This window comes from Nannobrachium achirus (genome assembly GCF_963921795.1).
Source record: "Nannobrachium achirus genome assembly, chromosome: 16".
In the NCBI taxonomy this organism is placed as follows: domain Eukaryota; kingdom Metazoa; phylum Chordata; class Actinopteri; order Myctophiformes; family Myctophidae; genus Nannobrachium; species Nannobrachium achirus.
Genome location: NC_137823.1, coordinates 34201374 through 34273462, shown reverse-complemented (window position 1 = coordinate 34273462; position 72089 = coordinate 34201374). Strand labels below are relative to the sequence as shown.

Below are 72089 nucleotides of genomic sequence, written 5' to 3'. Positions count from 1 at the left end.
TTGGGGGTCACAGTCTGAAAAGGTTAAAGGGGAAGACCACCCATTTTCAATATTGAACTATGTCATTAATATACCTTAGAGGAGTTGTGTGGAAATAGAAAAAAAGTTCTCCCTCTTCTGTGTTGCCTAGAACTGGAGGATTGATTTTGGGGTTTGTATTGTAAAGTACAACATGATGACATCACACATTGTACTTTACAATACAAACCCCAAAAGCAATCCTCCAGTTCTAGGCAACACAGAAGAGGGGGAACTTTTTTTCTATTTCCACACAACTCCTCTAAGGTATATTAATGACATAGTTCAATATTGAAAATGGGTGGTCTTCCCCTTAAAGAACCACTGATCTAAGGCAACGACGCACTTACCCCTTGGTATAGCATCTGAAACAGTCAGTGGCCTGGGCCTGCAAGCTTTGCTTCCGTCATATACAGTATGCCCTAGATGGAGAGGGAAGCTCCACCCAGCGCAAGCTGCGTGCGAATGATGCGCGGATAGCGGTTTTAGCCGCGGTGGACCGCGGTGATCCGCGGTGCAGTCGGATTTGGATCAATCAAATATAATTATTAATTAATTTCGGATATCCGCGGATGAAATAATGCAGGAAATAAATTATGGCCTAATATATCTATCAATAAAAAGCGAATTCTAGGTATGCTTGTGTCTGTGTTAGTGTGTGTTATTTTGTATAATTTGTAAAGTAACCATCATTTTTCATGAGGCAATGTGCAGTCCACGATAAAACTAAACAGCTGTGTCCACTTAAACGGCATCACGGCATGCATCGTCGTCGCACTCATTACCTCTGGTCGCTGCGCTAAAAAGTTAATCTCTCTCAGCTCCATAGTCCATATTGTAAAGAAGTACTGTACAGTAGGTAAGTTAAACTTCCCACTAAGTTGTGTTTGTTCCTCTCTTTCGCTCTCTCCCTCGCTCTCTCTTTCTCTCGTGTGTCTGTCTGTCTGTCTGTCTGCCTGCATGTCTGTCTGCATCGACGCGCAGCACTGACTCAAAAAAAAAAAAAAAACAAGAAAGAAAAAAAGACGAACGGAGACATTCCGTAGGCTAGATCAATGCATTTCTGTGATCGCACAACTAAACTAACAGGGAATAGCCTACCAGAAAATAATATTAGCCTAATAATAAGGGTAATAATAATAATAATACTTTTGAAGTTGCGGATGAGGATGGTGCGGATTTATAAATTGGATGATATAATTAATGCGGTTGGATAATGGGCGGATAATGAATTTGCGCGGATGGATTCGGATGACTTCAGAAGCCTATCCGCGCATCACTAGGCTGTGCGTGCTTGTGTGTGTGTGTGCATGTGTGCATGTGTGTGCGTACATCACTGGCATTAGCAGGTTTGAACCAAGGCCTCGCATGTGGAAATCCAACCATCTATCAGTGAGCAAGAGGGGAATCCCCCACAGGCTTGTCAGAGATATATTTATGCATGTAGATCATCATAGATGTCTCTGTTGTTGTTGGTGTAAATTGCATGCAGCAGTGAATGCGGTCTGGGTGTCTGCGCTCGTAGACGGCAACATAAGGGACCCATAAGCTTTGAGAATGCCTACATGTCTGTAATGAGTGTATAATGTAATGCTGTACATGCAGTAGGTCAGGGGTCTTCACATTTTCAGGACAAGGACCACAGGCCCTTAGTTGAGAGAGAGATATGTAGCAGGGACCCCCTTAACCTTTTCATAGTTTCATCGTTTGACAGCACAATCATCAGTGTATTTTGGATTCATGTCAATTTGTTTCCAGATATTTACCGGTAACCACTTGAACCGCCAATACTTAATAAACTTGACGTTTCACTCTGTACTTTTTAACATAACTGTTTTATTTATTTGTGCTAGTTTTGAACACAGACCACATTTAATTATGTGTTTTAATGTCGTAACTCTTAAGACGGTAGCTGCTGTGTTGGATTTTTAGCGCACTTTGAATTTAACCTTTTACTTTGTAATTGTAATCGCTCTGACATTATGCTCTGACTTCGCTGTGATGTCACACTAACAGAATCCCTTGTATGCCCATATGGAGTTCCCTGGTGTCATCAATATTAAGCCCATATCTAACAGGACTTCAAATGGGAATGCCCATATATGGAGGCCACATCGGCCACATACCACTCTAACGGAATCAATATATGGCCAAGACAGCCCATAACTGTGTGGCTGGTTCTACAGGGATCTCCATGTATGGTCATAAAAGGGTATGATTTCACATAACGAATAACTGAGTAAGCATGTTTGGGCAGCATATCTCCATATGAACATGGATCTCCATATATGGGTACCAGGGGTCTCCATATATGGGTAACTAACTGTTCCGATATACATCACTGGCCAGATGGCGAAGACATGGCGCGACCTTGCCCTTTAGGGCGAGGTCGCTTGTCGCCCAGAGGCGTCTTACTAGTTGCGACCGTAGGTCGCATTTACTACCAAAACCTCCACGGGCTGTCTGTGAGTCAGTCAGTGAGTCAGTGAGTCCGTCACACTTTTGCCCTGCTCATATCTCCACAACCGTTGCCCCCATCCATGCCAGATTTTGCACACACACTCCTTGCCTGCCAAACTACAACCTCCAAGGACCCCCGGAGCCCCAGGGACCCCCAGGTCCCTGGGGGACCCCCAGATGTAAAAAATGACCAAATGTGCAAAAATGACCAAATGACCACCCCAACGGGGCTGCTCACGGGGAATTCCCGGGGACCACCGACTCCTGCTGCTCCAGAACGGATGCAAAAGTGGTGGCGCCCCCAGTGGAGGACCCCCTGCTACTGCAGCGCACATAAAATGCCGTAACTCGGGCTAGGAGCGTCCGGGAGAGCCGGGGCCGGTACCTATTCGTCCGCCAAGGCAACGCGGAGACCCCACCCCTCATTTCTCACATGGCCCTATTCTAGCGCCACCTTCAGGCCGATTTTTAAAACACATTTTTGGACACTGCTCCTACAGTTTTTGCCCTAAAATCACGAATATCACTACACAGCATGTCTACACTCATGTCATCTACATGGATCAGGAAGATTTGGGGAAAACACATTTTTGCCCTATTTGTGGAGAAAAGCCACCTACGGTCGCTTATCTCCCGATTAGGGAGTCTTACTGGTAATAGTTATTCTTACAGTATGTACTAGTTTGTAGTTTATTCTTATGTACTGTACTTGGCTTGAACATTGAAATATGTCTGCTCCCTAACTTGTTTTAGACATCAAGTATTTCAGTTCCATTCTGTAATGTGCTTGAACTACATTTTGAAGTTATTTGTGTAACAAACATTTCTTTAATATGGTCTTGGTCAAAAATATAGGCTAAGGAAAATTGGCTAGCTTGTTAGTGTGCACTTGGCGGTTCGTTGGTTTTAATGGGGGACATGCAAAGCAAACTGGCCATTTTTAGGATAGCTGACTGGCAAACGCACACTCGCCATTTGGCAAGTGCTTGGTCCAAAAATGCATGAAAATCCAGCATGCCAGTATCTCTTTACCATAGGCCCCTTACTTCTGAGTGCCTTCTGAGATGGAATGTTTGTCGGCAGCACTTAAGTTACTGCAGTGTGGACACGCTGAGTGTCGGGAGAATTTGCCGTGTTAGATCCACAAACTTCCCCCAAGGCTGTCAGCGAGTCACTTGAGATTCTGTACCAGCTGACTTTAATGTCACACGATGTAATGGAAGAACGGGAATCCAAGATGGCGTCCATACTTTAGCCCTGGAGAGACGAAAACTCTCATCTGCAGGGTCTGCGACGTTCTTTGCCCCCAAATCGTCAATTCCTTTATCATAACGTCTTTCCTTTGTAATTAACGTGTGCATATGTGTGCCGTGTATCACCTTGTGGTTTTGTGTTTCGACATGAGTACGTGTATGTCGGCTCACATATGTCTACGTGTGTGTCTACACACGCACGCACACGCGCACACACACACACACACACACACACACACACACACACACACACACACACACACACACACACACACACACACACACACACACACACATGGTTTTCCTATAGTTCTTTTACGGCCTTTTGCTGTGTAACTCTGACCCATGTCTAACCATCTGTCCTGCTCTCTGGGTGCCTGTAACAACCAGTCACCTTCTCTTCTCTTCTCTTCTCTTCTCTTCTCTTCTCTTCTCTTCTCTTCTCTTCTCTTCTCTTCTCTTCTCTTGCCTCCTTTCTGCCCCTCCCCACAATAGTCCTGGGCCCCCCTCTCTCCAGTCCTCCCACATGCACCAGTAAACCATTCCCAGTTAGATGTACTCTTCCCCCGACGACGTTGAGCGACACAGCCTCATAATTGATGTTAGCCCTGTTAGTAGGGCTGTCACGATTATGACATTTTACATGACGATTAATTGTCACTCAAATAATTGCGATTAACGATTTAATTGTGTATTTGTCGTTGATAATTACATTTCTGTTTGGCCTTTAGGCTTTGAAGTTGCACATGGTAGATATGAGACATAACCTAAATATACAAAGAAATTACTGACATATTTGACAACTTTCTACTTAAAAAATAACATTGATAGTGGAAATAGCCGATCTACAAGCTCAGCTTGTAGATCTGCTATTTCCACTATAACTGAAAATGTTTGTAAATGTATGAACATTTTTCAACATTCACGATTATGACGATTATGACAAAATATTTGCGATTATGTCAAATAATTGCGATTAGACGATTATGTAATAATTGTGACAGCCCTACCTGTTAGCTACAGTGTTAGTTAGTTACACACAGTAGTTCGTTTTGGCGAGTCTCATTTTGTTATTTTGCTCAGTATGTCTACAGTATGTGGAACATACCTGTAGGATTACTTTAATTCAATATGACGAATACAAGTACAGTTTTATGCCCCCTTTATTTTTCTTAATTGTCTCCATTTTATTTTCTTCTATCCTGTTTCCTGCTTCTATATTTTCTCTCATTTCAACACGTGTGTGTGTTTAGAAACTTGATTGATAAGAACACAAGAACACAACCATGCGAAGCACGCGAGCACGCGCACACACACACACACACACACACACACACACACACACACACACACACACACACACACACACACACACACACACACACACACACACACACACACACACAATTTCACGGAGTATGGAGCCTGTTTATCTAATTTCCTTCACACCTTCGCATGTGTGTTTCACACTGGGGTACTGGCCTTGACATGGGTAGATGGATTACACACATGCACACACGCATGTGTGTGTGCGCGCACAACACTCACACACACACACACACACACACACACACACACACACACACACACACACACACACACACACACATGGCATGGCTTGGCACAAGCGCCAATTAGAGCGCACATGTACACTAGCTAGACGGAAATGGAGACAAAGGCGTGTTCATGTACACTCAGTTATCAGAATGATAGGAACGGCCAGGAAGACTTGCAGCTGTGGCGAGAAGGAGGAACCCATAAGTCTGCTAGCTAGGAGACTGGAGATAAAGCACACACACACACACACACGCACGCACGCACGCACGCACGCACGCACGCACGCACGCACGCACGCACACACACACACACACACACACACACACATACACAGGTTTGTATTACCAGACTTGTAAGGACATCAAAATGTTGGGATGGCAATTTTTGGCTATTTTAAAAACCTGAGTTATACTTACAGCGCAAGGTGTCAAAGGTGTCATCGGCGCCTCCCAGCATGACACGTTGTGAGCTTGTAGATAAATCAGGCATAACTCCAACCCTAACCACTGCCTGATCCTAACTTGAATCATTTCAAAATAACTCTAAATAAGTTAAAGTGATAGTTCGCCTATTTTATAAACGCAGCTGTGTGGAGTACTCACCAGTAATGGACTTGTTCTAAGGGCATGAATTGGTTAGCTGAATACCCTGGACAGAACTGTGGTCATTTTTGTGCTGAATTAAAAGTAGTTCCATTGAGTTGCTAGAACCTATTTTTTGTAATAAACTAATCCACAAAACCGCCGTCATTATTATTGTTGACCTATTTCTACTTCTACGAGTAATGCTCGTTCAACTTTGACCCCTCTGTAACATGGTACTATTTCTTCTCTGAGTAGATCACTGCGCCACACTATAACTCTATGGCGCCGCATCACTCACGGCGTAGGCTCTGTGCTTCTGTGAGCTGCTGCAGCACACGCTGTTTATTTGTTGTGTGGTCGCTGCTGATCGCTCCTACTAGCTAGCCTTGAATAGCAACTTAGCTAACCTTTATCTGCCATTGCTAACACAAGGGAGATATATCCACGCATTTCTGGGTAACAGAAAAAAACTTCTTCACCGTTTCCCCAAGGATAAAGACAGCCAGCGAGTTTTCCCCTCTGGTCCCGTATCTAACACTACGCTATGTCACTGGTGAGCACTTGCGCTCTGAGCCGCGGCAGCACAGGCTGCTCAGCCTCTTATCTGTAGTAAAAATAAAATATACACTTTCACTACTCACCCAAAAAAAGGCGGTTCTAAGATGTCGAAAGCCTACTGTCCTTAGTGGCAACACTCGTAGCCCCCCATCTCACGTCTAAAATACACATTTGGTCCAGAAAAGAAAATATTTCACTGGAAGTTTTAGCTACTCCACACCGCCCTCTACAGATCTTGTCAATAGAAAAGTCCATTGACCAGATTTTGCTTTCGGGTGAAATATCTTTTCTTTTATGGCAAAAAGTGCATTTTATACGTGACATTTAGACAGATTGCCCCCACTTCTGAAAGTAGGCTTTTTACTCTATGGAGATGTCTTTGTTTTGGTGAGAAGCGAAACTGTACTTTGTATTTTTACTACAGAGGAGAGTGTGCGCAGGCTTTCCTACAGCGCAAGGGCTCATCGGTGACATAGCGCTACGCTATGGACCAGAGCTACCGATTTCCGAGGGTAAAACAACACTGGACTAATAAAATATATCGTCTGTACCATTGGTTCTCAAAGTGGGATCCGGGGACCCCCAGGGCAGGGTCTTTGAGGGAATATAAGGGGGTCCCCAGCTAATAGTTAGGACCGAAGTCGAGATTTCAGCTTTCAGGAGCGACCAGGCAGCTATCAGTTCAGACTGTTTTGGGGGCGTGTGCTGCGGCTGCCGCGGGATGCGCCCGTTGAGTTGAATGCGGCGCAGTGATCTACTCAGAGAAGAAATAGTACCATGTTACAGAGGGGTCAAAGTTGAACGAGCATTACTCGTAGAAGTAGAAATAAGTCAACAATAATAATGACGGCGGTTTTGTGGATTAGTTTATTACAAAAATTGGGTTCTAGCAACTCAATGGAACTACTTTTAATTCAGCACAAAATGACCACAGTTCTGTCCAGGGGATTCAGCTAACCAATTCATGCCCTTGGAACAAGTCCATTACTGGTGAGTACTCCACACAGCTGCGTTTATAAAATAGGCGAACTATCACTTTAAGCCAACCTATTGTGACGAGTTTGACGAGCTGCTTATTTTTTTACTCTGGGTGGCGCTGTTTGCTGGCTTATGGGTCACCAATTACTTCCGGGGTAACCGGATGGTCACCTATCGTGCATGTTGATGACGTCACTCGACCAAAAATCATTGTTTCAGTTTTTTAGGATAAAAAATCGCCTTATAATAGGGCGAGTGGTGAAAAGTGACACTGGATGATGCTGGTCGCTAGCTTATGGATCACCAATCTTTTTCTGTACACATGTGACGTCACCGGAACAAAACCTTCACTTGTGTTGGGTGGTTTTGAACAGGGACGTGCAGAGAATGTTAGAGAGGCAGGGGCTGAAATTTCCAAAGGGGCCATTTTGGTGAAAATATTGACAATAGCAGAGCTCAAAGCTCACAACGCGCCGCAGCGCGACGCGTTGTGAGCTTGGAGGTTGTCTATTTTCAGTACTTGATACAACACTAAACTAAGTATAAAAAACTAAGTATAAAAAAAATACTGGAGATGTGGTGTACAGCACGGATTTCTACACAGTGAGGGCAATTCATTCAACATAATTATGCTACGTTCAAGTTCAGGAGAGTTTGGACAAGGCAATTCTCTTGAATGCTGTCTTCAGGTATGGCGTGGAAAGAGAGCATTTGCATTTCTTTCGCCACAGTAAAAAACTGCATTCATTGTCTGGAGAGGGCACTCATTACAGACAGGTAAAAGGGCAGGGGCTCAAGCCCCCTTTGATGTCTATGTTTGCACGTGCCTGGTTTTGAAGGCTTTATTCTTATAATGGGGGCTCTTTCCTGTGTGTTCCTGTGGAGACATGCTGGTAAATTTGCCTTTGAAATGTGTAAAATGTTTATGTGTGTGTGTGTGTGTGTGTGTGTGTGTGTGTGTGTGTGTGTGTGTGTGTGTGTGTGTGTGTGTGTGTGTGTGTGTGTGTGTGTGTGTGTGTGTGTGTGTGTGTGTACACAGTATTATGTTGATCCTGAATGAAGGAGGCGATACGCTCCATTCCAAAATGTTATGTAGTGTAACGGGTGCAAGCTTGAAATCGTGTTAATACAAACAACAGCCCCTTCTCACAAACGTAACCTTTTTGATCTGAAAATAGCAGATCTGCAAGCTCCCAATACTTTGCGATGTGACTCATTGTGAGCTTATTAGCCTACTAATGTGTGGATCTTTTAGTGACGCGGTATGGTAAAAGCGATCATTTTCCAGCCAGTTGAAAATTGTCTGTGTAGAAAGGTAATGGAGTAGCTCTGTAATTAACACGTCGACTGCCAGGTATGTATACCAGTAAGACTCCCTAATCGGGAGATAAGCGACCGTTGGTCGCTTATCTCCACAAATAGGCCAAAAAATTTGTTTTACCAATTATCAAGACATACGGGCAGTTGACAGTTTGCCATGGTTACTCATTGAAGTTGAATCTCCATATATGGAGATAACCTACGCATCACACTAAGTCTGACCTCACCAGCCCATATTTGGGCATGAGCAACTTATGTCTCCATATATGGAGATATGATGACATCACACAGTCCTCAGCCGATGATGTGGCGTGATGTCATACAATACACAAACGAGCCCTACAGTATAAAGGGGCAATTCTTGCCAGGAAAGAAGCATTTCTTCGACTCAGACCTTATCGCCAGGGTTGGCTTATAGCAGCTGTCGGTAGGACCATATATGGATTCTGTTAGTGTGGATCTCCTAACAGGGCATCATCTGGGATACAATCCCTTTTATGCCCATATATGGAGATCCCTAACAGAATCCCTTTCATGCCCATATATGGAGATCCCTAACAGAATCCCTTTTATGCCCATATATGGAGATCCCTAACAGCATCCCTTTTATGCCCATATATGGAGATCACTAACAGCTAACAGAATCCCTTTTATGCCCATATATGGAGATCCCTAACAGAATCCCTTTTATGCCCATATATGGAGATCCCTAACAGAATCCCTTTTATGCCCATATATGGAGATCCCTAACAGAATCCCTTTTATGCCCATATATGGAGATCCCTAACAGAATCCCTTTTATGCCCATATATTATGGAGAAATCCCTGCTCTGAGTATCTGACATCAGTGTGATGTCACCTGTTTATGCCCATATATGGAGATCCCTGCTCTGCGTATCTGGTTGCTATGGTAAACAGTTGGTTGCTAGGGTAAAAAAACATGGTTGCTATGGTAAACAGACAGGTACACAGTCCTCAGCCGATGATGTGGCGTGATGTCATACAATACACAAACGAGCCCTACAGTATAAAGGGGCAATTCTTGCCAGGAAAGAAGCATTTCTTCGACTCAGACCTTATCGCCAGGGTTGGCTTATAGCAGCTGTCGGTAGGACCATATATGGATTCTGTTAGTGTGGATCTCCTAACAGGGCATCATCTGGGATACAATCCCTTTTATGCCCATATATGGAGATCCCTAACAGAATCCCTTTCATGCCCATATATGGAGATCCCTAACAGAATCCCTTTTATGCCCATATATGGAGATCCCTAACAGCATCCCTTTTATGCCCATATATGGAGATCACTAACAGCTAACAGAATCCCTTTTATGCCCATATATGGAGATCCCTAACAGAATCCCTTTTATGCCCATATATGGAGATCCCTAACAGAATCCCTTTTATGCCCATATATGGAGATCCCTAACAGAATCCCTTTTATGCCCATATATGGAGATCCCTAACAGAATCCCTTTTATGCCCATATGGAGATCCCTAACAGAATCCCTTTTATGCCCATATATGGAGATCCCTAACAGAATCCCTTTTATGCCCATATATGGAGATCCCTAACAGAATCCTTTTTATGCCCATATATGGAGATCCCTAACAGAATCCCTTTTATGCCCATATATTATGGAGAAATCCCTGCTCTGAGTATCTGACATCAGTGTGATGTCACCTGTTTATGCCCATATATGGAGATCCCTGCTCTGCGTATCTGGTTGCTATGGTAAACAGTTGGTTGCTAGGGTAAAAAAACATGGTTGCTATGGTAAACAGTTGGTTGCTAGGGTAAACAGTTGGTTGCTAGGGTAAAACCATGGTTGCTAAGGTGGTTGCTAACGTACACTAACAAACCAGCAACAACAGACTGTTGCCACAGCAACGTACACAAAGGTTTGTGTACACATGTGGTGTGATGTCATACTGATGCGGAGATATGAGCAGGGCAAAGGTGTGACGTGTGACCGACCGACCGACCGACCGACCGACCGACGGACGGACGGCCGGTGGAGGTTTTCATAGTAAACTGCTCCCTGACGGTCGCAATAAGCGACCGTTGGTCGCTTATCTCCACAAATATCACAACCTCCACCTCTCACGTCATACGGGTAGCCATAGTTACACCTGGAATGTTGAATCTCCATATATGGAGATAACCTACGCATCACACAAAGTCTGACCTCACCAGCCCATACTTGGGCATGGACGACTTATATCTCCATATACGGAGATGGCCATATATGGAGATACGATGACATCACAGAGTCCACAGCTGATGATGTGGCGTGATGTCATACAATACACATGCCAAACTTTGCACACACACTCCTTGCCTGCCAATCCACAACCTCCACCTCTCACGTCATACGGGCAGCCATATTTACACCTGGAATGTTGAATCTCCATATATGGAGATAACCTACGCATCACACAAAGTCTGACCTCACCAGCCCATACTTGGGCATGGACGACTTATATCTCCATATACGGAGATGGCCATATATGGAGATACGATGACATCACAGAGTCCACAGCTGATGATGTGGCGTGATGTCATACAATACACAAACAAGCCCTATATAAAGGGGCAATTCTCACCAGGGAAGAGAGCATTCCCCACTAGCTGAGTATCTTAAGATGGTTGGATGTGATGATAAGCTATAAGCTTAGTTGATCCTGGCGATAAGGTCTGAGTCGAGGAATGCTCTCTTCCCTGGTGAGAATTGTCCCTTTATATAGGGCTTGTTTGTGTATTGTATGACATCACGCCACATCATCAGCTGTGGACTCTGTGATGTCGCCACATCATCAGCTGTGGACTCTGTGATGTCATCATATGTGACGTGTGACCGACCGACCGACCGACCGACCGACCGACCGACGGACGGCCGGTGGAGGTTTTGATACCAGTAAGACTCCCTAATCGGGAGATCCACAAATAGGCCAAAAGTTTGTTTTACCAATTATTACACTCTATGTGAACATTTACATCAACAAATCCCAAGTACTATGCAGAACGACCCATTTCAAGTTTTTAATGTACAACAATATTTAGAAAATAGGTCTACAAGCTGACAGTCCTCGTCCCTTATATTCCCATAGGTTATATGGAGATCTCAGTGTTTGTCAGTCCTTGTTCATTTATGCCCATATATGGACATCTCTATATCTACTGTAACAGTCCTTGTCCCTTTATGCCCATATATGGAGATCTCTTAACTGTAAGTCCTTGTCCCTTTTATGCCCATATATGGATATTCCTGATGTCATCAGTATATGAACATATATGGGCTTTCTGATATGCCCATATATGGAGATCTCTTAACTGTAAGCCCTTGTCCCTTTTATGCCCATATATGGATATCCCTGATGTCATCCGTATATGCCCATATATGGGCTTTCTAATATGCCCATATATGGAGATCTCTGTATCTCCATATATGGGTATAAAAGGATACTTCAGGTCTGACATCAGGTTTGTTTATATTGGGTTGCTAGGTTTGACATCACAAACTCTATGGGCCATCTGACCTAGAAATCTATATTTGGGCATAGATGACTCATCGTGACCTCATCACACGTCGACCGCACGTGTGACGTGCGGTCGACCGCACGTGTGACCGACGGACGGCCGGTGGAGGTTTTCATACTAAACTGCGACCTTACGGTCGCAACTAAACTGCGACCTTACGGTCGCAACTAAACTGCGACCTGACGGTCGCAATAATGTCAATGTGGGGTAATGCTTTAAGTTGTAAAACCAGTAAGACTCCCTAATCGGGAGATAAGCGACCGTTGGTCGCTTATCTCCACAAATATCACAACCTCCACCTCTCACGTCATACGGGTAGCCATAGTTACACCTGGAATGTTGAATCTCCATATATGGAGATAACCTACGCATCACACAAAGTCTGACCTCACCAGCCCATACTTGGGCATGGACGACTTATATCTCCATATACGGAGATGGCCATATATGGAGATACGATGACATCACAGAGTCCACAGCTGATGATGTGGCGTGATGTCATACAATACACAAACAAGCCCTATATAAAGGGGCAATTCTCACCAGGGAAGAGAGCATTGCCTGGAATGTTGAATCTCCATATATGGAGATAACCTACGCATCACACAAAGTCTGACCTCACCAGCCCATACTTGGGCATGGACGACTTATATCTCCATATACGGAGATGGCCATATATGGAGATACGATGACATCACAGAGTCCACAGCTGATGATGTGGCGTGATGTCATACAATAAACAAACAAGCCCTATATACTGATGCGATACGATGACATCACAGAGTCCACAGCTGATGATGTGGCGTGATGTCATACAATAAACAAACAAGCCCTATATACTGATGCGGAGATATGAGCAGGGCAAAGGTGTGACGTGTGACGTGTGACCGACCGACCGACCGACCGACCGACCGACCGACGGCCGGTGGAGGTTTTCATAGTAAACTGCTCCCTGACGGTCGCAATTAATTCAGTAGCCTCTGACACAGTTTTTTTCCTGCGGCATAAGGAACGCACCATGTGACCAGATGTAAACACGAGTTGTCGAGTTTCCAGAGTTTTTCCCGATGTCTCTGAATCGGGCCAGGCCAGAGTTTCGCCGAGTATAGATTAATTAGATTTGATTAAAAACAATTCAAAATCATATCGCCGATCTGCGGAGCCTAAGTGCCCCAAAGATGGTGCTTCCGGTTTGGGACCGGAAACGAAACCGAATCTGCATTTTTCGGCCGGAACAACCCAATTCTCTGTGACCACTTCACGCCTTGTTTACTTCCTATGTAAACAACACTGCTCCTAGCTCCCTAGCTCAGCAACGGTAGCATGGATTAAAATGGGGTCTTTTGTAATTGCGAACGGACCATGGCGTGCACCATCGTGCACGATGGACACGCACGCGCCAACGTTTAAAAGGTAAGAAAATCACAAAGTAGCTGTTTTTGCTTGGCAATCAATCTCTTTTGTTAGTTCATTTGATGTGCTAGGTGACATGTCACAAATGTCTTTAGGCTGTCAGGCTCATACACCAGTAAGACTCCCTAATCGGGAGATAAGCGACCGTTGGTCGCTTATCTCCACAAATATCACAACCTCCACCTCTCACGTCATACGGGTAGCCATAGTTACACCTGGAATGTTGAATCTCCATATATGGAGATAACCTACGCATCACACAAAGTCTGACCTCACCAGCCCATACTTGGGCATGGACGACTTATATCTCCATATACGGAGATGGCCATATATGGAGATACGATGACATCACAGAGTCCACAGCTGATGATGTGGCGTGATGTCATACAATAAACAAACAAGCCCTATATACTGATGCGATACGATGACATCACAGAGTCCACAGCTGATGATGTGGCGTGATGTCATACAATAAACAAACAAGCCCTATATACTGATGCGGAGATATGAGCAGGGCAAAGGTGTGACGTGTGACGTGTGACCGACCGACCGACCGACCGACCGACCGACCGACGGACGGCCGGTGGAGGTTTTCATAGTAAACTGCTCCCTGACGGTCGCAACTACTTCATTAATCCATGTGTGGTTGTCAGCTTTTATTAAAAACATTTTTTCATTTATATACTGTATGTATATCATTTATTGGATGGAAAAATCATGTTTTTTCTTATTTTTGTCATTGCGACTGTAGGTCCCTGGGATGCCAGGGGAAACAAATCCCTTTTATGCCCATATATGGAGATCCCTGATGTCAGTGATTTGACAAATCACTTTTATATATACATCACTGGCCAGATGGCCATGACATGGCGTGACCTCGCCCTTAGGCGTCTTACTGGTCATAGTATTGGGGCGTTGTGTTCCATTTATGCCCATATATGGATGTATCTATATCTGTCAGTCCTTATCCCTTTAATGCCAATATATAGAGATCCCTGATGTCCTGATATTGGAATGACTGTATGGGCATATTGGTTGGATCGGAGGTTTTGGAAAACCTGATATCCAAACTCCCTCGACTCCTTCACACCAAGTTTGACGTTGGTCGCTCAGTCCAATATATACACATGACCCTATATGGGCATAACTAGATCTCTGTATTTGTCAGTCCTTGTCCCTTCAACATGAATATATCGAGATTGCTGACGTCTTCAGTATATGCCCATATATGGGCGTTTCCCCTTTTTTTGCCCATGGAGCTGACTGATTTGTTTTTGGCTGATGCCATGACGGCCCACCATCCCATTAGACAATTTTAATATCTGGGGGTCCCCTCCATTTAATAGGATGGAGGGGACCTTTTCCCGTCTTCTCCACAGAGATCAGAGCCCCATATTGACACGAGAGATGATCAGAACTTCTACCACTAGCATTAGGCTCAAGACAGAAGAAGGGAAAGAGTTTCTCAGTGAAGGTGCAGCCAGTGAAAGCGTAGAGATGATCTCTGGCCTCCACATCATAAAAGGAGACCAGACCCTCCTCATAAGCCACAAACACTCCCACTTTCTGGAGCTCCTTTCTTACAGGGAGGAGGACATCAGGGGAAATCTCCCTTTTTTCTTTTTATGACTCAGTGTTTATTTTGTTCGAACGCACATAATTTCGACAACGGAGCGTCGGCAGATATCGCTACTCACCCCACGGAGGTTAGGGTTAGGTTTGGTTGTCGAAGATGACTTGTAGAAATAGCGACACGCTCCCGGACATCAGGGCCAGCAGCAGAAAAGTACTAATTTCCATTCTCCATCCCTATGTACTGTATCAGAGTCACATCCACCTTATATTGCTGGGCCCACTTCTGCTCAGCATCACGCAGATCCTTCATCTATCTTGACAGAGTGTCTTCTCTAGCTGAGACACAGCTGTCCTCACTGTCCCACAAGTGAAGTCTGAAGGGCATTCAATAATGCCCATCAGAATCTCCAAAAGAAATTCCCTCTCAGTGACCACTGAGGTGAGGATGGGACGTTCTGCACAGGTTTGTCTTCAGTGTGTGAGAGCTGCAGTGACCACTGAGGTGCGGATGGGACGTTCTGCTCAGGTTGGTCTTCAGCGTGTGAGGGCTGTTTCAGCTCAGCGCTTCTCTTCTCCAATATAGTGACTTGCTGTTGCAGCTGTTTAATGAGGCCTTCAGCCTGTTTCTCTTTTGTTTTCTGCTTCTCTTCCATCACACCAATGAACTCAGCCTGGCTTTGAGCAGTGAAGACCTGCATGACGGCATCTAAATGTTTCCTTCTGAGCTCTACTGAGTGTTTGACTTCCTGAATTTTCAGTCGTCTCTCCTGGATCATCTGCTGAACTTCAGCCTCTGTCTTTGTTTCATATTCTTTCAACTTGTGACTCCTGAACTGATCGACCATCTCAGAAATAAAAGTATTGACGGATACCTTTGGTCTGTTGTAGAAGGTTTCTTGACATAATGGACACTTATAACCGGCAACATAACTAGCTTTCCAGTATTGTGTGATACAGGCTTTGCAGTAGTTGTGTCCGCATGGAATGGCGACTGGATCAGTGAACACCTCCACACAGATAGAACACAGGAAGTGATCTTCAGTGACGGGAATGCTGACAGAGGCCATTTCGAATCAATTTCTGAATCAAAGTAGGTTGGAGTTCATTAGTTGAATGCATGCTACTAGGAGAGTGTGGTCTCTTTATACCCTTCCACTGAGCTGGTCGAGTCATCCTGGTGATGTCAGAATGAGTCAGTTATAACCGTTTATGGAGTACCAATATGTGATGTCAGACGTAGATGTATCGCTCAGCTACATATATGGAGATCTGGGTGATATAGAGTGGATGATGTCATTGTTGGTCAGCTCCATATATGGAGATCCAGGTGATAATCCAGTTATCTCCATACAGTATATGGAGATTCAGGTTTAATTTCTTAATGAGTTCTGGTGTTCTGTCACCTGCCTTTTAAAGAATCAACAAAAACAAGTGGAAACTAGAAAGATGCAATTCTGTCTTACCATTTGTCCCTTTCATGCCCATATATGGATATCTCTATATCTGTCCTTGTCCCTATTTGAGCGGTGCTAACCATTCGGTCCCGATGTCTTCAATATTAAGCCCATAACTTTTAATGCCCATATATGGACATACTGGGCTATATTTTGATTGTCTTAAGTACCAGCTCTTATGCCTTAACTTTAAGGCCTGTCCATACTGTCTCCGACCACCGAACTTTTCGTCGTAGAGTTCAGACTTTCTGACGTGCAGCTTTCCGAACTCTAATTCAGGGTAATGCTTTTCAGAAGATGCGAGTGATGACATTTTGTAGTTAAACCGGACCTTTCAGACGAAAAGTTTGGTGGTCGGAGACAGTATGGACAGGCCTTAAAGTTAAGGCATAAGAGCTGGTACTTAAGACAATCTAAATAGAGCCCACTGTGTCAATGGGAGCATGTCGACATTGTGATATAGCATCTGTTCGACGGTTCATCCTTTCGACACAGGTGAATTTTAACCTGGTGAGTAGCTAACCTGCCGACGTGGGTGAATGTTAACCTCTATGCCAGGGGTCTTCAACGTTTTCAGGCCAAGGACCCCTTAGTTGAGAGAGAGATGAAGCAGGGACCCCAACAACCTGCACAACGCCTCGCAGTGTGAGGCGTTGTGAGCTTGTCGATCTGGTATTTTTGGCTAAAGTTCTCCGAATATGGACGCTAGGGTTCAGGTGGTTAATATAAAAAAAGAGAAAAAACGTTTCTATCACACAAAGATTTGGAGGACCCCCTGTAGTAACTCTGAGGACCCCCTAGGGGTCCCGAACCCCCTGTTGAAGACCCCTGCTCTATGCCTAAACCTAACCCAAACCCTAACCTGCAGCCGAATCCCTTAGTTGAAATGATGGGATGAAGGAATAGCGAGATTTCCCCGTGTCAATCTCATGTGGTCTATGACGTCAGATATCTATGATGTCAGTCATCTCCATATCTCCAACGTATCTCTTAGCAAAATGCAAGCAGACGAGTCCTGATGAAGCCAGTCAATTTGACTGTGGGAGGAGTTGTGCGGCAAAATATAGTTTATCCGGAAAGAAAGAAAGTCGGACAAAAATATTCATGGTAACAGCGAGGTCTATCAACAAAATACGTCACGTTATGCATGGTGTGATGTCAACATTTCAATGTCATGCCACTTCACCAATGGCGCAACAGTGTTTTCCTCTAACCTTTCTTTCATTTCTTCTTGGAAATAACCATTACTGTTTACATTGTCAATCCCTGGTTGTAACATATACTGTGAGCCTTACGTGATTCAATGAATTAATTTGCCAATAAATGAAAATAAGAGTTTAGGGCAGCGTTGTTGCAACGTGCTGACCTATGCTTTTATGTCCGCTCCTCATTCTTTTTGGACTGTTCACAAGGACAGTGGGTGAAGTTTCCTGGCTGATAGGCTGTTTTGCTCTATCTGGGTACGTGTGTGCCAAAGTGTCCGGGTGCAAATGCAGACAATAATATTCACACATGCACACACGCGGCAGACTATCACACAAAATTATTAATGTAGGAACACTTGCTGAAGGTGTGAACAGGACAGGAGTTAGCATATGTCCCATAAATCTATACATACTACTGCGAGAGGTCATCAAATCAAACGCCGGGCATCGGCGCTATTTCCCAGTGGCTATTAAAAATCCAAACGTGGAGGGGAGTTGCCGGGTAACCTCCTAAATAGAGGGTCTTGTTCCGTGCAACTGTCGGGTCGCTGGGTGTCAGGTTGTGTCATCCCTGCCCAACCCTCAGATACTTTACATAGCGTCTCTGTCCGCCAGGGAAACCTTGTATGTCCAAAGCTGTTACTTTTCAGAAAACCTTTAAAGAAAGTTGTGTTCCAAATGGATCCAATGTAGATGTTATTAATAGCCACAACAAGCTCTTGTTAATACTTTTCATTGGTTCAATATTTGGACCACAGACAGACTTGACCACTTTCACCTTTCACTTAAAAGAAATTGCCTATTAAAAAAGGCCTACAAGCTCACAATAATGTCACGATACGCCTCGTTTTGAGCTTGTAGATTGGCTATTGTTATTGCTATTTTGTGTTTTGTATGACAAATTGGGGCATTCATTCACAAAAAAAAAGTTAAAATATTGGGGTACGAGGTTTGTGCCTGACAACAATGTGTGAGAGAGTGTGTATGTGTTTGTATACTATATACAGTATGTAAGTTTACATGTTTGTGTACAAGTAAGATTCAATGCTACGTACGTGTGTGTGTGTGTGTGTGTGTGTGTGTGTGTGTGTGTGTGTGTGTGTGTGTGTGTGTGTGTGTGTGTGTGTGTGTGTGTGTGTGTGTGTGTGTGTGTAGTTGAGAATGCTAGTACATGACAGCTGTGGACCTTTGGAGGGAAACGCACCATATTACCGTCCATCATCACTGTTATTATTATGACCCCTGCTCTTAAGTATTACTTTACGTGTCATGACAGGAGATTCTCATTGTAGGTGTTTCTGCTACAGTATAGAACCCATTTTTGGGTCACGGATCCATTTATTATAGGTAAATCATTTGAAAAGATTTTCAAAAAGAAAATCTGTATTTTTCTGACACACACACACACACACACACACACACACACACACACACACACACACACACACGTGTCCGTCTGCGCCATACCAACCGATCTCATTTCCGTTGGCTCCGTTGTGGATATTTTAACTCTTGTTTTTTCTAACTCTTGTGGAAATTTAACCTCCGTTTCCTCTCTGCAAACCCCTCAGTCATAATACACTTGTTTAGGCTTGGCAGGGATTATATGGGGGTTAGCGCGGGCCAGGCGGCGCTGAGGGGTGTTGGTGGACGGGTCAAGGTGTAGAGCTCTCTGCAAGGCAGCTTTTTGGACTGAGGAAGAGGACTTTAACCACTTAAGCCCTATATACTCCGATGTTACAACGATTGGCGAGAATAGACGATTTATAAGCACTCAACGCTTCAAAACGTGACTTGTTTTGAGCTTGTAGACCTGCTATGTTTGCTTTTTTTAATCAATGAAACATATTTACATTTTTTTTACGTTTTTTATATTTTTGTACAATTCTCACAATTTTCAACAATTTTCTAGTGTTTTCATATAAGGGATAATGTTATTCTCCCAGTACAGTAGACAGATACGTATATGTCAGGGTAGGATGCAATGTCTTTCTTCAAAAAGAAAAAAGGCAATCATGTCAATCAAATCAGTCGGATTTAGCTGAGAACGGAAAATAAAAGGTTTTGCATAAATTGATCTGATGTAAAGCGTAGGCTTTTTAAATATATCAGATGAAAAGACACGGATGAAAAAATGTGCTGTATATTTAAATATGACATGATTATAAACATTATAAACAATCAAAGATGGAAGAGAAAATATCAAAGAAAAATAAGTCAACAAAAGGAACAGAGTTATCAAAATAACAAGGGAGAGTTGTCAGTGCTGCAGGGTGTAATGCTGTGTTAACACAGTGTGCTGGGTGGTAATTAGCCGTAGCAGCCACTAATCCCTCTGTGGGGTCATCAGCTGGGGTCCAGCCTAAACCAGACAGAGGTCACAACAACATCCGGCTCAGTGCATTAATGACGGCTTCATACTGTAGTAGAGGGGTGCGTGCGTGGGTGCCTGCCTGCCTGTGTGCGTGCGTGTTTGGATGCGTGCCTGTTGGAGCATGCAGCTCTGTGATTTTGTGTGATTGTATTTCTGTGTATTTACTTTTTTTCTGTTTGATGTATGTTGGTCCCGTCACCGTGCACACACGTCTTCAGAAGGGCCTGTGTGTGTGTTTGTTCAGATCAGCTGGCAGCAGATGGAACAGTATTGATCTGTATTAATGATTGGTGTTTACAGGGAGAATTTCTTTACTGTATGCAACACACACACACACACACACACACACACACACACACACACACACACACACACACACACACACACACACACACACACACACACACACACGGAAGGGGCTATACTGTAGCCCGCATGGGACACACTGCACCATCTGCATGTATGTGTGACTGTTCAGCAAGGAAGGGGATTAAAAACACACACACGCGCGTGCGCGCTTGTCAATACACACGGGTATGTCGTAGAATGATTGACATGGACAGAGTTTGTCAGACTGAGAACCCTGTATCACACACACACTAAGGCTGGACAATATTTCAAAAATATATAGATATCGAGGTATCAACATGCAAGGTATACTGTACATATCGACGAAGATGGCTTGAAATGAGGTATTGGTGTATGTGTCAAAGTAATTAATAGACACAATATGCATGCACGTATTAGATGCAAAAAAGCAGTCCATTTCTAATCAGGTGTGGTTATTTCAAGAAAACCATTGTTGGAAAATGGAAATAAGGCATTTAATTTCTTTATTCTATGTACTGTGCAGTGTGCATGCATGGACATGCTATTCATTATCTGGGTTAGACAGGCAGTAGACCTAAAGCAGAAAAACATTAAAAACTATATATTGCAATTGTTTTTACTAACATCGTGAGACGTGAGTAATATCGATATCTAGGTATTCAACGTTATCCATTATCGAAGGTTTTCCCAATATCTCCCAGCCTTAACACACAAACACACACCACCTCATAGTCCCTGCAATCAATCTGTACCTGGACCGATGTTGTACTACGTATATTGGATTTGTTCAGTTTTATATCAACAACCCTTTGGATTATTTCTAGATTAGATGTGGCAGGAGAGGACTGATAGATGATGACGATGATGGATTCACGAGGAGTATTTTTAACTTCCAGACCTCTCCCTCACTTCTCCACAGATTATTTTCCCGTATCCAGGCCTGCCGACCGAGAGCCCTGCAATAATAAACAGGACCCGCGAGAGGTACAGCCACACCGCTCACACATACAGGGGTGTCGCACCAAATTCTGGGCCCTGGGTACAAGGATTCACTCACATGTTGTGCTTCAACTATTGAAAAATAGCAGATATTCAAGCTCACAGCGCAACACTCGAGCTTGTAGATCTGCTATTTTTGAAGTTTAAAAAAAAAAAAAAACCTATGTTTCTATTCAGTGGTGCTCACACTTTTTCATGTGAAGGACCCCCAAAATGATATGTATTTGGCCACGGACCCCCATCTCAAATTATTTAGTTTCAGGAACCCCCCCAAAATCTAAATTTGAGTTACAAATGGTCGCTTAAAAAAATACATATATTCAAAGATTTGCACACATTTTCACAACTTTTCAAGTGCCGCGCTGTGAGCTTGTATATCTGCTATTTTTCAATAGCTAAAGTGTAAAATAATTAAGGCCCATTCCTCTACCTTGGGCCCTAGCAACTCAGTCCCACACCCCCCACCCCTCCCTTGTGACGCCCCTGCTCACACACACACATGGGCTCGCAGCGCACGCACGCACACATGCGTGCACGTATACACACACACACACACACACACACACACACACACACACACACACACACACACACACGCACAATATGCACCAATAATTCTCAGGCATAAAGCATAAATTCAAAAAGTCCCCTTGAGGGCCGGGAAAAAACGTTAATGTTTGTCAGACTGTTTTCATTTCTATGATAAAAAATCCACTGCAAATTTAAAGGACAACTTTGTTTTTTTACAACAAGGGTTCATATTTTAGATTGTAATCAGAGAAAATAAAAGATGAGGGTTAAAATGTTTTAATTTACTGCTTTCTATTGTTTTAGCCATTTTAGCAATTTTGATTTCAGTGGGTGGGGGCAAGCGTACAAGTGGTTTAGTATGTCCTTTTAGACACAATAAGCCCATTCCCAAGATGCGCTGCAATCTTTCATGGGCAGATGTAACTTATGGGGGCTAGTAGTGTTACTGTCAATAGTAATAAAGAAATTGCCGGCGTATTGTGTCTAAAAAGACATATGTAGCCACTTGCCCCCAACCACTGAAATCTAAATCATTAAAATGGCTAAAACGATAGTAAGCAGTAAATGAAAACATTTGAACACTCATCTTTTCTTTTCTCTAATTACAATCTAAAATATGAACCCTTATTGTAAAAAAACAAAGTCGTCCTTTAAGATGCTATTGAGATTCTGTATGGGAGCTGTAGTCTCTTCCCTGCACAACGTGCACGTGGTCATGCACAACCCAACATCATGGTGTTAGGCAGTGGTGGAAAGTAACTAAGTACATTTACTTAAGTACTTTACTTTGGGATGTTCCTTTTTGGGCAAGGATGTTTAACCGGCCTGTTCTGCACTGCATATATTTGTGTTGTCTGTACTTGTCATCTTACTCATGATTATCTAAATAAATGATTAAAAAAAACTTGAGTATTTAAAATTTCCAATACTTTACAATAGTTACTTTTTAGATTAGGATTATTGTTACAAAACATACATTAACCACTTCAGCCTTATATACATTTCGGCCATTTGAAAATAGCCGATCTAGAAGCTCACGTTGCGTCGCAAAAGATTTTTATACATTGGAAAACTCTAAATGGGACATTCTACATAATGAGTATTGAGTACTTTTACTTTTGGTACTTCAAGTTCATTTTGATGCCAATGCTTTTGTACATTTACTCGAGTACATTTAGAATTCCGAACTTTTAACTGTAAAAGAGTATTTCTGCATTGCAGTATTGATACTTTTACTTTAAGTAACAAAAAAAAAAGGGTGTACATTTTCCACCACAGGTGTTAGGTTTAGTGTGTGAACATTTACACGTGGTGTCCTCTGCCTTTCTCTCTCCTGTCCGCTGTCCCTGTCCTCTCCAGGCTGAAGTTACAGGGACGCCTTTTGAGTTTGACGGCGGAAAAACGGTCTGCTTCTGTCACCCGCGTTGAGGGTTGTGTCCTCAAAACAGCCACACTGCACTGGGACGGCTCCAACCAGGGAGGAGGAGGATGGGATGGGATGCCAAATCTGGAGGCACTGGTGTGAAGAGGTATGTGCTTGACAGTGTAACTGCAGAGTGTTTTTGCTGACTGACTAGATCAGTGGTTCTCAAACCTTTTTCATGTCAAGGAACCCCAAATTGACACTTATCAGCCCCCTTTTGACCCCCATTTGAAAAGATCCCCGTAAGAACCCCCCCAGTTTGACACGCATTAGGCTGCGGACCCGCATTTAGTGGCATTTCTATCAAAATATATAGTAAAATCAATGTTGATTTAGCTCAGAGAGTGTACAAAATGGAACCTATTACCTATTGGAACCCTTTGGTTCCATTTGTACACTCTCTGAGTTACATCCCATAAGTGTCCATTTGGTTCCTAACTATCTACCCGCTGGAACTCCATTTAAGGACCCCTGGGGGTCCCTGGACCCCACTTTGAGAACCAATAGACTAGATCACCAATAGATCACTGAGATGAGAGAAGAGGCTGCAGAGGAAAAGAACTGGTCATTTACGTGAATGTGTTCAAGAGTATGGAAAGTAGACTGATGAATCTATTACTTGAGCTTCTTCGTTATTCTTGTTTGAATGATCTATTTTATTCAGTTATTTAGGCTATTTTACTATTCCTGCCGGTGTTTCTATTTTGGTTTCTCGAAAATCACCATATTTCAATTTGTTACGATTTTTTCTTCGATAAATGCCCTACTTTTTTGGACTATAGTGACTTGCATAGAGCAGTGAAAATACAATCTACAAGCTCACTGAGCATCGCTTAGTGACACGGTGTGACCTTGGAGATCTGCTATTCCCCCCCCCCCCTTTTTTTCTTCTTTTTTTACTTTTTATTTCGAAAGCGTGAAAGTTTGTGGGTTTTGTAAATATCAAACCAGTGAAAAGTATCATCAAGAGTTTGTGTAAATAACTACATCGGTTCCATTGGAACCATTTTTTCCCCCCATTTCTTGAAAAGTAACTATTTTGGACATGCAAGGTTTCCACCTGACAGCAAATATATCCTGTGTTAATGGCCTCATAACAATGGAAATGATGCCTGATCGTCTGCAACGACCAACAAGGCATTACGCCTGTATAGCTACCTAGACTCTGTGCTGTGATTGGTCGAGGCGAGGGCCGTGCGCGGTTGGCTGCGAGCCAGTTTGATTGACAGCTCTACCTGGGTGGGCGGGGAGGCGGTGACAGCCCAGTCGCTGCAGAAACAAACACAGCCAGGCCCGCTGGCCAATCAGAGCTGGCCAAGGACCCCGGGGAGCCTATCTAACACATGCTGAAGATTTCCTCAAGACTAAGACACGTATCGTCGCTGTCGGCCAGAAACCTCTTATCTCCACGTGCAGGGGCCCCCATGAATGTTCTTCATAGGGGGAGGAGGGTGTTTAACACATTTAGACTGGGGACGCATTATTACGCGTTATTTTGTGCTTTAACTATTGAAAAAGAGCAGATATACAAGCTCACAGCGCGGCACCAAGTGCCACGCTGCGAGCTTGTAGATCTACTATTTTGAAAATGTGTGCAAGTCTTTGAATATTTCAAATCCTTCTAAGGTTTTTTGAAAAACCTATGTTTCTATGTCAGTGGTGCTCAAACATTTTCATGTGTAGGACCCCCAAAATGATATGTATTTGGCCACGGAACCCCATCTCAAAATATTTCGTTCCAGGGACCCCCCAGAATCAAGATTTGAGTACAAATGTTCGCTTCAAAAATACATATATTCAAAGATTTGTACACATTTTCACGACTTTTCAAAAATAGCAGATCTACAAGCTTGCGGCTGCTATTTTTCAATAGCTAAAGTATAAAATAATAAAGGCCCCTCCACCTTGGGCCCTAGTTAGTAACTCAGCCCCCCCCCCCCCCCCCCCTTGTGACTTTTGATGCTTCTGAGTTTGAATCCTGAAAAGTAACAGTGTTGGACCTATGAGGTTTCCATCTGACAGAGATGGTGTGCTTGTGTGTGTGTGTGTGTGTGTGTGTGTGTGTGTGTGGTGTGTGCGTGCGTACGTACGTGTGTGTGTTCTCCCTGTGTGGTGCAGCTTTCTGTCGGCACCGGCTCTGGGTCGTTGACGTAGCTGTCATGGGAGAGTGCTCTCTGAACCTGCACACACACACACACACACACGCACGTTTATATTACTATACTCTTGAGGACATTACAATTTTAGGACAACATTGAAAATGGAGAAAAGCAGATCTACATGCTCACAACGCGGCGCACCTGAGTGCCTTGTGAGCTTGGAGGTAGTCTATTTTCTGGTGCATGGCACTCCTGCGTGTGACTATAAACCCCTAAACATAACCTCTAAATGTCTGATTCTTCTCAGAATTGTAAGCCTTTCTCTTGAAATGATTTGAACCATATAGCCGTTTCTCTTGAGAACCGGGAAAATGGTCCTAGCAATGTGTATTTCTCGAGTTCTAATATCCTTGTGGGGATATTTGGCCCCTCACAAGTATAGCTATACAAGTATGCACGCCTGCACGCACGCACGCGCACACACACACACACACACACGCACGCACGCACACCGGGGGACAGGGGTCAGCTTGTATTAAAACTCCAAATAAACGAAGCTTTCCTCACCACCAACCCACCGCAGAGAGAGAGAGAGAGGCGGTAGAGAGAGTGTCTGTCGCCCCCCACGGTATTCCTTCTGTCTTTTAGTGGTTTATTAAATTAGTATTCTTGGTGTTCACATTACCTGTCTCTCCACGTCTTGTGTAACTCCACCGTGCATCAGTCAGTGAGCCGTGGCTGCAGCCATATAGCTATGTGAGATGTCTTTATGCTCGCTGCAATGCCTTATTGGCTATGATCCTTAAAGCTGCTATTGGTTCAGCTGTCCTTCACTGTAATCGTTTGATCGTTCCGTAACGGGCCTGACCTTGGATCTAGATGTCGTGTTTATGTATATACGTGTGCGTGTGTCGGTGTGTGTGTGTGCGCGCATATGTGTGTGCGAGAGAGTACATAGACACTTATGTGTGTTTTGTTTTTGTGTACGTGTGTGTTCGCGCACGGATACATTCGTGTGCGCATGCAAGTGACCGCGCGAAATTGCAGAACTTTTAAGAGCACATACTGTAGGTGAATGCACAAGCGTGTGTGTGCGTATGTGTGCATGAGTGTGCGCGTATGTGTGTGTACACATATGCGCATGCACATTGTGTGTGTATATTGATTTAGTGGTGTGTGTTGATGTGTCCTTGGTGGGACAGGGAGAATCGGGCTGGTGTTGGGTGGGAGGGGGGGGGGGGGTCGGGCTAGATATTATTGTGTTTAACGAGGCAGCAGCTTCCTGCCAACCCCTACTACCCCCCCACCCCCCCACACACACACGCTCAGCCAGAAATAGAGACGAACTATGTTGTGCCCGTAACACAAATCACACCTAGACGTTTTGAACAACCTTAACCACTTAAACCCTATAGTTCACTTTGGTTGTTCTACGAACAGTGAACACATATAGCCGATCTACCAGCTCATCGGCAGCTTTGTAGAGCCGCTTATTCTTTTTTCTTTATGTTTAGAGCAGTGGTTCTCAACCTGTGGGTCGGGACCCCCAGGGGAGTGACAAAACAATGAAACATTGTTTTGTCACTCAACAGTAAACAAACCAACAAAAAGTTTAAGTGTATAGAGGGTATATGCACATTTCTGAAGTGACAATTCAAGGACTTTTCAATACCTCTAAAATTAAACATTGGCCAAATTATCAAACATTGGAGGCAGAAATTGTGAAAATAGCTGATCTACATGCTCACAACGGTTCGCAACGCGAGGCATTGTGAGCTTGTAGATCTGCTATTTTCACAATAGAACTGTGTTTTACAAAATGTAATGGTTGTGGGGTCCCCAGCTGAAATGATTATTTTGGGGGTTGCAGCCTGAAAAGGTTTAGAACCACTGGTTCAGGGGACAAGTTGTGCACATTTAAACAATGCAAGACGTGCAATGAGCATGATACAAGATCTACTGTATCGTCTCACATGTAGACTGTTGCCAGGTCATTTTGACCATATTTTCAAAGTACAGATTATTGATTTTTATTTGGTTATTTATTATACTGTTAGAGTCATGATAGGTTCTTAGTTTGCCTAAGATCCTAGATTACTATTAGGGTTAGGGTTAGGGTTAGGGTTAGCTTGCGCTGTCCTTGCTTATTGTAAGTCACTCTGGATTTAGAGTGTCTGCTGCTTTAATGCCTAAAATGTAAATTGTAAATATCCCAAACTGTTACTTTTCAGGATTCAAATTGAAAATGGCTAAAGTAGCAGAACGACTTGTGGATCTGCTACTTTTGATTATTTTGTGTGATACCATTGTATGATCAAAAAGTGTGTTAAGTTATGAAAAAAGAAAACACCAAAACGTTGAATGTGATAATCTTCATACATTTTATAATGACATGCTCCAAAATAGAGACAGCAGGTTGTCAGTGGTTAATTGCGTCCCTATAGCATGCAGTCTAGTTCGCACTAGCTGTGTCCTTTTCCTTGGATCTGTGTGTGTGTGTGTGTGTGTGTGTGTGTGTGTGTGTGTGTGTGTGTGTGTGTGTGTGTGTGTGTGTGTGTGTGTGTGTGTGTGTGTGTGTGTCTCAGTGGTGCGGTGATAAATCTCCCTCTCGTTGGCTGTTGAAGTGTGAGGAATGACAGATCTGACATGCTCTCACAGCTGCTGCAGGTCTACCCAGGTTCACCTCTTCTCCGTGCGCACAGGCAGCGTGCGCGCACGTGCCCCCTGCGTGCACGCTGCCCTCTGGGCCCCCCGGCCGCTCGCAGGCCGACCCGCCAAACACCAGCCAAACACACCCTATTTGGAACACAGGTGGAAGAAGTGCTCAGAGTTCCTTTTGACTTAAATCGTCACTTTGTGACTTTTTATTAATGAATCAAATGTAATTTTGTAGAATTGGGATGGTCTTCCTGCTCTTCTATTGAGAGATTTAGATTGTGTCGAGTATATACTAGTGTAGCTTTAAGTAAAAGTAGCAATTCTGCAATATAACAATAGTCTGTTACAAGTAAAAGGTATTTATTCAAAATGTATTACAAAAGAAAAAGTTATCAAAATGTTCTAAATCTTTCTGAAAGTTGCCGACCTATAAGCTCACAATATGTTGCATTGGAAAGCATTGTGAGCTTATAGATCAGCTTCTGTATATTTGAATAGCCAATGTAAAAAGGGGTTTTAGTTGGTCAACGTATGTTTTGTGATAATAATCAAGATTTGGAAGTAACTTGTATCTAAAGCTATCGGGTATAGGAGTAAAAAGTGCAATATTTACGATTGTGAGATGAGATTATATCGAATATTGTATAAATAGGATTACTCAAGTAAAGTAAAAGTAGCTCAAAAAGGTACATGAGCAGGTGTACTTACTGACTACACCACTGGAACACACGCGCATGCAGTCCAAATATTTGACCTACACAGAACGAGTGTGTCGTTTGTGAAGACACGGCCATCAGCAGCACTGAAAGAGATATTTTGAATACATTTAAATCATTTTAACCATCTCTGATGCCGTGTGTGTGTGATAGCTCTGTAACAGTATGAAGACACAGTGTCCTATGTCAGCGCAATCCCTTGCAAGCAGTGAAGCACGTTGCTAAATGTCCCCCACACAGTCCCCCTCCCTGCCTTCACCGCACACGCACACGCGCACACACACACACACACACACACACACACACACACACACACACACACACACACACACACACACACACACACACACACACACACACACACACACACACACACACACTCGCTAGGAACACTGTGATCCAATGGAGATCATGTGACCCCGCTAATGCCAGGCACCTAAGATACATTACTGATTATACCAAAAATACTAAACGTATATTACTATTATAGCACTACTGCTTGCTATTACTTCTACTACTACTACTACTACTACTACTAGTAGTACTACTGCTAGTAGCCTACTACTACTGCCACTGTTGGGATAGTGTCTGTGGCTTGACAACTGAATACTTGGAGCTGTCCGTCAAACTGTGGAGGAGGAGATGGGTGGGGAAAAAGGTCACGATCAGGTCATTATCACCTAAAGAGAGGGATAAACACCAGTTTCTCACTCTCTTTCCCTTCTTTCTTCACCTCCCATTTTCTACCCGTTTACTGCCAACCTCTTCTTCTAGCTCCTCTCTTCTTTCTCTCTCTAACCCTCTCCATGTCTCTCTCCTCCTCTCCTCTGCCTCCCCCCTCCTGTCCCGTCCTGTCTGGTGAATAGTGATCATGTCTGGCGTTTTCATCGGCTCTTTGCACTTCTCCCCTCTATTAAGATTGATGGGCTGCTCCGCTATAAATGACCATGCTAAGTCTAGTCAGGGCAAAGGGCTGCACGCATGCACACACACACACACACACACACACACACACACACACACACACACACACACACACACACACACACACACACACACACACTCTGGTAATCATCATACTGCTGATCTGTAGTCAGTGTATCTTTCCTATGTTTCGCATGTACAAAATACACATTCATTTAACTAAATAATTGCACTGCTCGAATATTGGGATACACTTCAATCTCTTGTATTTACACCAGACGCGACATTTTCACTTGAAGCGATGTTTGTCGCATCTGCTTATAGGTATTTGAATGGTGTGGAGCCAATTGAGTGTGGAGCCGATTGAGAGAGAATAGACATTGATGCCCTTTTATTAAAACAGAGTTTACTTAACAAAACAGAAACGTCTTTTTATTATTATTATTATTTTTACATTAACACTTAATACTACATTCTTGAAAAAAGACCCACTCAAAGTAGGCGGCCATTTAATTTATTTAAAACACTACTGAGGCAACTGTGAATACATGTACAGTATGACCTAACTACCACATCACCGCAGCTTAGCCTCACTACACGTCACAGCGCAGCACGTCGTGAGCTTATAGATCGGATACGTTTGTCAAAGATATTTAGTGGTAAGATGAAAACAGGAGGGGGCGTAGTATAGAACCCTTTGGGACGCCGGTGGCGTGGTGGTTAAATGTGGTAAAATGTTGTCCCTTTGAACTTACGAGGGGTTGGCACCATTATATGACATGGTGGAGGAAGTGATAGGCACTCACAGAAATTGTGCAGAGCCTCACCTTTCATTTTGGCTCGACATCTAGTCGGTCAGACATTCCTGGTGACTCCATGAACAGCAAAGCATACTACTACTACTATACTAGTACTACTGTACTGTTCTGTTATACAACTAAACTATCTCTTCAACATTTTTCAGGCCAAGGACCCCTTAGCTGAGAGCGAGTAAAGCTTGTGGATTGTCTATTTTCAGCAAATGTTCCCCCAGTATAGGGATGCTATGGTTCAAGTGATTCATGTGATGGGAACCATTTTATTACAATTTTTTGACATAACGATTTGGCGACCCCTTGTAGTAACCCCCTTGGAGGGCCCCCATGCGGTCCTGGACCCTCTGTTGAAGACCCATGATCTAGAGCAGTGGTTCCCAAACCTTTTAGCTCAAGACCCCCCAATAGATTTGACGTTTGCCCGGGACCCAAACTAGTGAAAATAGCAGTTGTGAGCTTGTAGATCGAAAATGTTGCTTTTTTTGTGTTTTGAAATAATAATTAAAAACAAAATCTAGGAAACAAAAAATAAAGGGACCCTCATAAAAATGCATCCGAGACACACAAATGGGTTTCGACCCAGTGTTTGGGAACCAGTGATCTAGAGTGTACTTGTATGTACTGTACATGGATGTGCATTTGAATGCATTCTGTATGTGTACATGAATGTTAATCATTTCCAATTCAGGCTTTTGCAAATCCCGCCCCATTCTGCCCTGTTACTATGCTGGGACATTAACCCTGGGCAGATTGTTTTTATAGTGGCAGTGAATGGGATTTTTTTTTTCATAGCCTCATTATTGCAATTTAAAGTATCAAAGGAAAAACATCTAGGTGATATTAATAAAAAGGGAAGACAAAGGTACAGTAGTTACATTGCAAAACAGGGGGTTTCCCCGAAAATATATGTTTTAATTTGTTTAATCCCAGTGGGACAGAATCACTATTGCAGATTATTTTATAGTGGAAGTGGATGGGATTTTTTTTTCCGTCATAGCCTCATTACAGCTATATAAAGTACCAAAAAAACCACATCTACGTGATATTAATAAAAAGGGAAGAAAAAGGTACAGTAATTACATAGCAAAACAGTAATTTTCCCCCGAAAATATATGTTTTAATTAGTTTAATCCTCTGGATCAGAGAGAGAATAGAAATAGAAAAAGAAAGCGCATTGCATCTTGGGTAGGAAGAGGAGAACTATAATCTGTTCTCCTCACATAATAGGCTGGCTTTTCGTAATTCTGCCCATTTAAAATATATGTACCCAATCGTAACTAGTTAGACCATTGATAAGGTCCATGTGAACTAGTTTGTTGAAGCTTATTCATTATGATGAGCGAGATCGCCCCCTACTGCCGCGGCCGTACTGGACGAAGGTCGTGCTCCGCACTGCGGACAGTTGCTGAAAGCCTGAAACAACATTCTCCACTGCACAAACTCCACCCCCGATAGCAAAAAGTGAATGTTTTTTTCTGGTTGGCCAGTCAGGGAGTCTCAGGGACCAATCAGAAGGCTGACAAACGGTGAATTATGCTCCATGAGTATAGCCTCTGCCACCGCCAGATCAAGACTGTTGGTCTTGTTGGATGTAGACAACCATCGTCTCCTCTTTTTCTCCTGACAACAAGGAGTTTCACTGTCATTGTGCAACACGAGCGGAGGAACACACTTATACCTCCCAGTTCACAGCTCTCCGCTGAACAGCCGCCCCGTCGGCGACAGCGATCGCCCTCCCTTTGCTCGGCTTCTCACCGCGAACAGCGGTCCCGCCGTGTTCGTCGTAGCACCCAGCCGGAGACTGGAGGCAACATGGAGGAATCCAACCCAAGTCTCCGCAGTGGTGTGCAGCAGGTACCCGGCACCCCCTCTATGTTGACATGGAAAGATTATAGGAAAATATTGTGTCATAATCGTTTCTCAACACCCCCCCCCCTCCGCCCTCCCCACCTCCCCTCCCGCTCCCATAGATCAGAGTTCACGGGGGTGTCTAATACAAGCTCTGAGAAACATGCCCCGCAGAGCGTGCCATAAATCAGCTTAGCGGGGGGGAGGGGGGTTCGATGACAAAGATTAAACGGCTGCAAAGGACACCGTGATCCTCGGGATTCTTGCAACTGTCATCAAATACCCACTAGGCCATTAACAGGTCACGCAGGCCAAAGCTGAGCTGTGCTGAGCCTGGCTGGAACACCCTCAGCACAACCTCCCCCCGACCCCCCCGACCAGTGCAGTTGCACTGGTCTCACCCCCCTCCCTTCCCCTCCCCTCGTCACCCACCCTCACCCTCCTTTGGACACAGGTGCACTTTGTGGGACAGCATGCAAGGGATTGAAAAGCCTAGCTTTGTCCTGGTTACGAGCGAGTCCTGGTCAAGTAGGCTCTTTTCCATGGCCAAATGAGTCAACACCACACCGCTCGGTTCCATGACCGGGTAGGGTAGTGTGAGCGGTTATTGTTTGTGTTTCCATTAGCGGTAGACCTGGAATCACCAGTATATGAAGTCTGAAGTCCCTTCAGCTAACGGTGATGTCACTTTAATTTGAGTCGTGAGATGACAGCGTTTTACTCGTTATGGCATTACAGCTACACAGGTTGACAGTCAGTTCAGTTGTACACGAACTGTATCTGAATGACGGCAAATCATTACAGACCATTTTCCTTAAACTTGGGTTTTTGGAATGACAAAAGTTACCTCTGCGAAGAGACCTGTGTGTGTGTGTGTGTGTGTGTGTGTGTGTGTTTGTGTGACATTATCCATGACATAGCCGTTATTAAAATTGACTTGTGCCATGACCAAATCACTAGTTTCAAATTATAATAGAGGTACTTTGTTGAGTGCCGATCCACGTCTGTATTTCAAACACAATTGTTTGTCTGGCAAGAACTTGAGCTAGTACAGTATAACCTAGCCTAGCACAGCTAAACAATCCACCCATGTTAAAACAACAGCAGTTAGTTAGCTGCATTAGTATATAGTGTGGCTATGCCAGGCTAAGTATATCCTACCAGTAAGACCCCTAAGGGACAAGGTCGCGCCATGTCTTGGCCATCTGGACATTGATGTATATCCGACCAGTTACCCATACTGTATATGGAGACCCCTGGTACCCATATATGGAGATCCATGTACAGCATATATTGTATAATGCTGTGAGACCCCAAACATGCTTACTCAGTTATTCGTGATGTGAAAGTCCTGTGACGTCTATGACATCTGACATCATACATACGATCCCTTTTATGCCCATATATGGAGATCCCTGTCTGTAGAACCAGCCACACAGATATGGGCTGTCTTGGCCATCTGTCTTGGTCATATATGTATGGATTATGTTAGTGTGGTATGTGGCCTCCATATATGGGCATTCCCATATGATGTCCTGTTAGATATGGGCTTATTATGATGACATCAGGGATCTCCATATATGGGCATAAAATGGATTCTGTTCGTTTGGTTCCCCTGACATCACAGTCTTATACACATCTGTGAATAGCAGTGTATTAGGAAATGTATTTTCTTTCTATCAATACTAGTGAATACTCAGACATGCTTTAGTAGCGGGTTGAATCTGAAATCATTAGTGTTTTTCCAGCAGGGCCTATTCCAGTGATGATCATAAAACCCTGTCACTGGCACACTTTAGCTACATTGGGCATTGTTAGGAAAGCATGCCGAAAATTCCTTTATGGGCACGGTTTAACTCCTTGAACCCTAGTGTCCCTATTCTGAGCATGTAGTTAACATTCTGCAAAAATAGCAGATCTACAAGTTGTAACAGAACGCATTCTGAGCTTGACGATTGGCTATTTGTGGCAAAGAGATTTGGTGTAGAGGGGAAAAAGGAGGGGACCACCAAGTATAGACTTCTCAGGGTTCCAGGTCAACAACTATATAGTAGGGGTGTAACGATACATTTTAACAACAATACGATATGTATCACGATACATGGTAGACGATACGATACATGGACGATATTGGGTCATTCATGGCGATACGATACGATTCGATTCAATGATTTAAAATCGATATAGTAACTATTTAGCAAATAAATTAAATCTCTGTGAAACATGTCAATAGTGCATGTTTTTAAGGGAAACATCTATTATTATGGATTTAAATAAGTAAACACTGTGATTCTCTAGAAAATACATGGACATTATATTTCAACACATGGACAAACCCGCACCTTGACATGAACACAGAGATTACACACATTTATCGATAGACCAAGAGTAGCTATATGGAATGGAAAAGTAATTGAACCCCTCTTTCATTTTCCCTCTTAACATTGCTAAATACAAGGCACAAATACTTAAGTTTCCATACAATCAATTATTTGCACTGCAAAACGATTCGATACCGATTATCTCCATTAAAGCGATACAGATACGACACAAAGCCAAAACGGTACGATATATGCTTTTGCATATCGATATAGTAGATCATTGCAAATTCAAATAGATTTTTTGATTCCGTTAGTATATGGTTACAACCCTACTATATAGGGTTTAAATTGTTTAACTGTTCTGCCCTCAACACAGTACTGGAAATGCAATTGGAACCGTTATTAATATTAACCATTCTCAGGACATTATCTACACCGTGGAAAAGCCCTAAAACAAGCCTGCTGCCCCCACTGACAATGAATGGGATAATGGAAGTCAGTGGGCCTTGTATCCGGCTGAAAGCCTGTCCAATTTTGGGGATGACTAACGTAACGCCATCATCAGCAATATGCTGCCATTGAATTGCCAGAACAAATACATCATGTGGCCTTATTATACTTTTGCCTCCGAGACAAAGTCTTGCTACAAATGAAATAATGCTAAACGCAGGGAAATGGATGCATAAAGAAAACAAAGGGCTCGCATGACAGGAACTACAGAAGCTGCAGACTTTCGCCACTTGAGATCCACATGGGAGCCACACCGTTGTTAGACCCCGTCTTGTTTTTACTACTCGTTGTGAGTTTTATTTGAGTCCATGTTAAGTCCTTAGTCCCTCCAAGGCAAAACATTGATGCACTTGGGAATGATATCAGAGCTGGCATTATGCTTCAAATGAACGCCAATTGTGAGATCATCTCAAAATTCCTGATCATCAGAACTCCTTTTTTTTTTTGCAGAGTGAGCAGTGAGTCCCTTGTTTATCTCTCCTCTTTCAGATAAACAGCTGGAACGTTGCAGAGGGAGGGAGGCAACGCACGGTGCGCACACACTCGCGTGCTTCAGCGGTTTTAAATCTCCGGGCACGCCTCGCTCTGCCTCGCTGGCCGGAGAACGAGCAGTGAGCAGCTTCCAACAGAAACCTTAAAAGTCTGACCGTCCCTTCAACGAAAGATCAGTTTGTCCACACGCCTATTTGTAATTCTAACATTCTGGTCATCGAACACGAATAGGCCTCTCTTTGTCCAAGACGGTCGACTGTTTCTCTGCCAAGTCTTATTCTAAGCTCCAGGGAACTTTCCTGTCCCCGCTCGCCGTCCATGACCTCACCTGTGGACTTCCCCCGGTCTGTATGCTCGGTCACGTGCGACAGGCCGCAAGTCCCCCTCTCAGCGCGCCGCGCGTTGCCAGGCCACATGCTAATGCTAGCTTCAATCACACAGGACACTAAAACCACATAACCGGCCTGTATGGAAATGCTAACTGCGTTGAATACGTTTAGCATAGCCAAATGTCCTGAGGCGCTGAAAGGGAAAACTGTGCAGAGGAAAGATATGGTAAATAGGATTATTTCACCCTGGCCAAGGCTCCCTTTCTTGAGGCTGCCAGCGGCCATCATATGCGGGGAAACATTTCAGAGGCAATTTAGATTGGCAAATTTTCCAGTGATTATAAGGATTATGTTATTGCACTGATGTGAATACTGTATGTTGATGTAATATAGTCTTTTGTCATGTTTATTTAGTTTTACCCTTCTTTCCATTTAATTGTTTACCATATACTGTGTGTGTGTGTGTGTGTGTGTGTGTGTGTGTGTGTGTGTGTGTGTGTGTGTGTGTGTGTGTGTGTGTGTGTGTGTGTGTATATATATATATATATATATATATATATATAGTCCCATTTGTCATCCTGTTCCTGGTGGAGGCTTTAAATAGTGGGGGAGCCAATCAAGTGATTCTGCTGGTTGTAATTTTGGAATGATAATTGTTGGAGACATGTATATCTTCATTCTTGGGGTTCTCACAATGCCAAAAAAACATGTCTTCAATTTTTCTTTTTGGGTTTAGCATGTGTAATTAGCATAATTAGCCAATTAATTGCCAAAAACGGGAAATGGCAATAACTTTGCTTCTAGGTAACTTATAAAGGTGATCTAAGAGTCTAAGTCCATGTTTGTGAGGTCCAGAAATCCATATGTTACCATTGTGAAGTCATACAACCTTTCATAATTAGCATAATCAGCTTAAATTATGCAAAAACGAGTTGAAAATCAGGAAATCGTTTCATTTTTCACATTTAGCTGACTTTGGAGAGATAATCTGAGACTCTTATTGACTAATTGAGTATGTTTACAAGTCCAGAAATTCCTATCCTGATGTAAGTAAATGCAACCTTTTGTCATTAGTATAATCTGCATACATGATTTATTAATTAGTCTGAAAGTAGGAAATTACCTGTTTCTTTTTCTGTTAGGATATCCATAGATTAATTCTTGTCATAATTAGTCAAGCAACTGTGCTTCAGCTGTGTGGGATCACAGCTGATAAAGCTAATCATAGTTATTGAAAACACCTGAATGATGCTGCTTGGACACATCAAAATCGCATCATGAAGGTCACTGGAGGCTTTGTGGGCATTACTCAGAATGCTAGTGCTAGGGAAAGGTTCTTCTCTGGTCGCACCAGAGCTGAGTAGACTTGCTGAAGAAGCATGCCAGATGGCTGGCACACAAACAAAAGGAAACAAAAGGAAAACCATTACTTGTCCATTGCTGTCTGGACAAGGCAGGAAAAGAATGTACTTCGATTGAAGCATGTGATCAAGTCATCTTTGAATCCTCTAACATATGATGGCAAAGACCTACCCAATATCATCACAAAAGTTGTGATGCCACCCCACGTGGAGAAAGATGTATGCAGCCAAGACGAAATTGGCCAGCAGAACTATGTTGCTTTTGTGAAAGCGCGCATTAACAAAAACTAGTCCTTACCCGTTCAAAGATATGAGCACCGAAATGATGTGCAGTGTGTGGGTTATGGGGTGTGCACTTTACACACACACACAGTATATGAGGGATGGAAAGTAACTTTCTGGTGCTTGCATGATAATATGTAGGAGCATCAATGTAAGAAATACCCGTTTCGTTTAAAGGCTACAGAAGGCCAGCCAACACCCCCCCCACACACACACACACACACACACACACACACACACACACACACACACACACACACACACACACACACACACAGAGCTGGTTAAACATGTTGCCTCATGCTAGATGCAGAATAGATATGCCTCATGCTAGATGCAGAATAGATATAGATGCACCATAAAAATGCTAATATACAGCATACGATTTGTGAAAGTGACAAACGGCCTTCACAGTTATGTCAGGTGTGTTCATATGCTGATGGTGATGCGATTTCAGATCAATTGCTCCAGCCACCGAGGAGAAACGCTGGGACGGACGGACAGACAGACAGACAGACAGACAGACAGACAGACAGACAGACAGACAGACAGACAGACAGACAGACAGACAGACAGACAGACAGACAGACAGACAGACATTCGCAAAATTATAGTATAGATGAAGTCAGTGTCTCTGGGCCAGAATGAAAAAGGTTCAACTGAAGATGTGGAAGAGTGCAGGAAAAGTTGTGAAACACAAGCTCGCTGACCAGGTGGTGGAATTGAAGGATGACAGGTCATTGTTTGCTCGAATGCTGATTGTTGCTCAATCACGGTCAGAGATCAACCTCAAAGAAGCCATTGGCCAGCACGAGTTCACTGCCAAACCACATGCTCTCTCCACAGTGACTGGTGAGCTTCGGCCCTACACAGACAAGAGCAAGCTCATGACCATTCTCAAGGAGCTGCAGAATGAGAAGAGGACTGGTGACGTTGGTGTTGATCAGCAACCACAGAGTGCTGCCACTGACCGTTGTCCCCTGCCATCTAAGAGTGTAAGTGTCATAGATGGAATGGCATTGGTAGAGGCAATGGGAAAGCCATCATGGATCAAGATATGTTCCCAGTGGGCTAACCACTTCATAGCCATACTGGACAGGAAGACCAAAGAACATAGTGAGACCCATGTAGTATTTGACCGCTATGATATTGCATCTTCACTGAAGGAGGCCACGCGTATGCGACGCCAGGGTGGCAAGCCCCCTACCACTTATCATGTGGAAGACAACACACCGATAGGGAAGGTGTCTGAAAAACAGTTCTTGTCAGGTATCCACACCAAAGATGTCTGCTAAGAAAGCCCTCCAACACTTCCAGGGGAAACCCAACGTTTTCATAATCACGTCAAGGCAAGATGTCCACTCAAACTATATCGATGTAAAACATCTCCACAGCTCACAGGAAGAGGCTGACACAAGGATAATCCTGCACAGCCTGGATGCTGTCCGAAGAGGGGCAACACAGCTCTACATTGAGTCCCCGGACACTGATGTCTTTGTTCTTGCAATCCGACGGTACAATCAGCTGTGCAAGGACACCTATTTCATCACCGGTGTGGGAAACAAAAAACGTATCATCTCACTGGAGCCAGTAGTGCAGGCATTGGGTGAAACAAGGACTTCAGTCTTACCAGGGTTCCATGCCTTCACTGGAGCTGACCAGACAGGCCATTTTGCTGGAAAGGGAAAGTTAACCTGTTGGCAAGCCCTAAACCGGTGTCCTGTGGAGGTGGTATCTGCATTTGCTACTCTAAGTACTTCAAAAAAGCTCAGTTCTGACACAGAAAAAAAGATTGAAGCATTTGTTTGCCAGCTGTACGAGCCCGGTACAAATCTTGTGGATGTTGGTGAACTCAGGTGGAGGTTATTCACAAAGAAACAATTATAAGCAGAGAAGCTGCCACCTACACAAAGAGCATTACATCAAGCCATTGCTCGTGCCCATTACCAGGCAATGGTATGGTATCAGGACCACGTACCTAACCCACAGATGCCACCAGCAACTGAATATGGATGGGAGGCTGAGGGAGATCATCTGGTGCCAGTCACAACACGGGATCCCCCAGCTCCAGCCACCATTACTCAACTGATCAAATGTGGCTGCAAGAAATCCCAGTGCATGTCACATTGTTCTTGTCGATCTCAAAATTTGAACTGCTCCGAGATGTGCATGCGTGGGGAAGATGAAGAGGTGTGTTGTAATGTAAGCAAGGCACAACTGTTGCGGATTGACGATGACGACGACGAAGATGGAGACCCTTCTATTTAAATGTGTTTACAGAACTTTCTGTACATATTAGTATAAACAATCTGATAATTCTGTGACCATTTCCCATATTGTTCTTTATTTTATATGAGGGATATATAAAGAAATATAGCTATTTCTGGTTTCGGTGTGATTATTACATAATTATTACACAGACAAAAGGTTGCATGATTCATGATTAGATAATAATAATTCCTGGACTTGTAAACATACATCTTAGAGTCTGTGAGAAGCTTTCAAAGTTGACTAAAACAAAGAAATGCAGCAATTTGCTTATTTTCACGTTGTTTTTGCATAATGTATGCTAATTATGCTAATTAGGAAAGGTTGTATGACTTCACAATGGTAACAGATGAGTTTCTGGACCTCACACACATGGACTTAGACTCTTAGATCACCTTTATACGTTACCCAGAAGCAAAGTTATTGCTATTTACTGTTTTTGGCAATTAATTGGCTAATTATGCTAATTACACATGCTAAACCCAAAAAGAAAAATTGAAGACATGTTTTTTTGGCATTGTGAGAACCCCAAGAATGAAGATATACATGTCTCCAACAATTATCATTCCAAAATTACAAAAATTGATAGGCTCCTCTACTAAAAGATGGCGTTGGTGTTTTGGTGACGTGTATAATTAAGTGGCAAAATTAAAAAAGAAATGTTGTGTAAACTGAGTATGGCTGGAAAGGTTAAAGCAGTGTTACTTAAGTGTAGTGACAATGTAAAGTGAGTGGGTTGAAATCATCAACCAGGATTATAAATGAACCCATTTCCCATGTGTGTGCACTTAGACAACTTTGCAGAAACAGTGACTTATGTGGTCCTTGCATGCTGAAAGCTATGGTGTGTGTGTGTGTGTGGCGTGTGTGCGTGCGCGCGTGCACACAGACTAATGATCTCACTCATTAGTCTTTAATTTCATTGGGCGTACAGTATACAGTGTCAGAAGATGATGCTTTGGCAGCACTTCTAAGTGTGTATTTATGTATGACTAATGTTAACAGTAAGCCTAAGCAACCTACTAAGGATAATAATAGACATTAGATACATACAAGACATGTCTAGCGTTTTGTAACCAATATTGCTATGAAAAGATAATAAGGTGCGATGACACATTGTAACACTGTTACAAATAGAATCCCTCCCTAATGATGCACGCACACACGCACACACACACACACACACACACACACACACACACACAAACACACACACACACAGTCTTTTCCCTTATCTTTTTGCCTCCGTCTTCTCTTCCTCCTCTCCTTGTCCTGCCCTCCTCTTGTCCCTCCCAGGCGGATAGCGTGACAAATCTGTCACCTCGGCACCTGGTCACACGCAAGTGTTAATGTGCCCACTTCAGCTGGGAAAGCCATGAACCACTGACACCATGCAGGAGTGTGCATGCGTGCGTGCGTGCGTGTTTAATTGGGATACTGTTTCATTATGATTTCATAAGCACTGATAATTTCACATTTGCAGCTTATCAAGTGCGGGGAGGTCGCAACATTGATTGCACCTGCATACATTCGCGTACATATGTGAGTGTGTGTTTTGTTGTGAGTGCATGCGTGCGTATAGTATGGGTGTACCAAGCAGGGGGTCCTGTCACCTGTCACTCAGAGACAGCGAGCCAATCATTCCTGTGTTCTAAAATAACCACTCCCCCTCCCCCCTCCCCCCATCCAGTCACACATGCTGTCCTCTCGTCAAAGGTCCTCACCTTCAGGATGACAGCGCTGCATGGCTGGCCGCCGGGGCCAGACAGCACAACCACAACCAGGGAGGGAATGGGACTGTGTGAGTTTCAAACCGTGTTTACACTACAATACCAGTATATTGCCACCTAAATTTCAACGTTTTCTGGCCAAGGACTCCTTAGTTGAGAGAGAGATGAGGCAGGGACCCCCCCACAACCTTTTTATAGATTCCATATACTGTATAGTTTAATCGTTTGACAGCACAATCATCAGTGTATATTGGATTCATGTCAGTTTGTGTTTTCAGATATTTAACCACTTGAACCGTCAATACGTAATAAACTTAAAGACCTTTCACTTTGTACTGCTCTTTTTTCCCCCTCTACACCAAACCTCTTTGCCAAAACGCGAGGTGTTGTTAGCCGGTGTTGTGAGCGAGCTTGTAGATCGGCTATTTTTGGCTAAAGAATATGCAAACTAGGGTTCAAATGGTTAATATAAAAAAGGAGAAAAAATGTTTCTATCACACAAAGATTTGGAGGCCCCCCTGTAGTAACATGCATCTACAGACTCGTAGACAGCTACTTTAACTGTAATCTCTCACTCTTTACTCACCACTTGTATACCATACCAATTTGCATCCTAGTTGAACTCTCCTTCTCCGTTCATGTGAAAAATATATCGAACAGTTGCACCAGGTTGCAGGCAAGCGGCGCAAGCCTTGCTGTGAGATTGTCTCACTGTCTTGCCATCTCTCACACACACAGTTTGAAGCTGCCTGAGCGTCTAAACAGACCCAGATGGCAACATTAATTAATGGAGAGAGATAGTACACACTTCGTCCACTGAGTCGGTCGCCAGAAACTACAAAATCTCTGTAACAATTTATGTCAAACCACGTCGGACTCGGAGGTTGATGTAAACAAACAGTGAGGCTCTGTGTACAAAAAATAAATAAAAAAATAAAAAAATCCAGTAGTGATACAGTGCTGAATTATCTTGCCAGTCAATTCATGGCAAGATTTCTTTTATGAAGAATTTTGTTGATAGAACAGTTTGTTCATAGAACTAATGTCACTTTCAAGATGGTACCATGACATAAACAACAGCTTGGAGATATATTTTTTTGGGTATTCTACTTGCAGAAAAGAAAGGGGTAAGGACTTTGGAATGTTTGAATTGGATAATTTTACATAAGATAAGTTTACATTGACATTTCAATAACCGAGTACTGCCTTAACCTGGATAAGAATTGGTCCATTATTGTTCATGTATTGGAAACACATTGAAATTGCAGGACCAGCTAAAAACTTCTTAGCTCAACTGCTATATTTGATCTCAATTATTCGTATTTGCCAGTGCATATGGTTTCAATTTCAACTTGGGGACAGTGAGGGGGGAAATATTTGACAGACTTTAAATTTGGAACCAAAGCCTTTATTAGTGCATTGACTCTTTGTTTCTATTTTAAAAATAATTGGATATAATAAATGTTTCAGAAAGAGCACACAGTAAAATGACAACAGCGTTCTGGTAAATGGGCTGCAGAGCTGCGCCGTGGGGGGTCATATCTGGAGGATCTCCGTGAACTTTGAGACTCGCCTGGTTGAGGTCACTTAGTCGCTGACAACTCAACCACCTGTTGCCACACACGCGCGCGTGCGCACACACACATACACATACACATACACATACACATACACATACACATACATACGCACAAATACACAGAGGCACATGTTCATGCACAGATGCATAGACACTCACTCACGCACACACGCATGCATGCACTGCCGAATTCACCACACACCCTGTCTTGTGGGACTTGGTCAATCGCAACAGGCTTGTAGGTATTAACTTACATGGCCATTACACTGTGTGTGTGTGTGTGTGTGTGTGTGTGTGTGTGTGTGTGTGTGTGTGTGTGTGTGTGTGTGTGTGTGTGTGTGTGTGTGTGTGTGTGTGTGTGTACATTTGTCTCGTCTTTACATTTGTCCCTGTCTCTTGCGATATGTTTCACTTCTCAGGCATCTAAAGCTTGTGGGCAGTCAAGCCCCAACTGTTGACTGCTTTATTACGCGTGCGCGCGTGCTCACACACACACACACACACACACAACCTTAAAACACCAATATAGATACTGTGACACGTACACAGTTAAAATCCTTTGGGGTCCATTTTCACACCCTCAGAATTAAATTAACCGTCTGGATTTTACACTGTACACTTGAGCTCAACCCAAAATCCAACCATGTCAGGAAAAGTCATGCTTCCTGCTCTCTCTCTCGCTCTCTCTCTCTCTCTCTCACACACACACACACACACACACACACACACACACACACACACACACACACACACACACACACACACACACAGTATGAAACACCCAAAAGCCCAATTTCTCTTCAGTAAAACCTCTTGAAACGGTTTGGTTAATTGTATAGTCATTGTGACTTGAATAGATATATTTTATTTGGCTCAAAAAAACAAAAAGGTCAAGGAAAACACGTTATTCTCCAAGGGCCAGCAGGTGTACTTACATCGCGTGTGTTTGCAAAAAAAAGAAAAGCGTTTCCGTCGAGTTACAGGATCGCCAGTTCGCGTATATCTCACCCAGTCTAATGAGCAGAAGCAGGTGCATTGGTTTTTTTTCTTAAGTGCGAAGGGGTCACACAGACCTTTATATACACGACCCACCCCCAACCCCCCCCCCCCCACCACCACCCCCACCCACTGCCTCAATATCCTTCCCTACAGAGTCCTTACAGGCAGCTACAGTATGTGTCAGATTTGTGTGTCGCACAGGGAAAGATGGCGTTTCCACCGGCGACACCACGCGTCATGGGTGACCACAGATAGCGTGTAGATAAGCCAACCGTTTAGATTGTGAATCGCAGCAGTGTTCTACAGCGAAGGCTGTTGCATCTGCATTTGACACGGCTGTGCTGACGCGTGTATTTTTTAAAGGTGTTGTACTTTCATGACGTCTCTCTCTCTCTCTTAAGTGTCTTTGAAGCCTGCTAATCCAGAGTGGTCAAGTCCCACTTGTGGCAGACATTAACCCAACATGAACTCTATATACTTAACGGTAGTTGACCGGCGTCCCATAGGGCTCTGTACTAGGTCCGCTACTATTTCCCTCTGCACCAAATCCGTTCGGCGGAAATAGCTGATCTACAAGCTTTGCAACGCGATGCGCGTTCGTTGAGCTTCTAGATGTGCTATCTTTGCCAAATATTTGGAGCAGAATAGGGACGCTGGGGTTCGTCTGGGCTCCAGCTACAACACACTGAACACAGGTCTGTTTTCTCACACATGGAGAGTTGCATAATACAGTGCCACCAGGCACATTATAAGAACAATTTAAAGTGAATTAACAAGGAAGGAATCGGCTCGTACGCGGAGTCCAGACTTCCCGTCCAACATGGGCAAGATCTCATCTCACATTATGGAAGCAGTGGACAACTGTTGTTTTTGACTGTAATTGTTCAAAAGAAACTGCTTGAAGGGGGCAGAGCAGGGTTGCGGCCGAAGTGCTTGCTTTGAAAGTCTGGGCCAGCCCCGGTTTCTGCCCAGTGTTTCTTGGCCTCTGTTCGTGTGATCAGATTCGTGCTTTTATTCCAGTTCGGTCTCCGGGTTATAATGTTTGGACTCCGAAGCCACAGTTTTCCTCCCTGGGCTACCGCTGCAGTTGCATCGCAAAGCCCTGACACACTTTAGTCCCACAGAACATGAACAAAAAAGAACTTGGTGAAAAAGAACAAGAAACAGGTCTCTTAATGAGAGCTCTACGACAAGCTCACCGTGCTCACAGAAACAATGGCTCAGTTGTCGTTCTTCCTTCTTCTGTCATTTTCTTTCCCTCTGTCCGTCATTCTGCAAGATGGCTGTTTCCCCGGCGGATGATTCGCTCTCGCTGTGATAGGTTCTGAGACAAAGTCGTACCGTTTTTCCAGGACGGAAAATATGTTTCCCACAAAAAAGCAACAACAACCCCAGAGGTCAGGCGGTCAAGTTCAGCCCATGTGGGCCGTGACCTGTGAGGCCCCGCCTCCCGGCTGGCCGCTGGCCAATCCCAAAGTCCGAGTGTCAAACAGGAAGCCCTGCTGGCCTCCGCTGAGCATGCCCAGGCTGTCCGTTAGCGTCCCGCTGGGGGAGGAGCCCAGGAAGGGGCTCTGGTGATTGGCAGCAGCGGCGGCGGCCATTTTGTCGGGGCTGGCGGCGAGACGGGGCGACGGAGGGAATGTGTAGCCGTAGAGACCATAGGGGGGCGTGTGGAGGCGCAGACCGGCGTAACCCTGGGAGGAAGGGTTGGGTAGGTAGCCTAGTTGAGAGGCAGGGAGGGAGCAAAATCCTTCGCCCTCGTAGCCCGAGGGACCTCTGTGAGAGGGGAAATGCTCCGGCGGGTTGCTGTAGCGGTGGAAAGGGTGCGCGGGCCGGCTGCAGGTGTAGTCGGGCGGACTGAGGGGACACACCTGGAAATGGGACGAGCAGGGGGACGAGGAGAGCAGGTGGGACGACGCCCCAACACCTCCGTGGGCTCCAGGGACTCCTGCAGAAGAACACAGAGAGGGAAGATCAGGGAAGTTCATTTGGCTTCTTCCGAGGTTCAATCATGAGACAAGAAGGCAGGGAGGGTATTTATTTACAATCTATACCTTGTTTGCCCATGCCAGGGATGTCCTCGAATGTGAGCGTTCGCAGAGATGGACGCCAGAATGCATACGACTCCACCAGAGCCTCGAGACCCATGCTGTAAGCCACATAAACACATACACACACATACACACAAAGAGGGTCAGAATTACACCCCGGTATACAGTAGCAGAACGTCATACTCTTATGATTCGGAATGACAAATATGACCACAAAGTCTTTGGTCAGTGATACAGTTAACGCCCACTCGCATCCCAGCATGCCTCGCTGCGGGCAGACGTATACGCCCCCTCTCCCGCCCTCTCCCTATCCCAGCATGCCTCACTGCTGCGGCAGACATTACAACCAGCCACCTGGCGGCCATCTTAGCCGCCCCGCGGGGCCTCTCTCTCTCTCTCTCTTGCCGTCTCCATGGAGACCGCAGGTAATGAGGGGCATAAACGCTGCGCCGCCATTGGCCGCTGCCAGCCGGGTGCTCCGAGGTAATTGCTTTCACACGGGCTTTTACAGGCGAATCAGGACGAAGGCGCAGGAAGCCGCAGCAAGGATTTATGAGGTGGGGCTCCCACCCCCGCCCGCCCGCCCGCCTCCTCCCCTCCACATCCACCTCTCCCTCTCTTCCCCAGGTGGGGTGTGGGGGTGGGTGGTGGGGGGGACTGCGGCTGGGGTAATGCGAGCGCTCTGTTACCCCTCGTTAGCGTGAGGATAAAAGTCCTCCCCCCCCGTGGGGTCGTAGCCGCGGCGATAATTTAGACAAGCTGCCCCGGAGTGGCCCTGTGCGTTACCGAAAGCAGCCTATCAGGGCAGGAGTTTATTTAGCAAACTGCTTAACTCTTCCTGTAATATTTAAGGGGGGGAGCTGTTTTTTTCCTCTCTTGCCTTCCTGAGTTTAACTTTTATAGGGTCAGCTGTCAGGGTCTCCCGGTTATCCAGGTTGCCGTGTAGCTCTGCCTTTCTCCTCCTCCTCCCTGTTGGATTTTCACTCTTTCACATGTCGTCGTTGTCGGGGTGGAAAACTTGTATGTCCAAAACCGTTCGTTTTGCATTTATCATTTTAAAAATGATTTAAACAAGTGAAAACAGCCGATCTACAAGCACACAACGCCTCGCACCCGCGAGGCGTTGTGTGCTTGTAGATCTGCTGTTTTCACTACTTTTGTGCAACGGCCTTGTACGATGAAGCGGGGCTTTACTTTACGAAAAAACGTACACATTTGAAACAATGGAGATACGAGGTTTCCACCCGACAACGACGATATACATGCATACTCCCCCCTCTCTTTCTCTCTCTCTCTCCCGCTTCGTCTCTTTCTCTCTCTCTCTCTCCCTTGTCTCTCTCTCCTCTCTAATGATTTCTGCTGAGGGCCCCAGGGGGAATGGCTGCTTGGAGACTATGTTTTCTTTTGTCTTTTTCTTTTTTCTTTTCTCTTTTTTACTGCTGTGTTGTTTTAATGCCGTTTATATATATATATATATATGTTTATAAATGTGTTTATTTAGATTTTCTTCAGGACACTCCGCTTTTTATTATTCTATTCCGTTGATGTTTATGTTCTCTTGGCGCGGCTGGAATCCGACGCTCCATTTGGCTTTCGTGGGGGCTGAGGAGGTTACATTTTTCCCTTCTCAAACGTTCTCGCCCGTTAACCGTGTAACTCTGTAAATTAGTGCCCCCGAAAACTTAAGCACGCACTCACATGAAAAGTCATCGGTGATTAATGTCGTAAAGTTTTAATAATTATGTACTGCGACCGTTCGATCGCTGGATTAACCGTTTTCTTTTTTTCCGTTCTGTTTTTTTTTCCTCCGTCAAAAACAGATTTATTCAATGGTGCGCACTTTCCAAGTAAAGAGAAAAAACGGATACATAACTTTTGCTCTCTATAAAAGAGGATTGAAATAGCTGTGACAGGAACCGCAAACAAACCCTAATGTAACTCAGTCCTGCGTCTCACATTTCCTCCTAATACGCCAGATAATGTGAAAATCTCTGCGATGGAGATCAACTCACCGGTTTCTGCCTGAGTCTCTGAACCCCTTGGCGAAGGGGTTTCTGTCGATCTTCAATCTTGTGATCTGGAGGGGGAAAAAGAAAAAAAAGGACCCCTGTTATTTCCAAACATTCATATATTACACAGTCCATGATAATAGGAGTTTATTTTACATAATAGTGAAATATGTTTCCGACCAAAATGGTTGTATTTGCATGATCTCTAATCTTTTAAGCAGGTCCAGCCACTGGTATTATGAGTTTATAAGCCAATATTATTTTATTTATGTTCTCCCAGTTTGTTCTGAGATCTGAGCGTAGATATCATTGGGGATTTTGCCTATTGTAATATCTGGATATGGCAAAAGTGTTGGTTTTTAATCACATAAGCCTTATTTTATACTTTCACAATTTGTCAAAATTTGTCAAAGAAAAGCGAAAAGATCGCCGATCTACAAGCTCACAACACATCGCACGCTTGTAGATCGGCTATTTATTTTAAATGTAAAAGAAAATATATATATTATCGTCACAACATCGATATTGTCGTATGTAGTCAAAAATATTGTCATATTGTATTTTGTCCATATTGCCCATTCACAATGAATTGTCCATTCATTGTGTGTGTGTGTGTGTGTGTGTGTGTGTGTGTGTGTGTGTGTGTGTGTGTGTGTGTGTGCGTGTGCGTGTGCGTGCGCATCTGCGTGCGCATGCGTGTGAGCACATTTGTCAGTGGGCATGTAAAGTAAGCAGGCTAGATTTACTTAAGTACTAATTCTCGGATTCAAATATTGTACTTTTACTCCACTACAATTTAGTTACTAGTTTGCAGACAAAAATGATTATATTATAAAACACACATTAGCCCTATTTTATACCAAGGCAATTTAAAATAGCTGATCTACAAGCTCACAACGCGTCGCATCGCAATATTCGCGACGCGTTGTGAGCTTGTAGATCTGCTATTTTGAAACATTTTGTACTTTTACTTTTGGTACTTTAAGTATATTTGGATGCCAATACTTTCGTACTTTTACTCAAGTACATTTTTAATTTTGGACTTTTACTTATGACAGAGCATTGTAACAGAGTTCTACAACGCAGTATATTGATACTTTTACTTAAGTAAAACATGTGGGCATACTTTTTCCATCACTGTCAGCGGGACTGCTCAGGTTGTGGGTAGGGATGGGACGATATGAAAATTTCATATCACGATTATTGTGAGAAAAGAAATCGCGATTTATGATATTATCTCGATAATCAAAATCCATTATCCTGGGGCAGAACATTTGCCAAAAAATAGCTGATGTTCAAACTCACAAAGTGTCGCAACGTGACGCGTTGTAAGCTTGTAGATCGGCTATTTTTTGGCAAAGACATTTGATAGAGTGAAAAAGAAAATACTGTATCAAGTACGTATATTATAAGTACCTTTATACCATTTAAGTGTATAGAGGGTATCTGCACATTTCTAAAATGACAATTTAAGGACTTTTTAATACCTCTAAAATTACATGTGAATTGATCCCAGTGCATGACGGACGACGATATCACAATAGATTAAATCTCCACGACACGATTATCGCGACTGTTTTTTTTTTATCACGATAAACGATAATATCGCTTATCGTCCCATCCCTAGTTGTGGGTGGTGTGTACTGCCCAATTCTGTGACCCGTGTCCAGGGGAACTTTATAGGCACCGCCGCTATGCGCTTACATCAGCCATGGTTTGCTGTCGGTCAGCCAACACTGCCAATGTGCTGCTTTGAAGAGCACACTGGCCTGAACCCAGCTAAACCAGTACCCTGCCCTCATATATAGTGGGTAGCAACATTCAAAAGGAAGAGATTTGCTTTGAGAGGAATAAAAACCAAAAGTCATCTAAAGTTGAATTTGTCAAAATGAGACCTCAAGAAATAACAGCTGAGTGCGGTAACCTTTTATTAAAATAAAAAAATGATGTACGCATCCATTGCCATATTTAGACATTTTATAATCCAGGTCAAAATATGAATGCATTTGTCGGTTGTTGTTTTTATTACAGTAAATTATCCAAGGAAATGTATTTTACCATTTTAGTTTTATACATTTTCTGTTTTCTTAATTTTATTTTATTTTTACTCCTGAACAAAATGACCAAGGAGTTTTTTTTTCTTATTATTATTATTATCGGTTACACAGTCCCTTAGAAACTAATCTCATCTCTCTGATACCATTCTGCAGGACCTAAAGCCTGAAATATTCAGTTGTTAATTTAACTCTGTAAAGATGTACCTTTACCAGGTCCATTTTTACAGCCTAAACTAACTCGGAGCATTTAGGTAAAAAACAAAAGTACTTTTTGACAAAATCGCTACCGTTTTATTTTCACAGCAGTATTCTCGCTCTTCATGTGTTTTGTAACCTAGCGCAACGAAACGATACAGACATTTTTTGGAACAGAGATTTAGCGGTCATCGCCGTCATCCTCAGTTGAGCAGTGCACATAGACAGTCCAGCACAGTGAAATCGTATGTTCATTTAACCCTTTGTAACTCTGAGAGTCTCTGGGTTAAATTAACTGTGTATTACTAGTCTGGAAAGGAAAGAATCCCTTTAGTCCAGTGGTTCTCAACCTGTGGGTCGAATATTTTGGGGGGTCCCCAGATGATTAACTTAATGTGCAACATTTTTCTCTCACTCAAGTAAACAAGACAACATTTAAGTGTATAGAGCACATTTCTAAAGTGAAAATTTAAGGACTTTTTAATACCTCTAAAATGACAAATTAAACATTGGCCAAATTGTCAAATATTAGAGGCAGAAAATAGCTGATCTACATGCTCACAACACCTCGCATTGCGAGGCGTTGTGAGCATGTAGATCTGCTATTTTCACAATAGACCCGTGTTATACAAAATGTAATGCCAAAAGTGCTCATCGTGGTGGGGGGGTCCCCAGTTAAAATATGATTATTTTGGGGGTCGAGGCCAGTTTGAGAACCACTGCTTTAGTCCATAGAGAACATCACACACAAGCAGAGTACATACTGTAGCAACATTCCAGCTTGTACGTGTGGTATTCTGATGGATAATAAGAAGGCCTGCAGGTATGGGCGACTTTGTCTGTCGTGCGGACACCTCATATGTCCAAAACGGTCATACTTTTAGGGAGTTGTATTCAAAAACGGCAAAAAGTAGCAGATCTACAAACTCAAAACGTGGTGCGTCACACACAGCTTTTTTGTGACGCTGTTCAATTAGGCCACAGTTGTTCCCATACTTTCCAGGTCGATGACCCAAAAGAGAGACTAGACGTTTGCCCGGAACTCACTCTAGTGAAAATTGCAGATCTACAAGGCGTCGCAAGCTTGTTTTTTTTTTCTTGTTTTTTTTAAAGATTTATTATCCGTGACCCACAAACGGGTCCCGACCCAATGCTTGAAAAAAAAAAAAAAAGAACATATAAGAGGTTTCTTCCCGACAGCAACTACGGTATATTTTGTTGTCTTGTACTGAGCCTTTATTGCATTAAAAAGGCAAATGCCGACATGTTTCGACCATGAAGCTGGTCATCATCAGGGCAAGGAATGATGTTCCTGTGTTGTACTGAGCCTTGTGCCCTGGAAATAAAGGTGACTGCTAACGGAGTAAAGGTGATGAGCTCGGTGGGTTAACCGTGGCGGGTTGAACAGTACCTGTTGGTTCTGGTAGGCGGTGACGGTGGTGAACACCGTCTCAGGGAAGGAGGTGGTCTTGGTCCCTTCCCCCAGCGGGACCGCCCTGACCGGGGACAGCTCCTCTCCGCACTCCTTGCGGATCACGTGAACCCGCGGCTGGTACTTATGCATGGAGTGTAGGATGATCTGGAAATTGGGGGGGAAGGAGGATATTAGTCCTTTATTAATCCTGCTGGGAATTTCAGACGTCATAGCACAGTGGTTCTCAACCTTTTCAGCCCGCGAGCCCCAAAATAATTATATTTTAACTGGGGACCCCCCCCCCCCCACCCCCCACCCTGACGAGCACTAAGAGTTGAGGCATTACATTTTGTATAACATGGTTCTATTGTGAAAATAGCTGATCTACATAGTCACAATGCCTTGCGTTGTGAGCATGTAGATCGGCTATTTTCACAATTTCTTCCTCTAATATTTGACAATTTGGCCAATGTTTTAATTCGTCATTTTAGAGGTATTAAAAAGTCCTTAAATTGTCACTTGTTGTTGGTTTGTTTACAGTTGAGTGAGAAAACAATGTTGCACATTAAGGTAATGGGTAACCGACCCACAGGTTGAGAATCCCTGTCATAGCAGCACTGCATTAAGGATGAAAGATATGTATTAATATACCGGTTATGGATAGAGAATAAGTATATAGAGAAATATTAAAGACTATTAGTAACAATAGGGCGGCCATAGCTGAATGGGTCAGAGAGGCTACGCTGGGAAACAGAAGGTCCCTGCAAGTTCGATTGCTGGTCCCTGAGAAAGACTCTTAACCCCTATAACTCATAGATGGGCAACTGGCGGCCCGGGGGCCACATTCGGCCCTCACCTTCACTTAATGTGGCCTGCTGGTTATATTGGAATACTGGTATATTATTGATTTCAGCTGTTACAATTCCAACGCTTTAATTACTTCAGTCTATATTAGTAGCTTTATGACTTATGACTTTTTACGTCCAGTATATTTGTATTTAAGTTCATAAAGTTAACATAAGAACATATGAATGCATTTATAATTAAATTAAAATGTTACTTTTCAAAATTCCAATTCGAAAAAAAGCAAAAAATTGCAGATCTACAAACTCAGTGCGACACGTTTTGAGCTTGTGGATTGTCTATTTTTGCCGTGCAATGTGGCCCTTTGGAGTGAAAGTGAAAATGCGGTGGCCCTCTCCATCATCAAAGTTGCCCACCCCTGCCCTATAACTGCTGAGCAGCAATCAGCTGGGGGAAGCTGAAAACTGATTTGCCACTGCGGGATTAATAATAATTAATAATTAACAATAAGGGTAACAAAATGATATAAAAGACAGAATAAAGACATGAAAATGGCTTCATTCGACCTGGCACCTGCGCTGGTTATTTGTGAATAGTTTATGAGCCATCATGGACATGGAGGTAATGTTTGCAATCAATAATGGCATAAATAGACTTTAAGACCTACAACAGGGACCGACCTGGCTGCCTACACTATAGGCATATAACCTAAATAAATATGTTCTGATCTGTCACAGGAAAAGGGAATATAATACAATAATGTGTACAATAATATAGCCTCTATAATTAACAGTAAAGCAAATCAAAAGTGATATAAATGCTGCAGAGGGCACTACATACTGTAGCAACATTTTGCCCATCTATAAAACACATGGTGAAATCCATAGCCTTCATTTAATGCTGAAAAGTGCCAATGAACCCATAGGAGTTTGTTGTGTGGAGAGCATAAATTCAAGCATACAAGTAATATAAATGTTTACATAGATTAATATATGCAATGTACACATCCTCAGCTCATAATATATCTATTTGGCAGAACCCGCATTGCCGCAAGCAAAACTTTACATTTTTCACACGATTAAAATACATGTAAAAATAATAAATAAATAAAATATTCCACTCCATTTACAAAAACTGGTCAAGTAATGAGGTGGTTCACGATTTAACAGGCCTAAATATTTCAAGGGAATTCATTTCTCAGCTTATTTCTGCATGCATTCAACTTACATATACATATTTCTTCAACTTAATGGTCCATATTTTATTTGTTTATGAAAAGAAAATCAATTATAATTTATTTTACATATACTTCAATCGTCCATAAAGCCCATTTTCAAAAGGCCTCTGTGTATGTACTATAATGTATATGATATACAAGGGACATATTGACTTACGTATTGACTTACATGTCCCTGGTCGTCCAGTTCGTTGTTGGTCAGTTTGAGTTTGTCAAAGCTGACGACCTGCCGCATCCACGTCTCCCCGGAGGCCGGGGAGTCCGGGTGGATGTACACCCTGGGCGGCACCGGCGAGTCCGCGTTCCCCGCGACCATCCACTTGGAACTGTGGTACACGTACCTTCAACGACGCACAGAACAGAAAGAAAGACGTCAAAGGAAGGGCGTTCAGAACAAAAAGCCGACGTTTCACACCCTCTGCACCTCATATGACCGGTGGTTTTCAACCAGCGGTCCTTGAGGGGGTTCCAGGTGGTGGTTCCCAGCTAAATGATGGAGAGTTGATAACCAAATGGACCCTTATAGATCTTTAACTCTTGAGAGCGTAAAATGAAACCAAATGGACCCTTACGGGTCCATTTGGTTTCATGTTACGCTCTCAAGAGTTAAATAATAATTATTGTTAAACATCTGCATTACTGAATTTACAAGAAGTCTACATAATTAGAGAATGTAGAAGAAATGATATTTTTATTGACCTGTTACCATGTCTGCACAACGTCAATAGGCCTGGAAAAGTGGACAAAATCTTTTCACAAGTTATAAAATAGGCTATTCTAGGTTTTGGGTCTGAGTGAGAGGCTAATTCTCATCAAATGGTGGTCCATGGCTCAAATGCTGAATAAATAATGGACCTTGATATATGAAACGGGTTGAAAACCACTGTCTTGACAAAGTTCATAGACTCCACAAACCCGCGGCGCGTAAGTAAAACGTCAGTATGCTGTTATAACATTTGTCGGGTTGACCTTTCCAGGGTGGAGAGGTTAAGGCGTCCAAAAGGCCCTTTTCTTTTCCAAAAGGCTGTGAAAAGGGCGCAAAACCGCCCTGACAAATCGCTCTGCCAACCGCCATTTGCGGCTCCTCCGGCCCGGGGAGGGAAGCGGGAGATTGAAGAACCATCCGTTGAAAAAACGCTTATTGGTTTCACTCTGGCAGACCCAACGGACGAGCTAAATCCAGACATGACAAGTCATACTGTTTTAGGGCAGTGGTTCCCAAACAGTGGGTCGCGACCCACTTGTGTGTCACAGACCAATTTGGGTCACTCACGAGTCACGACAACTCGAGTAAATCCAATTTTCTTTTCAAAAGATAAAACATTTCAAAAGATAGAAAATCTTTTGTAGCCTAATATAGGCTATCGTTTTATTTTTGGAAATAAATAAAAATGAGAATTTTTATAAATGTCAAAATAAACACATCTCAAGTCATTCCATAAATAAAATATATGATTAGGCTAATAAATAATTAAGAAGTAGTCTATAGGTGAAAAACGCCGATCTACAAACTCTCAACGCGTGCAGTTGTGAAAATTGGTCACGGATAAAAAAAAGTTTGGGAACTTTTTTTTTATGGCGCCCCCTGTTTTGTCTTTGTCGTAAATTGTGAATTTAGGCGTGTGTGTGTGTGTGTGTGTGTGTGTGTGTGTGTGTGTGTGTGTGTGTGTGTGTGTGTGTGTGTGTGTGTGTGTGTGTGTGTGTGTGTGTGTGTGTGTGTGTCAGAGGCGTCAATTGGGTATGGCAAGCTATGGCAGCTGCCATACCTTGGCTACAGGGGGAAATAAAAAAAATGTAGCCTACTTTTCATTGTGCCCGTTGCTAAGGTATGGCAACATGACTGGTGTCTTGCACGCGCACAAGACACCAGTCATGTTGCCATACCTTAGCTTTTGCTGAACTGACGCAACTGGTGTGTGTTGAGCGCGTGTGTGCGTGCGTGTCTCACCTATATCGCTTGTTGTCCACAGGGATTATGTCCATGGCGATGTAATACTGTTGATGCGGGTCCAGGCCCGTCATCTTCACGCGCATAGCGGGGAACATCCGCCTGGCAGGAAATATGAAATAAATCATCGATGTTTGAACCTTTTAATTGGCTCTTATGTTTACAAGAGTTAAACTGGATTAGTCAATTCCATATTTTAAATTGCCCTGGCAATAATGATAAGCGACTAATAGGCTACATTAATTTATTGTTGTTAATAATTTTTATTTTTGTTATATTCATTGGATACGTGTTTGTTATTATTATTATTAATGGCACCATTTAAACTATTTGCCCGGTGTAAGCTATACACTGCTGCTATATTTAATTATGTAATGTCACAGTGCATTATATTTTGCTTCGATATTTTTTTATTATTTGTTTTCCCTTCAATTGTCTTAATTGCTGCAAAAGGATGAATTGGGTACAAAATAACCCTGACGTAAACAATCAATTGAGCTTTCCTTGTGGTCTAAATCCTATATCCTCAGACATCCTTTCTTATGCGAACTGCTAATAAAGTATTCAATCAATCAATCAATCAAGCAAGCAAGCAAACCAGGTTCTCCCTGACCAATTAGTGCAGTCGTTCCCAAACTTTTCAGGTCAAGACTAAAAGAGAGATTGGACGTTTGCCCGGGACCCAAACTATTGTGAAAACAGCCGATCTACAAGCGCACAACGCAGCAAAGCGAGGCATTGTGTTTGTGCGCCGTGTAGATCGGCTATTTTTCACTACGGCTTAATTATATTATTATTTATATATTTATAGAATATTTATGGATTATTATTTTTTATGTAAACAATTATTATTGTATTGAAATATATATAGCTATTTTTTAATGTAGCCGTGACCCATAAAAATTAGTCCTTGACCCCCACAAATGGGACCCGTTGGGAACCAGTGCATTAGTAGGCTATCTCTCCTCCTACCGTCCGGCCTTGGTGATGATCATCTCCGTGCCAATCTCGTGGAAGCGCTTCCACAGGTCCGAGCCCTGCAGGTCCACGCGCATCTCCTCTCCTCCACCGGAGCCGCTGACCGTCGATGCAGCGATGACCGGGGCCGTGCACTGCGCCTCGGGCCGCGGGCTCTCCAACAGCACGTCCTCGCTCTCCGCTTCACCACCAAGGGGAAATAATCCCGTTAATATTGAAAATTACCCCCTCAAAAACCCCATCTCCAATAAACAATAAACTATCCTAAAAGTTTTTATTTGTATTTTATGTATATTATTTTATTTACTGGCCTACATCTGAACATTTTTGCTCTATGACAGAATTACCATGCAGACACAAGGCCCGTGTTTTTGTTTTTTATATCTCGGCTTGTTTTTTACGTTCAAAGTTATTAAGAGAACAGTCTAATCATAGACTGATGTCTATATCGTTTCCTTCGTTGTCAGGAGGTGCCATGCAGTGCGCGGCCTCGCCAAGTGGGAGAAATTTATAGGCGCACGCACTGGCCAAACAAATCCAGAACTATAACAAGAAATGCTTGAGCGGAATGTTTCCTTGAGACGCTTTTTCACAGCCAAGTGGAGCTAAATTCGCAGCAGATTTAATTCATGATTTGTCATAACCGCTCGGGTTTGTGTGTGTTTTCTGCAGGCCTTGTACAGACTACAGAGCGACGTTTCCGCGGCTATTTCCATGTCTTTATCGCCTGCTAATTGGCGTGTTTATGATTGCGACACTACTCATAAAGCTCGTAAAGCGTCTCACATTAGTCACACTCACGCGACTTCTATTTACAAGACAGCGCCAAGATATTTTATCATATGTATACGATTCCTACATGCTATTTCTGACATAGGCTCGCAGTTATTTTAGTTTTTCATATTTTAGCCTATTTTTTACATTTATTTTCTGAGCAAGAGGCCTTACCACGGGAGAAAAGAAAATGGATCCTTGATTAAAATAATGAGTGTATATGCAAATATTAATGAACTTTGAATTTATACATTTAGCTAATACATTTATGGTAAATTAATAAGTCTGCTACGGCCTATTGTTAGCCATGCAAAGCTGACATAATTATTATTTCGCAAATCCAATCAACCAAGGCCAATCTGTTTACAAAAACATAAACAACACATTATGTGTTGACATAAACAAGGATAAACAGACACGCTTTGAAGTTCAAACAACTGGTGGGAATGTGAAAGATACTGTCTAGCAGGCTATTTTATTAAATTGCCAATAGGCTTAATAGCGCTCTGAAATGGTCAAGGTATCAAATTCCTGCCAACTCGATCGCGTCCCACTCCCACTGTCGATCACTTCTACTTACGGGAGCCGTCGCTCGCGCATTCCACCTCGCTGCCCCGGTCGCTGACAGACGCCCTCTCCGCCGGCGGTCCTCCGGGGCTCCCGGTGAGATCCGAGACGTCGGTGCCGTCCTCGAAGCAGCTGACGGCGGCGTCCTCCTCCTCGATCTTGCGCCGTTTCTCCGCGCCGATCAGGGACTCCACCGAGAAGGCGTGCGCCTTGACGCTCAGAGCGCACGGCGACCGTCGCTTCTCCGCCATGTCGAGAAGAGAACGGAACGGAATGGAGAACGGCGTCAAAATCGAGCGAGGAAAAGAGCAAAGGAAAAAGTGCCCACCGCCCCAAACAACTGAACCCGCGGTAACTTTATTATAAGCTTCCTTCTGTGCTGTCCTCGCTGCCTGAGAGCGCAGAGCGAGAGAGAGAGCGAGAGAGAGAGGGAGGCGGCTCCTCCGGTTACAATCCTTTCTGGACTGACATTGAAGTAACCGGGCCAGTGGAGGCACGATAACTTCTCCGTTATCTTCTTGTTGTGTGAAGGGAGGAAGCTAGGCGCGGCGCGCGGCAGTGTCTCACTCAGCTCTAGCTGTTGGGGAAGTGTCAATAAACCAAGAGAAAAGAGCCGAGAGTGAGGCAGCCTGTCAATCTCCGCGCCGGAGCGGAGCGCTCGGCCAATCAGAGCGCCCCGGGGGTCTCCGCTCGGTCCCGCCCCCCCTCATGTGGGCCGCTCGCTCGTGCCTTCCTTATGTGGTAAAGCAAGGGGGCTCGTGAATGAATCATGTCTCAGAGCACCGAGCGTCTCTCTCTCGGGCATTGCGCGCATTTTCACACCGCGGCCCGACATGCTTTGCATATTTGGCCATTACCTCCTGCACGGAGGAAGCCCCTCTGGGAGGAAGACCTTTGTCTTCTTGTAGGCCTAGTATTAGTATTGTTATTATATCCTTATTGCAGGCCGTCAATTCCCTGTCAACAAATAACTTTGCGCTTTAACCGTGAGTCGTGCGTAAAAAGGCCGCAACATAGGGCCAGAGTCCAGAAACGTCTTTTGAGGGGAATTTTGTTCTTACATTAACAAAACAATGGCATATATTTAACATAATAATCTGATACACAAATGCAGAACGTTGTTTTATATTGGAAAAAAGTAAGACACTAACACTTTCTTTTAGGGCAAAAAAAACATTGTAAAATGCGATATCCCAATTAACAGAATGTCCTGTTATGCCTGTGTGGACCACACTCACCACAGACCTTTGCAGTGGCCTAAAGCCATGTTTCTTCACAGGCATGGAAGATATGCCTATAATTATAAGAGCCAAAGAGGTTTAATTTAGGAACATAGGGGTGTTGGTAGGTAGCGGCTCGTCTAAAATATGACCCGCTGAAGTGTGGATGAGTTGGATTCCCGTGTTCATGTTGCACTTGCACGGAGGGCTAAAGCCTATATGTCCTGTATAGTGTTCACATGACATGACATGACGCTTGGAAATATCACCCCTGCGCTGCTCCGGGCCCCGAGACGTGTAAATTAGCCGTGTGGTCATGCGGGGAATGCCTGTCCGTCTCGGGTGTACCCGCGTCTATGTGAGGGCATATATGCAGTGGTGAAAAGTACATATAGGCCTATTTGAGTACTGTACTTGAGTACAATTTGAGGTATATACTTCTGGGATCCAAGTATTGTACTTTTTTTTACCCCACTCAATTTATTTGAAAGCTTGAGTTACTGTTACCGTGTTGCAGACATAATATTATTTATAAAACATGTACATAAACCACTTTAGCCCCATTTTATACCTATAGGCTATTTGTAAATAGCCGATGCTACGCATTGTGAGCTTGTAGATCTGCTATTTTCAAACTTTTGATGCCAACACTTTCATTTTACTCAAGTATTACATCTTGAATTCTGGACTTTTTCTTTGTAACAGAGTATTTCTATATTGCAGTATTGATAGGCCTACCTTTGTTTGTTTGTTTGTTTGTTTGTTTGTTTGTTTGATTGATTGATTGATTGATTCATTGATTGAAGACTTTATTAGAAGTTTGCATAGAAAAAAGTACAGTTTCATGACGGTACAGTTCACTGGTACAAGGTCAACTAAAAGGAGATCCTAGGAAAGTACTTGACTTAGGCTCTTTACACAGGAAACCATTGAAGTATCTCATATATTTCTATATTGCAGTATTGATAGGCCTATACTTTTACTTAAATAAAACATGTGAGTACATGTTTCCACCACTGTGGGCATATGGCTGCTCGGCCTCCCTCCGTCCCGCAGCCTATAAATAAACAACTGGGGAGGGGAAATATTATTATAAACAACACGTCACCGCCGTTTATTGGTTCAGGTTCAGTGTAAATGGTGGGGCCGGTGAAAAGTAAAAGGCCACTGCCGCCACATCCATGTTGGTTCTTTTTTTTCTCTCCCTATCAGATCAAACGCACGCAGCGCTGCTCCTTGCCATGGTCCGGTGGGCATAAATATGTCATGTTTCAAAGTCTTCTTTAGTGCACCCGGAGCAAAATAAGCTCCGTTTGAAATGGAGGGTGAACGTGTCCGTTCGTTTATGTTAAACTCTAAAGCAGATGGGAAGATATTATAGGGACTGTGTAGTGTAAGCTATCTATCTAGTTTGGCACATAAATATATATTACGAAGATGTGAAATTACTTGGATATGGATATTGCGGCCTGTTTAAAAATGTAATGTTGAATTCAACAATGACATCGATCGGGTTAAATTGTACAGGTGTGTTTGAAGTTATTTTTAACGACTAGCCTAGGTCTAAATGTAGCTTTAAAAAAAGGAGTTGAGAATAATTTCGTTTTCCCGGCGTTGAATGCAGTTGACACTGAACAGTATATTCTTTATTCAAAAAACAAACAAAAAACATTACAATACAGCTTATAACATCTGTGTTTTTATTTCTTTTAACCAATATGTGATGTTGTATATGGCATTCTGAAACGTATATTAGACAGGAGGACAATTTGTGCGCAATTAAATTAATGAAATGCACTTAAATAAATAAATACATATTTATTGGTTTAACTGTGATTTCTATTGATGCACGCAACTGTAGTTTTCATTCATGTATTTATTTGTGTTTTTCTTATGTATTTGTTTACTTGTGGCACTATAATGGTCCTGCATAATAGGAGCTGAGTTATTAATTAAAATATCTTGATCGAGAAAAACCAAATGAACGAAAACACCAAATAAATAACACTTTTTTTCAGTCCAGCTTTTACAACGAAAATTAAGCTTTTTATCCCTAAATCTTTTACAGCAATTCAACAAGACACAAACCCGTCATATGTCGTCATATCAAAACATCTTCTGCATGGACTGTCGAGCTTCGTTTGTGAAAAGAAATTAGGCCAGTAGCCTAATTAATGCAGCTGTTACTTCACTTATTATAAAGTCTGATGAAATGTCTAAACCGACAAAACGTGTTTACAAAGTTACAACAAATACAACATTATGTCCTCAGTCATGTCATCAGAAGATTCCAGTATTGCTCCGTCTCCGCTCCGATTTAATCATCTAGGTATATGACCTATGATCAAATGGGAGCGGAGATGCACCTGACCATAGCGCCTAGATTAGGTGTTATAGTCAGGTCCATCTGCTGTTAACGGAAGTGCCCGGTTCCACCGAGGCCTACATGTATACATGCATAGGCCTACAGTGTACATATCGTCGTTGTAGGGTGGAAACCTTTTATGTCCAAAACCGTTCGTTTTGACCATTTAAAAAAAAAATACTAAACACAACGCGTGGCGTTGTGTAGGCTACTAGATCTGCTGTTTTCACTACTTCTGTGTGATGGCCTTGTATGATGAAGCAATGTTTTACTTTGCGAAAAAAAATGTACACATTTGAAACTTGGAGATACGAGTTTTCTGCCCGACAATTAAGTGACGATATATTAAAACACAACCCACAAAAGTCCTTTCTTTCTTTCTTTCTCTCTTTCTCTCTTTCTCTCTTTCTCTCTTTCTTTCTCTCTCTCATCCCTTTCCTTCTGAAAGCCTGGAAGGGCCTATACATGCCCTTCCTCCATGCAGGCTGCCTCTCCCCATCACCTCATCCTGTGATGTGCTCCAGGCTAACAGCGCGTTAATGCGCCGGCCTGTTCTGCTCTCGGTTCCACTTCCAACACATCTGAAATTCCACACAAGGCGAGGATTTGCGCAGCCTTTCCTCCTCCGCAGACGGCCTTCCTTTCTGTATGTGTATAAAACCCTCTTGGCTGTAGTGTAGATCCTGTTCTGTCAGTCCAACATAGGGAACTATTTTTGAGCAGCATTGCGCCTAAACACACTTAGCCTTCATGTAGCCTATAACATGACAATTAACAACACAACGTGTCAGTCAGTTAGCACACCTATTATTGTACATTGCGTAAATACGGTCTATATTTATAAATGTACGTTTTTTTGTTACGAGGACCTGGCCCGAAACGAGTCAGTTGATTATTCTTTGTGTGATGTGTGATATTTTGTAAAGCCGCTTTATGACTTTTTTCCCCCCGCATTTAAATAGATTAGTGTTTATTAAAAGCAGAGGAGGAGAGAGATCCTGCCATGCATGTGACCTTTGGCATAATTGTGCATGGAGCTTTGAAGGGAGTGTATAGTGCCCACTGGGCTGAATGCATGCATGGGAGAGCTCTGCTCTGGGTAACATATTGTTAACAGTTATTTAGCTCCAGCTTTTATTGCGGAAGTGGCAGCGCGGGCATGGAAGGTGAGAGAGAGAGAGAGAGAGAGAGAGAGAGAGAGAGAGAGAGAGAGAGAGAGAGAGAGGAGGGGGAAGAGAGGAGGGGGAGAGGGAGAAAGAGAAAGATGCAGAGAGAGAGAGAGAGAGAGAGAGAGAGAGAGAGAGGGAGAGAGAGAGAGAGAGAGAGAGAGAGAGAGAGAGAGAGAGAGAGAGAGAGAGAGAAATTGGCAGGCGGCCTCTACCTCTTGAGCGGACGGGGCCGGTCAGGAGTCAGGACTCGACCCCGGCACGGCTCCATCCATTGGGTGACTCCGACTCGCAACGGTCCGTTAAAGCTGGGCTACTGTCCACCGGTGCTGATGTGAGGAATGCATGCAGTGCCAACATTCTAACGTAAACGTCTGGGCCCATTGAACCGACCTGCTGAACTTGGCCTCGATCTCCCTCTCATCTGAACGAAATGATCCCCGAAACCCTTTCTTAGAGTTAGCCTTTCATTGAAAATGTGGTATTTACTGACGCGCTCCATAGAAATGGATGGATGTATGACATTTATTGATTTTCTTTTTTACGAGTCGGCCCTCGTGTTTGCAGCGCCGTTTTTTTCAGGCCTGTTATTTGAGTCGTGTCTTGCTTAATTGCTTGTTGTCACGCAGTGTGCGTGTCACATGGCAAATTATTCATTAAAACATTAAAAACTTCATCGGTGGAGTAAGATATACAGATTTAAAACGCAGAGGCAAACAGCAGCAAAGATGGAAAGAGGCAACAAAACAAAACAAAAATAAATACGATAGTTAAGCTTAAATATCTCCAATGAGGAATTTTACCGACCGTGCGTGATTGTTATTTTAACGACGTCAAATCGCAATTATTTCTAGGCCTATTTGACCTCACTGGTCGATTTACTTCACAAGTTCACATACATCTTTTAAGAGAAAGGCGGGCTATAAAAATTAGTAGACCACTAAATATAAATGAGTCAATAGGATTAGGCCTACAAAAGAACTTACTGCCAAGATGAGAGAAGCTATGAGTCACAACTGGAATAATACCGGGATGGAAAGAACATAAAAAAAGACGGAATGAAAGTGAGACCATGATAAGAATTCTACAGCTGTAGGTTTCAATTATTTAATAGATCACAATTCGCTCCCTTTGTATTGGAGGCCTTATTGCAGCAACGATAGTAATACACAGAATGTAGGCCTAATATAGGTTTAGAGAGATATTTTGAAATTATTTGTTTTATTTAGGGTCTAAATAAAACAGACATATTCTATCAATAAATATTAATAGTAGGAGTAGGGTGTTACACGTACTGTACATCCATTCACAGCACACTCTTAAGAGATAGCACACTGTGCATATATCTCCTGCATGTGAATGGATGTTTTTTGCATGTCTATCAACACAGTGAATATGAATGAATTATATCCTGAACAGGCATGAGTGATTCTCTATAATGTATACATCACAGAACTGGCAGAAGTGTTGTAAAGTAATTAAGTACATTTACTTAAGTACTAGTCTGTACTCTGTATACAGACTAGTACAAGTTTATTTATGTAGGCCTACTACTTTTACTTTACTGGAGTATTTCCATTTCTCAATACTTTTGCTTCTACATCTCGGATCCAAATATTGTACTTTTACTTCAGCTTCAACTGTTTTGGTTTCCACCTGACAGAGACGATAATACAGCATGCGGGTCAGGCTTGGTTGTGGAGCTACTAGCACAAAGGACTGTCCAGGTCACTGTGCTGTTCTGAGGGACGATGTGTTTGTGGCTGAATATGCCACTGCTCCTGCAATATACTGTAGCTCATCATATAGTGGATGTGAGTAGTGATGGGACGATAATTGCCATTATCGTTTATCGTGAGAACACTCACTCACAATAATCGCCTTGTGGAGATTTAATTTATCGTGAAATTGTCCTCATGCACTGCGATCAATTCACCTTTTTAGTTTCCGAGCTGCATATCTGGTACCACTTAAACCCTCTGAGCTTATAGATCTGCAATTTATTTTTTGTTCCACCTCAGGGTAATGGATGTTGGGGATATTTTGATTATCGCGATAATATTGTAAATCTTTTGGGTCACAATAATTGCAACATGAAATTTCATATCGTCCCACCCATAGATGTGAGGCACTTCCTCCTCATCCTCCCATCCGCAACCACCTCCAGCTTGTCCAGTTTGAATCCAAACACTACAGAGCTATAATAGCCTTCCTTAACATGTTCAGTTTGTTAGCATACCTTGTGTTGATGATAGATTGACACATAAACAGACAGATAGACACACAGGAGAGGTTATGGTGTGAAAGGGGGCATGTGGTTGAGGAGGCAGAGGTTCAGTCACATAGGAAGTGGCTTTGGACCAAAACCATATAAGGGTGGGGTTCGGTTCCACCTACCATATGTGACTGTGGTGGGTGAGAGGGGTTTCAGAGTGGCAGAAATGTGGTGGTGTGTGTGTGTGTGTGTGTGTGTGTGTGTGTGTGTGTGTGTGTGTGTGTGTGTGTGTGTGTGTGGCGTGCGTGCGTGCGTGCGTGCGTGCGTGCGTGCGCACTCTCGGGGGCATGTATTACTACAGTATACTTGTGAGGACCAAGTGTCCCCACAGAAGTATAGACAATTGTCAGGACCATTTTTCTGGTCCTCACAAAAAATGGTTGATTGAAAAAGATTTTTAGAGATTGTTTTAAGATTAGAAAAGGATTCAGATTAGCTTCAGGTGCATGATTTATACTTCAGTTACATGCCGAAAATAGCATGTCTACAAGCTGTGTTGTGAGCTCACAACACAGCTATTTTTGGAGCTGTGTGAAGCACAGGCTCCCTATACGTGGCCGTGTGGGTCTGTCTGTGTGTCTGTCTGTGTGTCTGTCTGTCTGTGTGTCTGTATGTAGCCTGAACTTCCTAAACTTCGGCACGCTACTAGTCCCACAGTTTTGCCACCACACACTCGCGGCATATGTCAAATCGACCGGCTTACTCGGGAATCGTGGGCTAGTAACTTGCTAAGAGAAAGGTTCAATAGTTTAATTGATATTAATTTATTAGTGAATTAATTTTCCCCATTGACTTATAATGGGAATCGCAAAAACTCACATTCAATTATTTGTCTCTCGCAAACCATAGGGGCTAGAGTTTCAAGACTTGGAGAGGAGGTTCATAATGATTTCAAGGATTAAATAAAAAATAATTGTGTCATTTGGCCGCATGGTGGCGCCATAACACCCCACTTTACGTTTTGGCCTGTAACTCTTGAACCGTAGGTCGGAAAATTAAAAATATTTTTTCCCTGGATTCCTTGGGTCATGACGCATCTCCCCATATAGGCCACGCCCATTTGCGCCATGATAGATTTTCCGCCATCTTGAATTTTCTCCAAAACACACTTTTTGCTCCTTTTCCTACATATTTTCTTCAAATGTCACAAAAATCGGTACACATGATCCACACACACACACACACACACACACACACACACACACACACACACACACACACACACACACACACACACACACACACACACACACACACACACAGCTCCACTTCACACGGGTGTGATTTTTTGGTTATTTTCAGCCATTTTCAAAGCCGTTCGATAACATTTTGAAGTTCTCACAAGTGTGTGTGTGTGTGTCAGTGTGTGTGTGTGTGTGTGTGTGTGTGTGTGTGTGTGTGTGTGTGTGTGTGTGTGCTGTGTGCGTGCGCGCGCGCGCGTGCGTGTGTGCGTGCGTGCGTGCGCTATGACTGGGGAAAAAATAAATGAACGCAGGAAGACAGAAATGATGGCTGAGGGTCTCATAATAAGATGTTAACTGTGGTGCAAGGCTGCTGGGCCTTGTGATTGGATCATATCCTGTCTCGGCCTTGTGTTTGGATCATATCCTGCCTCAGCTAATAACTGGCTCTCTCTGTGAACAACCAGCTGTCCTTTTAAAGCCATTACAAACATAAAATACTGAGTGTTCATTTCATTCTCACAGTTAACTACATCAATGAACATCATGAGCGTGTAGATCTGCTATTTTTGGTGAAAAGATTTGGTATTTATGGAGGTAAATATATTTCAGCCTATAGAGCCCTCCCGGGGGTCACCGTTCATTGAAGTAGCCTATCAGGAATTTACTGTATACATCCCCTAATGTCTGGGTTTTGGAACTATAAATGCTGATAAGCAATGCAATGCCCTACAGTGGTTCTCAAACTTTGAAATTTGAAGGTCTCCCCTTAACTTGACAGTGTACAAATGGAACCAAATCAACCTGTTAGGGTTCATTTGGTTCCATTTGTACACTGTCAAAGTTAGACTTGTACGGGTCCTAGAGAGTCCCTGAAATCCACTTTGAGAACCCATGCCCTACTTGAAGTCCCTACATGAAACATTTGTCCAAACTTTCTTTGAACATTCAACAAAACTTTTATTCAACCTATTGTATTAACCTGCACCTGTGTCCGAGTAGCTCAGTCCGTAGAGCTCTCCCCTTTGATTATAAGGTCATGGGTACCATCGCGGGCACCGCCAACTCAGTGTATGAGTAGCACGGCTTTGGGTGCGGCAAGTCATGCGGAAGGTCCAGGGAGCTGATATAGGTGTGACGCTCCACCTCAGCAATCAATCTCCCAGGGGTCTTGCGCATTGTAACGATGTCAGCTGCGTGTTACCGGCTGATACCGACAATAAGCCACTCCCGACCTACTTAGAAAACATGATCTTCACTGTGCAGTACATAATTGTTTTTATTTAAATAGTTTTTATGTTACAGTATTTTGCAGTGTGCCAGTCTCTGGGTTTCCTTGAATGTCTGGTCACCATACAATAAAATAGTGTTCATTTAATTTGAGTGTACAAAATGGGTCCATTTGTGCACTCTCAGAGTGAAATGAACGCTCAGGACGTTGCACTGTGCACATGTTCACATCTTTATTTTTGCGAGGATGGATGTTTTTTCCAGCTAAGAAACAGCTTCGAATAAACGAATCCCTCTCTATTGATCTCACGCTGTAAACATGTAGCGTTGGCGTTCCCTGGTCTTGGCCGGCCTTGGTGCACTGGCACAGTGAACAGCTTTACTATCTCCATAAAAACCTGCTCCCTCCAGTCGGGGATTCTCCTAAATGTAGCAATCAGGGATGGGACGATAAGCGATATTATCGTTTATCGTGATAAAAAACACTCACGATAATCGTATCGCGGAGATGTAATTTATCGTGATATCGTCCTCCGTCATGCACTGGTGGATCAATTCACCTTTTATTTGCCAAGCTGCATATCCGGTACCACTTAAACCCTCTATAATTGGTAAAAGGTAGTTATAATATACATACTTGATACAGTCTTTTTTCCACTCTCTACCAAATGTCTTTGAAAAAAATAGCCGATCACTGGTACATATATATATGGTTAACAGACTTCATGAATTTGGAAAATAAACAAATAATCTTACAATAAATGCGACAAATCTCTGTGAGTATGTATGTATGCATGTATCTATGTACGGTATGTATGCTCTGACATCACGCTCTGGCTTCACTGTGATGGCACACTAACAGAATCCCTTTCATGCCCATATATGGAGTTCCCTGATGTCATCAATATTAAGCCCATATCTAACAGGACTTCATATGGGAATGGCCATATATGGAGGCCACATCGGCTACATACCACACTAACAGAATCCATATATTGACAGATAGCCAAGACAGCCCATATCTGTGTGGCTGGTTCTACAGACCGGGATCTCCATGTATGGGCATCTGTTTCAACCTTCCCTGGAAACGTTAATATTAAGTCTATATATTTATATGGATATATATTAATAAAGGATAAAATAAATACATATACAGTATGGGCATTTCCAGATGATGCCCTTTTAGGGTACCCTACCCGCTTATGCCCATATGGAGATCCCCAGGCATCAAACCCAGGCCCTAACTTGCCATGGCCCTGCTTGGCTTTACTAATTAACATACGTTTTATGCCCATATATGAAGATCCCTGTCCCAATGTCATCAATATTAAGGACATATCTGGGAATGCCCATATTTGGTAATGCCCATATTTGGTATGTGATGAAATCAGTAGGTCTGTAAGACAGACAGGGGTCTGGAGTTCTGTGTAACTCCCTGGCTCATCTGAACTCTATTCATTATTGTGTTTGAGTCACAGTTGGAGGAAGTAAACAATGGACCGGCTGGCATGAACCTGGCATCTGTAGGCTGTTAAACACCAAGTACCAGCATATCTGTTCAGTTCACTGGCACCAGTACTGTTCCCACAATGGCCCATCTTATGCACTGATGTCAAGAAAAACCCAGTTGTTAAATGCTTACTCCTCTATATATGCTTTTGTTGTAAGTATTATAGTTATGCATAATTATGATTTCATTCTCCTGCATTGTCCTCTAAAACCCCAATTAACGAATTCACATGATCCAGTTGTTAAATAGTGTGTATAGTGTAATGTTGTTAATGTGCCATTGGTATGTGTTTATGTTGTTTGTTTGTGTACAGCACAATCCTATGTGTTTATGAGGTGTTGGGCAATATAATAATAATAATAATTTAGTGCCCACTCCTTTGGGGGCATTTGTCACATACGGTGAATTGTGTCCCCTGCATTGAACACATTCTAAGTCAGTGGTTCTCAAAGCGGATGCCAGGGACTCCATAGGTTCCTTTAGGGGGGTCTAAATGGACACTTACAAGTCTGTAACTCTGACAGCATACAAATTGAACCAAATGAACCCTATACGGGTCTATTTTGGTTCCATTTGTATACTGTCAGAGTTAAGGGAAGACCTTGACATGTAAAAGTTTGAGAACCACTGTTCTAGGTCAGTGGTTCTCAACCTTTTCAGGCCGCGACCCCCAAAATAATCATATTTGAACTGGGGACCCCCCCACCCTGATGAGCACTAAGAGTTGAGGAATTACATTTTGTATAACACCTTTTATCGTGAAAATAGCAGATCTACATGCTCACGACGCCTCGCAACGTGAGCCGTTGTGAGCATGTAGATCTGCTATTTTCAAAATTGTCACTCTATAGACTCAAACTTTATGTTGGTTTGTTTACTGTTGAGTGAGAAAACAATGTTGCACATTAGGTTAATCATCTGGGGAGTGGGACACCCCCAAAATAATTTGACCCACAAAGACCCACAGGTTGAGAACCCCTGTTCTTAGGTAACAGTAGCAGTGGGTACTCTGGGGTCGATGCCCAGGGAGCAGTTAAGGGGTTAAAAGTGCCTTGCTCAGGGACACTTCGACACTTAAAGGAGTAGTTCACCAATTTTCAACCTGTCTTCATATAATAGGTCCTCACTAATGGTCATGATAAAATATCACAATTTTTTTCTACTTAGTCCAAGTCTCCTAGGAGAGCTGTGGGAAGTTCAGAATCCATAGTCTTGTGACATCATAATTTTCCCCCAAAAAAAATTTATCAATATTTTTGAAAAAAAAAATAGATTTTTATTATCGCGAGAACCCACTTTAAAATTGCAACTTTTCAGGAATAGAAAGCCTGCAGTTTCTATAAGCTGGATTGGCAATCGATGATGTCACAAGACTATGGGTTTCTGACCTGCCCACAGCCCTCCTCTGGAAAAAAAAAAAAAAAAAAAAAAAAGAAAAGCTATTTTTGAGTGAGGATCAATTATATGAACATAGGTTGAAAAGTGGTGGAGTGCCCCTTTAAGCTGGGACCGCGTCACAAACCGTTTCACAGCCTCTCTACTCTACCCATTCAGCTATGGCTGCCACATGTTGTGTATAACAGGTCAATTAAAAAATAATTGACTATTGACTATAACGTCGTTGTCGGGTGGAGACCTTGTATCTCCAAGTTTCTAATGTGTACGTTCTTTTGCAAGTAAAGCCCTGCTTCATCACACAAGGCCGTCGCACAAAAGTAGTGAAAACAGCAGATCTACAAGCACACAACGCCTCGCGGCGCGAGACGTTGTGTGCTTGTAGATCTGCTGTTTTCACTAGTTTAAATCATTTCTAAAATGATAAATGCAAAACGAACGGTTTTAGGTTTTCACCCGACAAGGACGATAATTTACTATTCGTTCTTTGTGAAAGAGAGGTTTTTATAGTATTTGTGTTCTGGTGTTTCCTCGTTTCTGGTGTTGTTTTTTATTGTATTCTGTGTCCTAAGGAGCCCCTTGAAAACAAAATGTTTCCTCTGAAGGGGTTTTTATCCTAGCGATAAATACATGTAATTCAGCCTAAAGCCAGGGCGCTAACTCTATTGATGAGAGCCGCAAAGGAATCCAACCATGACCAATGATGATTGTGTTATGATTTCACAGTTACACAGCAACAAAACAGACCTCACTGCAGTCCCTCCCTCCTCTCTCTCTCTCTCTCCCAAAGGTAGAAGAGGAGTGAAGGAGGGTGGCAGGGAGAGAAGAAGAGAGAGAGAGAGAGAGAGAGAGAGAGAGAGAGAGAGAGAGAGAGAGAGAGAGAGAGAGCGAGCGAGCAGGTGTTGGTTTTATAGGTCCTTCCATCTAGAGAAGGAGAGGTGAAAACATTTTCTCCTCTCACAACCCGTAAAACCACATGAAGACTCAATCTGAAGGAGCGAAGATGCGCGTGCGCGTGTGTGTGCGCGCGTTCTTGCGTGTGCGTGTGGATGAAGATGCCAGCTGCATGTGGTGGAGTGTGTGTGTGTGTGTGTGTGTGTGTGTGTGTGTGTGTGTGTGTGTGTGTGTGTGTGTGTGTGTGTGTGTGTGTGTGTGTGTGTGTGACTGTCTGTGTGTGTATGATGTCATGGGTAGAGATATGTGTGAT

At 43.2% G+C, this 72089-nt stretch overlaps 1 protein-coding gene across 1 annotated transcript; it reads right to left on the bottom strand.

Moving 5' to 3' along the window:
* Positions 1-45918: 45918 nt before the first annotated feature.
* Positions 45919-58791, bottom strand: tbx18 (T-box transcription factor 18; the record flags this gene model as incomplete). The annotated part of the gene is made up of 8 exons (XM_080744586.1): positions 45919-46454; positions 46561-46655; positions 48570-48634; positions 52230-52397; positions 54443-54614; positions 56222-56323; positions 57194-57380; positions 58554-58791. The coding sequence occupies 8 exons, from the start codon at positions 58789-58791 to the stop codon at positions 45919-45921; spliced, it is 1563 nt and encodes a 520-aa protein (XP_080600712.1).
* Positions 58792-72089: the final 13298 nt, after the last annotated feature.